This window comes from Pygocentrus nattereri, chromosome 17, assembly GCF_015220715.1.
Source record: "Pygocentrus nattereri isolate fPygNat1 chromosome 17, fPygNat1.pri, whole genome shotgun sequence".
NCBI classification, from domain to species: Eukaryota; Metazoa; Chordata; class Actinopteri; order Characiformes; family Serrasalmidae; genus Pygocentrus; species Pygocentrus nattereri.
Genome location: NC_051227.1, coordinates 15424313 through 15496401, shown reverse-complemented (window position 1 = coordinate 15496401; position 72089 = coordinate 15424313). Strand labels below are relative to the sequence as shown.

At 39.1% G+C, this 72089-nt stretch overlaps 1 protein-coding gene across 1 annotated transcript; it reads left to right on the top strand.

Annotated features, from left to right (window-relative positions):
* Positions 1–53117: 53117 nt before the first annotated feature.
* prrx1a (paired related homeobox 1a) lies at positions 53118–71099 on the top strand. Its single transcript, XM_017725697.2, has 4 exons — positions 53118–53764; positions 64438–64613; positions 66451–66632; positions 68155–71099. The coding sequence occupies exons 1-4, from the start codon at positions 53515–53517 to the stop codon at positions 68285–68287; spliced, it is 741 nt and encodes a 246-aa protein (XP_017581186.2). The 5' UTR covers positions 53118–53514; the 3' UTR covers positions 68288–71099.
* The last annotated feature ends 990 nt before the right edge of the window (positions 71100–72089 follow it).

The following is a 72089-nucleotide window of genomic DNA, read 5'->3' as shown; positions in this document are numbered from 1 at the left end:
AGCAACCACCAGGAGCACCACATCAACCATCTAGCAACACCCTAATAATACCAAAGAATTGCTTAAGCTAAGTAATGACTCTGCAGTCTTCAAGAAATGTGTGTTTCCAGTTTAGTTCTTATTTTCCATTTATTTTTCTTTGATATCTTATCAGATTGCATTGTCACGCTACATCAGGGGTCAGCAGAAAAAAATCTAACCACCTGGGAATCCACAATATATTATGTCCATTTCACCATCTTGGCTGTAAATATGTCTCAGTATGTGCTGATGTTCTAATATAGGCTAACAAATATGATATAAATGAAAGTGCAGACTTTTTTCTGCTTTAAGCTTCAGCTCAGCTGTAGCCACTTTTCTTGCATCTCCAGCAGAAAACTTTTCCACAAAAGTAGAACAGATTCTTGTAAAGTTTCTCACAACATTTGACTTTTTATGTGGCTGAAATCAGCTTCTCATTCGCCAGCTTCTTGTTTGAATTTTCCCGGTCCACCTTAAATAGAACTTGAGGCACCAGAATGCAGCTAACTGCTGCACCATTTAAGGTGGAACGAAAAAATTCAAACAAAAAGCTGGCGAATGAGAAACTGACTCCAGCTTTGTGACTTTTAGTGTTTGGTTTCTCACTGCAGATGAAACGTATCAGGAAACCAGCTGGAGTGATTATAAACATAAATAAGTCAGTTCCAGCTCCAAATGTCAATGTCCATCATAAATCTCTCTTTGCCTTTTCGTTAGCTGATGTTGTCTGTGTTGCTATGGTGACCAGCGCTGATCTTCAGGGTTAAAGCATTAAACAGGCAGTTCTACATTACCTCCAGCATTTAAGACCATTTCCTGTTAAACTGTGTTGAACGATCAGCAGAGCTTTATTTTACTGTAAAGGAGGATTATTTTATTATTACCTACAAATCTGATTCTGCTGTGGAGCCGCAACAGGGCAGTAAAAGAGGCTCCGGAGCCACATGTTACCGACACCTAGTAGCCGCCTTGAAACTGGAATTCCGTCACTTTTTTTGCAGGTTTATTTGAGATTCTAAACAACTCCACACAGTTTGAGTTGAATGTCTGATGATTTAGGCATGCAGCTACCACACTGCTAATTGCTAATAAGCTTTCATTTGCTTGTTAGCTAGCTACATTAGCCTCGTAGCTCCACTGCAAAAGCAATGAAGCAAACATCAAACGGCAGCCACGTCCAGACTGGCTACATTTTGGAAAGAGTGGAAAAAGTGTGTAAGTTAAATCTTTCACCAAACTATTGGTCAAGGCCTGGCTAATCCCTGGAGCCTGAGCGCTGTTTCGCACCTCCAACATTATCAGTTTCAAACACTTGCGCTCCAGAGCAAAAAAAAACAAAACTGAGGATTCGGTACAAGTACGGACCCCCTCTTTACGATGATCCGCTGAAGCTGCTTTTCCACAGAAGATCTTCCTTTTTTTGTCTCAGGCCAGCACTGTAATCTGTCCCCCGACATGTCTGAGCATTCTGACACTCACAGCAGCAGTAAAGAATAAGCAACAACAGTAATCTAACTAATCTGAAACATTTCAGAGTGATTTATGGACAAAGCCGTGAAATATGACTTTAATAACGGTTACAAATGGCTCCGCCACTGTCTTAGAGAAAGGCCACAGCGTGCTGGAGTTTATGGAAAAGGCAGAATATCTTGGCAGAACATTTGTTATTAATGAAATGTGAAAATGGCTTGCGGTGTGGCTGTTATGGTTATTGCAGACTAAACTGTTGATTAAGTCTCTGTCCCGCGGTTTGCTTGTAATTGAGTTGAGGACACTTTCATGCGGCTCTTTAAAGTGTCAGACTGTGGGATCAGTGCGGTGCCAGAGCTCCAAACCTACTGCTGCTGACCTACATTTACACGCCTGCCCGCGTCTCTCGGCCCAAGGTAATTGCTTGATTTTTACAGTAGAGGATTTAAGGAAAACAAGCTCTGCTATATTTGGTGATTTTATTGTTAGCAAATTCAAAATGAATTGCTGCAATTGGACGGCGTTAGGAGGCTACGTGTCTCATGGGTGTAACAGTTTAAAGAAATGGTTCAGCCAGAAGTTTACCAAGTTTCCCCCACTTACTCAGTGTAGAGGATTAGCCAAGACATGTTTAATGTCTGAAGTTTGCTTTTGTAGTAGTAACAAGTAATGAAAACTTATACTGCCATCAGTTAGCCTGGTGCAAACTGCATGGCTAAATCATCACACCAATGTGGACGAATCTGTAATAGACCTGATCACGTCACCTGATCAGTCTGTCACTATGTACAAATATAATCTACAAATATGGACAGTAGCGCGTAGCTAAAAACACCAGCAGCAGCCCTGCAGCCTGAGTTTTGTCCATATTTGTGCAGCATGTCAAACCTATGAAATAAGTATGAATGATTTTCTTGTATGTGTGTTTTACCACCTGTCTGTAAAGCACTTTGAACTGCCACCAGCATGAAAAGTGCTATGTCAATAAAAATGTTTATAGTAATTATTATTAATGTTTTGATGCTATGGTCAAAGTACCAGTGTTGTTATTTATTTTTAATTCACATCAGTTTCTTTCCCAAGACACTTTTCTAACGGTCATTGTTCCAAATAAGCTTTCCCAACATGCCAGTAAAGCATTCCCATTGAGCAACACTGAGGAAGACCTGAAGAAAATCCTGAAAATAAGAGCATGAGGAAGAATCACTGAGAAGAACTAATACTCCAAAGCAGTACCTTCTTCAGCACATGAGGAAGTGGAATCAAGACTCAAAAGGAAAAACTCGAGAGGAGCGTGAGGAAGAACCAAGAATCAAGAGTCAAAAGGAAAAACTTGACAAGAGCATGAGGAAGAACCAAGAATCAAGAGTCAAAAGGAAAAACTTGACAAGAGCATGAGGAAGAACCAAGAATCAAGAGTCAAAAGCAGAACTTCGCTAAAGGCATGAGGATGAAAAAATACTGAGAGGAACCAAGATTCAGAAGCAGACCCTCTCTAAAAGCATAAGTCAGAACCATTGAGAGGAACCAACGTTCAGAGGGAGAAACTCCTCATAAGCACTATGAAGAACCATTGAGAGGAATCATTACTCAAAAGCAGAACCTCCCAAAGAACATGAGAAAGAACTATTGAAAGGAACCAAGACTCAAAAGCAGAAGCTTCCTAAGTGCATGAGGAAGAACCACTGAAAGGAACCAAGACTAAGAAGTAGAAACTTCCTAAATGCCTGAAGAAGAACCACAGAGTGGAACCAAGGCTAAGAAGGAGAACCTCTCTACGAGCGTGAGGAACAACCATTGAGAAAAAAACAAGACTCAAAACAAGCTTCCTAAGTGTATGAGGAAGAACCACTGAGAGGAACCAAGACTCAAAAGCAGAAGCTTCCTAAGTGCACGAGGAAGAACCACTGGGTGGAACCTGGGAAGACTCAAAGGAGAACCTCCTTAAAAGCATGAGCAACAATCACTTAGAGTAACCAAAACTCAAAGGAGAACCTCCCTAAAAGCATAAGGATGAACTACTGAGAAGAACTAATACTCAAAGGAGAATCTCCCTTAGCATGAGAAACAACCACTGAGAGGAACCAAGACTCAAAGGCAGAACTTCCCTGAAAGCATGAGGAAGTACAACCCCAATTCCAGTGAAGTTGGGACGTTGTGTAAAACATGAATAAAAACAGAATACGATGATTTTCAAATCCTTTTCAACCTGTATTCAACTGAATACACTACAAAGACAAGATATTTCATGTTCAAACGGATAAACTTTATTGTTTTTTGTAAATATTCACTCATTTTGAATTTGAGGCCCACAACACGTTGCAAAGAACTTGGGACAAGGGCAACAAAAGACGGGGAAAGTTGAGGAATGCATTAAAAACCAACATCATTCTGTAATGGATATTATCACATGGTATCACATGGATATTATCCCACTGTCAGTGAACACAGTTCGTTGCTCCATCTACAAGTGCAAGTTAAAACTCTGCTATGCAAAGCGAAAGCCATATATCAACACCACCCAGAAACGCCGCCGGCTTCTCTGGGCCCGAGCTCATCTGATGCAAAGTGGAAAAGTGTCCTGTGGTCTGACGAGTCCACATTTCACATTGTTTTTGGAAATCATGGACGTTGTGTCCTCCGAGCCAAAGAGGAAAAGGACTGCCTAGATTGTTATCAGCGCAAAGTTATGATGTTATGGGGGTGTGTTAGTGGGTAACTTGCACATCTGTGAAGGCACCATTAATGCTGAAAGGTACATACAGGTTCTGGAGCAACATATGCTGCCATTCAAGCAATGTCTTTTTCAGGGACATCCCTGCTTATTTCAGCAAGACAATGCCAAGCCACATTCTGCACGTGCTACAACAGCGTGGCTTTGTAGTAAAAGAGTGCAGGTACTAGCCTGGCCTGCTTGTAGTCCAGACCTGTCTCCCATTGAAAATGTGTGGCGCGTTATGAAGCTCAAAATACGACAACAGACCCCGGACTGTTGAGCAACTGAAGTTATACATCAAGCAAGAATGGGAAAGAATTCCATCTACAAAGCTTCAACAATTAGTGTCCTCAGTTCCCAAACGCTTATTGAGTGTTGTTAAAAGGAAAGGTGATGTAACGCAGTGGTAAACATGCCCCTGTCTCAACTTCTTTGGAACGTATTGCAGGCATCAAATTCAAAATGAGTGAATATTTGCAAAAAACAATAAAGTTTATCCGTTTGAACATTAAATATCTTGTCTTTGTAGTGTATTCAATTGAATACAGGTTGAAAAGGATTTGTAAATCATCGTATTCTGTTTTTATTTATGTTTTACACAACATCCCAACTTCACCGGAATTAGGGTTGTACAAGTGAGAGGAACCAAGACTCAAATGAGAACATCCCTTAGTGCTCTGAGGAAGAACCACTGAGAGGAATCAAGACTTAAAAGGAAAAAGTCCCTAAGAACATGGGGAAGAACTATTTAGAGGAAGCAAGACTCAAAGAAGAACCTCTCTATGAACACGAGGAAGAAACATTGATAGGAACCAAGACTTAAAAGGAGAAATTCCCTTAGAGCATGAGAAACAAGCCCTGGGAGGAACCAAGACTCAAAGAAGAACCTCCCTATTAACATGGGGAAGAACCACTGAGAGGAACCAAGACTCAAAAAGGAGAAGCTCCCTTAAAGCATGAATAGGAACCATTGAGAGGAAACAAGACTCAAAAGGAGAAACTCCCTTAGAGCATGAAAAACTAGCTCTGGGAGGAACCAAGACTCAAAAAACAAACCTCCCTAAGAACATGAGAAAGAACCACTGGGAGGAACCAAGACTCAAAGAAGAACCTCTCAATGAACATCAAGAAGAAACATTGATAGGAACCAAGACTCAAAAACAAACCCGCCTAAGAACATGAGAAAGAACCACTGGGAGGAACCAAGACTCAAAGAAGAACCTCTCTATGAACATGAGGAAGAACCACTGAGAGGAACCAAGACACATAAGGAGTCTAAGAGGATGAGGAAGAACCAGTGAAAGGAAACAAGACTCAAAAGAAGATTAGGTCTCACATATCAACTGTTATTATGAAGAAATTCCTTCTTAAATCCCACTTTTCATGAAGATCCCATCATTCCAGTGTTTTCTTATTTGGACTTTGTTCTAAAATCAGAACAGAATCTAGACACACTCAAGAGTACAAAGCTGAGAACAGTTCTGCGCATTAAGAACACGTCATGAATCTGACGTAGACCTTTTATTAGGCCCTTTCTCAAGAACACATTAAAGAAAATTCTAAGGAAGACCCTGGAGAACGAGGCTCAGTCTTCCTAAGAACTGGAGGAAGAACCACTGAGAGAAACCCAGACTCACCAGTGCAGTTGGGATACAGTTATGATTTTTGTCTCTGGGGACATATTTTGCTATTATTGTTGCCAGCCTGGGGCCTTTAAGTGAGGGTCAGTGCACTTTTTGTGTTTCTTTCTGACTGTTTTAGTCCTCTGACCTCCCCTCATGGTTTATGGATGTGCCTTTTATTACCTACAGGCAGAGCATTCCTGCTTCTGACTGCAGAGCACAGATAAAAGGCCTGAATGACCTGGGACGTTTGGACTGTTCAGATGTTTCCATCATAGTGCACTGTATGTTGGACAGAACTGTGCTACATTCTCAAAAGCAAAGGTGGTAAAAAAAAGGTTGTGTAGTGAAGAACCACATTTAGTTCCATGAAGAAGCTGTAAAGGTTATTTACACACAGTCTTAGTGAATGTAAGCATCTTAATGTAGTCAATATATCTCCTATTTCTCATTATGAGACTATTGTATACTTTTATATATATATATATATATATATATATATATATATATATATATATATATATAAGAATATTGTTAGATTATTGAACTTATTTCTAGACATTTTTACTTGTTTTTAAGCAGTTTTATCTTAAAGTGTCTGATTTCATTGGCAGATCATGTTACTTGGTTTGATCATTATTTCTTGAAATGAGCAAAATTATCTTCATTATTTCTCCAAACAAGTAAAATAATCTGCCAATGGAATCAGACACTTTCACCAGATGAAATCACTTAAAACAAGTAAAAATGTACAGAAACAGGTGAAAATATTAGATTTATTGAGTACATTTAAGAAGTTTTCACTTATTAACCCTCTATTGCATGAATCATTACTTAAATAAAATGAAATGTTTTGACGTTTTTGTTATTTAAAATTGCTTAAATAATGGAAATATTAAAAACCACACACACACACACACACACACACACATACACACACACACACACACACACATATATATATATATAAAGTGGGGTATTTGGTAAATAAATGCGCAATTGTACCATAGATCCAAAAAAGCACCATAAAATCTAATTTATCTCTAAAAACATATTTTTATTAAAAGACAAGACCAAACAAATCCAACTTATACTAGAGAGTTAAGATGTTATTCTTTGCTAATTTCTTAGTTTTCTTTTCCTTGTTTTATTTTATCTCTAATGTCCACCAATGTGAGGTTTTATGCACCAAAAGTGGGCTTGATATGACCATTTTTCAAACCTGTTTTTGACCACTTCTGGTCAAATGACATGTTTTGCGATTTTCTAAGAGAAAAAAATATTCTATTCTATATGCGATATTCCTGTGCACAATTTCTGTTTATTCTTTTTCTTTTGCACAGGTTGCATTTGATATCCAGTAATCCAGCAAATAAACAGTTATTGTGAGAACGTTCAGAACAGTGTTCCCTGTAGAGGAACTCATTTTCACAGAGAAAATGAACAAAACATGCAATTTGAATGAGGGCGTGTAAACTTTTGCACTCGATTATATGTAAATGATTTTTCTTCTGATTGGTTGCTTGTATTGTGCCTCATTCAAAAAGCAGCCCAAGCTGAAACACTTCTAACTTGAGGGTGAAAGGGCGGGGCTGCAGGCCAAATAGGCCTTGTGACATCACAAAAACGATGAATTCAAAACAGGCTGTTTTTGCCAGTAATTTTCCAAATATTTTGAAACTTTAACAATGTTTATATACACTTATTTCAGAAATAGTGAAGAAAATATGCTTTTCCATGACATGGGCTCTTTAAATAATCAGTACAGTGATACTAACGTGTGAGTATGAAGAAGCTTTTAAAGTTTAGTTAACCTCTTGGAAAAAAAAACGTTTTCTTTCCCCGAGAACTCGACAAGCCAGGAACCTTCGTTTTTAAGAATGTTGAGCCATGTTTCTGAAATTCGAGATGGTCGTGCGGCTTAGCAGGAAGCTCCTCTCTATAACCTGCGCCAGAGCCTTCTGAAAATAATCAGCATACGGGGCTGCTAACCATCGCAGGCCCCCCAGGGCCTTATAGGCATCTCAGCCAAGTACATCATTATTCAAGAGATGGGAAAAAACCTCTGATGATGCTGCCGTTGCGTGTGGATTTATGTCGGAGGCCTGAAGCTGGGAAAGAGTTTCGCAACGCATCCACTCCAGAAAGAGTTAAGGAATGTTGTTCATTGTCACATGATGTGGGGGAAGACAGGCAAAACCCAAAAGGCCTCAGAGCGCACCCCCCCCTCTCCACTCCCAGCACACATCTTGCCTGCAGATGTGCCGATACCACAAACACTTCAAAGTGCCTCCTCTCAAACCAACTGATATCCTGACGCCAACTGTAAATGTCCTGGACACGCAGGGTGGAAAATATGAATCCTTTCACATAGCTCTCGAGGAGCTGCGTCAGAGCGAGCTGCGCTTTGCTGGAAACGCTGCGTGATTTAGAGAAAAGCAGAACTAAAGAGTTTCTCCTTCTCTCTCCATCTGGAGGAGCCTCTATCAGAGGGGACACGAATGCTTTTGAGCACCTTCAGGAGTGTAATGAAGCTTTCGGGTGGACGACTCAAACATGATGGACTTTGGCAAAGTAATGACAGAAGCTTTTACACAAACAACGTTACAAGAGATGACGAATAAAGCGCACAGCACGTTCCTCTGTTCGCCAAGCTTTCTCTAGGAGGACTCATAAAAAAGAACTCTTTGGAGCGATGGCCTTTAAAGGGCCCATTTCATGGAAAACATAGTTTTTTTAAGAAAAAAAAAATCTGGTGCGCACCAGATACTATCAGGTGAGCACACAATACTATCGGGTCAGCATCCAATACTATCAAGTGAGCACTAGACACTAGACACTACTTTGAAAAGGACAAATTTGTAAATTATTAAGGTTTTTATGGCTATCTGGACAAAACTAATCTAAACTTACCTTATAATCTTTAAGTCACTTCATTTGCTCTTGTGACTCGATAAAGTCATAAATGTCTCCTTCCATGATGAAACAATGCAGGATGACAAGCACAGCAGGTGCACAGAGTAGTGATCTGTGATGTCATGGAGCCCCTTGATAGTCCCCTTGATGATCACTTGATAGTATCAGATGCTCACCGTATAGTATCTGGTGCTCGGCATAGTATCTGGTGCTTACTGGATAATATCTGGTGCTCACCACATAGTATCAGGTGCTCACTACATAGTATCTGGTGCTCACCTGATAGTATCAGGTGCTCGCCAGATTTTCACCTAAAAAAAAACAAAGCACAATATGTCCCATAGCGTATAAACCTGTAGCGTTTATTCTTTTTTGGGTAGGCCTGTCAAAAAAGTGTCAATTTGGGAGATACAGTTTCCAAGTTTGCTCTTTCCTGCAAAGCCATAACATCACGCTAGAACCTATTCCTTACAGTAGGGCATCATCCTATCTAATCCAACTCGTTTTTCAGAGTAGAATACTGGATTCATATAAGCACAACCAACACTGCAATACCCTTCATTTTAAAGCATCCACCAGCTCACAACAGGCACAACATCTGTCCAATGAAGACTACATAACTGATTTAAAACTGATTTACATTTACATTTACATTTACAGCATTTAGCAGACGCTCTTATCCAGAGCGACTTACAAGAAGTGCTTTGTCAATATAGAGAAAGTATCTTTGCTAGTTACCAATAGCTTAGAGAAAAAGACAGTCCTGAGCTCAGATACTGCTAGAAACAAATATGTCACTGCAGACACCAAGAGAAAAAGAAACAGAGTTGAACGCAGAACTCTGTGCCATTCAATGCAATACAATAACAATAAGATACAATACAATAAATAAAATAAGTGCAGCTTATAGTTTAATTTAAATATAGATTTAAAAAGCTGAGATGTGTAAAGACAAGGAAAAACAATGTCTCGAACGTAAAACCTAAATCTCATCCTAGGCTACTCCTTAAGCATACACTGCAATAAATGATGTCTTACCGAGTGTAAACATATTAAATGTAGTCAATAAATCTACTATTTCTCATTATGAGACTGTTCTAAGAATATAAGATTATTCAACTTATTTCTAAACATTTTTACTTTAAATTTGTTTTTAAGCAGTTTTATCTTATAAAAGTGTCTGATTTCATTGGCAGATCACGTACTTTGTGTTAATCATTATTTCTTGAAATGAGTAAAATTATCTTTATTATTTCTCCAAACAAGTAAACAGATCTGATGATGAAAATCACCAGATAAAATCACTTAAAACAAATAAAAATGTACAGAAACAGATGGAATAATCTTGGAATATTCTTACAACAGCATGATAATGAGGGATATTAGATTTATTCACTACATTTAATATGTTTTTACTTGTAAAGATAGTATTTCTTGTGGTGTACTCCCATGGCAGGCATATTGAATGTTTAAGGACTATTTCTATCTTACCTTTGACACGATGCATTGGAGTAGACATTTCTGTTCATATTTTGACACCCATTTTAGCTTTTGTAATGAAAGAGAATTGTAAGTACCAAATTCACTGAACAACGACAAATCTGTTTTTTGCTTTGAACAGGTAGAAAATGACAGTCCCACAGCTACATCTTTTGTCCAGTGCTGGAACTTCAAATTCAAACATTGGTGCACTGATAATTACCTGAAGACTTGAGGCAATATTGGATAGCAACTTTTGCTTAGCAGTAATTGGAGGGCTAAGGAAACTTGAGGGTGGGGGTCTGGGGCTTGGCAGAGAGCAAAATGCACTGCAAAAATAAGTCTTGGCCAGTGAAATTACATTAAATCTAGTCAATATAGCTATTACTTCTCATTCTAAGAGAGCGCCTGGGTCCGGACTCAGGTCGCAGTCCGCCTATTAGTGACCTCTGTTCTATACCAAAAGAGTACAAAAAGATTTTCCCTATCATTTGTCCAAGCCAAGAACTGTGTGGGAACCTTTATTTTTAATCAAATAAGTGCACACATTGAATAAGCTATTCTCAAATGGCTAGATGTGATATGTAGTATTTTAATCTCTCAGAAATAAAGGTACTAAACTGTCTCTGGGGCAGTTCCCCTCTTGTCACTGGGTTTTTGAAGCAGTGTACTCTCGTTAGCTCTGGATTTCACCACAATCCAGCACCAAAAATTTAACAGGTTGTCCCCAGAGCATATTCTTGCAATTAGACATCATGTCTGGCCGCATGAGACTATGAATTGACTTAACTGTTCATAAGCATCTTTTCCAGTGGGATAAAATATATTAGGCCTACAACAGTAGATAATCTGAAAGACAAAACTGTGTTGATGTAACATCCATCCATCCATCCATCCATCCATCCATTTTCTAAGCCGCTTCTCTGTCAGGGTGTTGATGTAACATGTTTTATTCATTTGGAAAGTAAACTCGTGGCATTACTTGTTTCATTGTGAATGCTGGGACAGCCATGGAATTTTGGTAACATTTGAATGGAAATTTAAGGCTGCAGATGCTCTTTATTGTGAAGGAAAACCTTGTGCTCACATTTGTATTGAGTAAAACCCACGTTTTTTGGAACAATGTAAGAATGAGCGATAATATTTTAGCTCTTGCTCATAAGTTAAGGATGAGCCACCACACAGTGAAGGAAAATAAACAGACCAAGCTGTCCACAAACCAGCATGGGGAACTCCAGAGAAACCAGCTCATTATAAAACAGTGATAAGTTAGACTTTTGCATTTTTAAATTAAAACAGGAGCTGTGAAGCTAATATTGATAATAAACACTAGACCTCAATAGTCACCCAAATAGCCCAAATAATTTCTGTAAAAATACATTCCCAAAGCTTCTCTCAACCCACGTCCAGCTCTTCATTAAGGTGGTGCAGACTTGTCAGTGTGGTTTAGGACACCATATGGCTTACTGTAAGTTATATGAACAGCCACTTTTGCATTCTGCACTAGTATATACTGTATACTGCATACTACTCTTCATAGTAGTATACAGTTTATGACAAAACTCCTGTGCCATACTACAGGAAAGGGGAGGAGCCAACATCCATGGCTGAGCTAATCGGAGCAATCTCAAAACTCGCCACATTTTCCTTAGTCCTTTAGTCACTGCTTAGAAACTGTTTCAGCTCTTTAGTAGGACTTGTAGACAGTTTGTGAAATAACCGCTGGTATTTACAGGGTCTCATGTTGGCTGGCACTCCAGCGATAAAGTCATGCATGATTTTAAAGGGGTGGCTAAGGCCCCTCCTGAAATCTGACCTGCAACTCCTGGGTAATTGGGCAACTATATGTTAAGGCATATAGTAAAGTTTTTCAGAGGTTTCCCAGCCACAGTTGCAGTTGCTGGGCTATGGAGGACCAACTGGATGATGCGGTTTGCTACACCACCTCTAGATAGTTAACCCCTTAAATGGGCAAGGTAGGCCCAAAGTATTATTACACACTTTAATAACCTAAGAATAGCTCAACCAGTTTGCACTGAAGTCCCTGTAGTTACTGAATGACAAGCACTTAGTATGTAGTAAGTCTGATTTTAAGCAGTAAAGAATACCAAAGACAGAAGCTCACTGACTGAGGGTGAAGCAGTTAACAATGAATTTGGATTGAGTGTCTATTTCCTTTTCTGTCCACAGAATTTTGATTTTGACACATTCATGGGGTCTAAGAGGTTAATCAGAGGGACCTACAGTTTTGTAAGGTATCATAACAAAGTGAAGGCTTTGTTTTACACTCATCTCCAAAATCGCAAATGTCAAATGGAAACAATGTCAGCTTTGGACTCGTCTGTGCGGTCGTCTCAAGAGATGCCTGTGTTTTCCTGTCTTTGCTAAAAGGTCAGTCATTTCATTTTCACTCACTGTTGGTAATATCAGCTGAATATTGACTGAAAAATAATCAGTGTGATTCCGCACTGATTTCCCACAGGAAAAGCAGATGCTGTACGGATTGTTGCTATTTTATCCAACTTATCAGTGCAATAAGTCAATATGAAATTAACACAGATGAAGTAAGCAAACTCAGCAAAACACCAGCAGGAAAAGTTGAAGGGGCTTCAGCATTGCACTGAGAGCAGCAGCAGAACAAATTATTTCCTTTTAATTAATTTATGTATATGAATAAGATTGAACCACAGGATGTTAAATTGTTCATGACAAACCATGATGACCAAAATGAGTACTCAGTAGCAGTAATGCCAACCAATCAGCTCTCAGTAGCAGTAATGCCAACCAATCAGCACTCAGTAGCAGTAATGCCAACCAATCAGCTCTCAGTAGAAGTAATGCTAAATAACCAGCACTCAGTAGCAGTAATGCCAACCAATCAGCACTCAGTAGCAGTAATGCCAACCAATCAGCTCTCAGTAGAAGTAATGCTAAATAACCAGCACTCAGTAGCAGTAATGCCAACCAATCAGCTCTCAGTAGCAGTAATGCCAACCAATCAGCTCTCAGTAGCAGTAATGCCAACCAATCAGCTCTCAGTAGAAGTAATGCTAAATAATCAGCACTCAGTAGCAGTAATGCCAACCAATCAGCACTCAGTAGCAGTAATGCCAACCAATCAGCACTCAGTAGCAGTAATGCCAACCAATCAGCTCTCAGTAGAAGTAATGCTAAATAATCAGCACTCAGTAGCAGTAATGCCAACCAATCAGCACTCAGTAGCAGTAATGCTAAATAATCAGCACTCAGTAGCAGTAATGCTAAATAATCAGCACTCAGTAGCAGTAATGCCAACCAATCAGCACTCAGTAGCAGTAATGCTAAATAATCAGCACTCAGTAGTAGTAATGCTAACCAATCAGCACTCAGTAACAGTAATGCTAAATAATCAGCACTCAGTAACAGTAATGCTAAATAATCAGCACTCAGTAGCAGTATTGCTAAATAATCAGCACTCAGTAGCAGTAATGCCAACCAATGAGCGCTCAGTAGCAGTAATGCCAACCAATCAGCACTCAGTAGCAGTAATGCCAACCAATCAGCTCTCAGTAGAAGTAATGCTAAATAACCAGCACTCAGTAGCAGTAATGCCAACCAATCAGCACTCAGTAGCAGTAATGCCAACCAATCAGCACTCAGTAGCAGTAATGCCAACCAATCAGCTCTCAGTAGAAGTAATGCTAAATAATCAGCACTCAGTAGCAGTAATGCCAACCAATCAGCACTCAGTAGCAGTAATGCTAAATAATCAGCACTCAGTAGCAGTAATGCTAAATAATCAGCACTCAGTAGCAGTAATGCCAACCAATCAGCACTCAGTAGCAGTAATGCTAAATAATCAGCACTCAGTAGTAGTAATGCCAACCAATCAGCACTCAGTAACAGTAATGCTAAATAATCAGCACTCAGTAACAGTAATGCTAAATAATCAGCACTCAGTAGCAGTAATGCTAAATAATCAGCACTCAGTAGCAGTAATGCCAACCAATGAGCGCTCAGTAGCAGTAATGCCAACCAATCAGCACTCAGTAGCAGTAATGCCAACCAATCAGCTCTCAGTAGAAGTAATGCTAAATAACCAGCACTCAGTAGCAGTAATGCCAACCAATCAGCACTCAGTAGCAGTAATGCTAAATAATCAGCACTCAGTAGCAGTAATGCTAAATAATCAGCACTCAGTAGCAGTAATGCCAACCAATCAGCACTCAGTAGCAGTAATGCTAAATAATCAGCACTCAGTAGCAGTAATGCCAACCAATCAGCACTCAGTAGCAGTAATGCTAAATAATCAGCACTCAGTAACAGTAATGCTAAATAATCAGCACTCAGTAGCAGTAATGCTAAATAATCAGCACTCAGTAGCAGTAATGCCAACCAATGAGTGCTCAGTAGCAGTAATGCCAACCAATGAGCGCTCAGTAGCAGTAATGCCAACCAATCAGCACTCAGTAGCAGTAATGCCAACCAATCAGCACTCAGTAGCAGTAATGCTAAATAATCAGCACTCAGTAGCAGTAATGCTAAATAATCAGCGCTCAGTAGCAGTAATGCCAATCAATGAGCGCTCAGTAGCAGTAATGCTAAATAATCAGCACTCAGTAGCAGTAATGCCAATCAATGAGCGCTCAGTAGCAGTAATGCCAACCAATCAGTGCTCAGTAGCAGTAATGCCAACCAATGAGCACTCAGCAGCAGTAATGCCAACCAATCAGCACTCAGTAGCAGTAATGCCAACCAATCAGCACTCAGTAGCAGTAATGCCAACCAATGAGCACTCAGCAGCAGTAATGCCAACCAATCATCACTCAGTAGCAGTAATGCCAACCAATCATCACTCAGTAGCAGTAATGCCAACCAATCAGCACTCAGTAACAGTAATGCTAAATAATCAGCACTCAGTAGCAGTAATGCCAAACAATGAGCGCTCAGTAGCAGTAATGCTAAATAATCAGCACTCAGTAGCAGTAATGCCAATCAATGAGCGCTCAGTAGCAGTAATGCCAACCAATCAGCACTCAGTAGCAGTAATGCCAACCAATCAGCACTCAGTAGCAGTAATGCCAACCAATGAGCGCTCAGTAGCAGTAATGCCAACCAATCAGCACTCAGTAGCAGTAATGCCAACCAATGAGCGCTCAGTAGCAGTAATGCCAACCAATCAGTGCTCAGTAGCAGTAATGCCAACGAATGAGCGCTCAGTAGCAGTAATGCCAACCAATCAGCACTCAGTAGCAGTAATGCCAACCAATCAGTGCTCAGTAGCAGTAATGCCAACCAATGAGCGCTCAGTAGCAGTAATGCCAACCAATCAGCACTCAGTAGCAGTAATGCCAACCAATCAGCGCTCAGTAGCAGTAATGCCAACCAATCAGCACTCAGTAGCAGTAATGCCAACCAATCAGCACTCAGTAGCAGTAATGCCAACCAATGAGCGCTCAGTAGCAGTAATGCCAACCAATCAGCACTCAGTAGCAGTAATGCCAACCAATGAGCGCTCAGTAGCAGTAATGCCAACCAATCAGTGCTCAGTAGCAGTAATGCCAACGAATGAGCGCTCAGTAGCAGTAATGCCAACCAATCAGCACTCAGTAGCAGTAATGCCAACCAATCAGTGCTCAGTAGCAGTAATGCCAACCAATGAGCGCTCAGTAGCAGTAATGCCAACCAATCAGCACTCAGTAGCAGTAATGCCAACCAATCAGTGCTCAGTAGCAGTAATGCCAACCAATGAGTGCTCAGTAGCAGTAATGCCAACCAATCAGCTCTCAGTAGCAGTAATGCCAACCAATCAGTAGCAGTAATGATAACCAAATGATCTACAAATGTATTTCTTTCTTTCTTTCTTTTTCATTTTTTCTTCCTTTTTTCCTTTCTCTTTTTCTTCTGTGCCTTTTTCCTTCTTTCTTCTTCTTTCTGTCCTTGCTTCTTTTTTCTGTTGCTTTCTTTTTTCTCTTTCTTTCCTTTCTAAATTCCTTCCTTGATTCCTGTCTTTCCTTGCTTTCTTCCTTTCTACCTTCCTGCCTTTCTCATCCTTTCTTTCTTTCATTTATTTTTCATTCTTTTCCTTCATTTTTCAGATTTTTCTTTCCTTCATTTCTTTTTGTGCTTCTTTTCCTTCTTTCTTTCCTTTGTACATTACTTCCTTGTTTTCCCTTCCTTCCTTTCTCTTCTTTTTCTTCCTTTCTTTTTTCTTTCTTCCTTCCATTGTCATTCCTTATGTCACTTCTTTCCATTCTTTCTTTCTTTCTTTCTTTCTTTCTTTCTTTCTTTCTTTCTTTCTTTCTCGTTTCATTAAATTTGAATTCTGTGACTCGTTCCTTGCACTCACAGTGTAACACAGGTACAGGTTGATGGTGCAGACTGAATCAGAGGACTGTTGACTGAATCAACGCTTGTCTAAAAGTCCTTTTCACTGCAGAATGGTGAAGGAGATCATTTGACTTGTTTCAGGGCAACACAAAACTAACCACAACCTCTATTCAAGTCAATCACTTTCTTCTGTTTCTTCAAAATACAAACCAGTTGGGTTCTTTTAAGTCAAATAGCTTTTGTGCCTGGTGTGTGCAACCAATCAGTAAGACTGCATTGAATCCAGACGTCACTGCTGATGACTGGAACTTCTCAACTCTAATGCAAAACTGACTTAAAGCAAAAGAGGAAATGTGAGTTCATTTTCTTCAAAGTGTAGTGTGGCTTCTGTAATGTTGACATTGCTGGTGTTTAGGCTGAGCAGTGCAATTATATGACATTGCTAGTATTTAGAGTGAGCAGTGTTACTATATGACAGAGCTGGTCTTTAGAGTGAGAGGTGTTACCATATGACACTGCTGGTATTTAGAGTGAGAGGTTACAATATGATGCTGCTGGTATTCAGAGTGAGAAGTGTTACCATATGACACTGCTGGTGTTTAGGGTGAGTGGTGTTACCACATGACACTGATGGTGTTTAGAGTATCCATTGTTACTGTATGATATTACTGGTGTTTAGGGTGGCTGTTGTTATGATATGGCACTGTTGGTGTTATGATATGACATTGTTGGTGTTTAGGATGACTTGTGTTACGATATGACACTGCTAGTGTTTAGCATGTGCGTCACATTGCTCTGCTGGCAGTGAGTCAGGGCACAGTGTACAGATTCAGTGGGTTTTGTCTCCAGATGGAGCATATATCATTTGCTCTCCAGCTGCTGCTGCACTTATTAAACGCTCCTCTACACACTGCAACCGGGTTGCCATGAACATTATTGGTTGTGAGTGCAGCAGTAGGGTTTGATTAGGGTGAAATTTAGAGACACACAACTTACTGTGTGAAGTGTGCTGCGTCCATATTGTATTCATTCTGCTGATGTCGCTGAATGGTCTTTGTGCTGTTTTCACATGGAACATATCTGTGACATGATCACATATCAGTGCCAGTCAAAACACGCAGGTATCTGAGATGAGTGCGGCAGTGAGGATTTGATCGGGCTGTTTGGCTCAGTTTAGTGCAAGGCAGAGAAAAAATCTGTTGTGACTCATTTATGGATCCATTGAGTCCATTTTTATCTTGGAGCCACATCCTGATAAGTGAATCACTGAGTTAAAAATGCACACAAACAGGATATACTATGCTGACAGCATCAAACCCAACTATTACAAAATCAAAATATCTCTCTTTTGCAAATAAGTGACACAAATAATGTAGTATTGTAAGTTAGAAAATGTGGAATTAATGATTCTTTAAGGAAAGAACTTTTTTAGAATTAGATAGATAGATAGATAGATAGATAGATAGATAGATAGATAGATAGATAGATAGATAGATAGATAGATAGATAGATAGATATTAGCCTCAACAACAAAATATATCAGACCTTTATTCTAGCTTCCAAAAATCTGCAGACACGCCTCCAAAGCTCAGTCTTAGAAGCTAGTTGATGATCAAACCCATTCAGTGGTGTTGAGGTCTGGACTCTGGGGTGGTCAGTCCAGCGTCAAGCTTCTTTGTTTGATGTGTCCGTCTCCTTTTCTCAGTGAGGTTGTTCTTGATCAGCTACACTTCCTTTCAGACCCACAGCGCTGAGTGGTCTTCTCATGGTGGAAGGATGGACAGAAACACCTGTGGATGTTTTAAGCAGCTTGATTTTCTCCTCTCTCTCAGAGACGAAAGCTTTAAGTGCTGTTTATCTGATGGGGGCAGTTTTGGGGTCGACCAGGTCTTCCAGTTGGTTGTGAGGAGTCACTTTTTCCAGGCTTTCTCCTTCCTTGTTCAAGTGGATTATCTTAAATCTGATCTCCACAGAATCATCTGCAAAAAAATGAGTAACGTGGACTCAAAGGCCTTTTTCTGCGCTTTCTGTATGTATGTATTATAGACAAATAACTGCCTGTGGTTATTCGGAGGTGAACTGCATGAGGCAGGTATGAGCTCAGGGTTCAGAGGGGCCTCCGGTCTGCGCCAATTGCTTATTTTCTCATGATCACAAATGATACTCGAAAGAACACATCAACTATTTTAAGCCCAGAGCGAAGGGGGGAAAATGAGGGGGAGTGCAGGCACGCTCGTAGTGGGACGCCGCGTTTTTGCCAGCGGCCGGCGCTGTCTTGCTGATGGCAACACTGAGCTAATCTCAACCAGATGTTCATTAATGGCTTTTTAAGAGCTGTCAGGGAGTGAGGTGGAGAAAGACGGCCGAAGCGGTGCTCTGATCACGGCTCCCTCACTCCAGCCAAACGACCTGGAGCTCCACCAGCGGAGTCATGCCACACATCATCCACAAAACCGTCCATAGCAACCCACCTGTTTACATGGACAACAGCGGGCGCTGGGGAAGCTTTTCAAAGAGCACATCCCTGCAGCAGAACATGCGGCGCTGCGCAGCTGACAGTTAGCCTAGCATGATGGATCTAACTCAATTAAAGTGCTGCTAATATAAAAGAAGGAAAAATACATTTTTATGCACTACAAACTTGTGTGGAAGCAAGAAGTGATCAAAGCATCAAAAATGTTTTCAAGCAGCAGGGTATTAATAAGTCTTATGAATAATGAATGACATAACAGCTGTAATTCGGTCGCAGTAGATTATCACAGACGTTACATAACTTCTAAAAAAAAAAAAAAAGCCCAGAAGATTCTTCAGAATATTTCTTTTTAATATTGACAGTGTCTTCCGCCAAAAAAAGTAGTTCTGTCAGCTTAGAGTAAAGTGATTATTGCTGGTAGTTGGCAAGTCAAGTCAAAGTCAACCAGTGGTTTTCAAATGATACAAGCCATGTGCAAAGGATATATATTTTCAGACATTTTTCAAAATATGTCTCAAGTTTGTAAAGCATATATGACATACAGTGACTACAATCTTCCTTACACACTTACTGTCCATTTGATCAGCTCCACTTACTGTATAGCTGCACTTTGTAGTTCTACAGATATACAGATGTAGTTCTGTATAGTTACAGACTGTAGTCCATCTGTTTCTCTGGTACTTTGTTAACCCCTTTTACCCTGCTCTTCAGTGGTCAGGACCCCCATGGACCCTCACAGAGCAGGTACTGCTTGGATAGTGGATCATTCTCAGCACTGCAGTAACACTGACATGGTGGTGATGTGTTAGTGTGCGTTGCACTAGTATGAGTGGATCAGACACAACAGTGCTGTTGGAGTTTTTAAACACCTCAGTGTCGCTGCTGGACTGAGAATAGTCCACCAACCAAAAATATCCAGCCAGCAGCGTCCTGTGGGCAGCGTCCTGTGACCACTGATGAAGGACTAGAGGATGACCAACACAAACTGTGCAGCAGCAGATGAGCTGTCGTCTCTGACTTTACATCTACAAGGTGGACCGACAAGGTAGGAGTGTCTAATAGAGTGGACAGTGAGTGGACACAGGGTTTAAAAACTCAGCAGCATTGCTGTGTCTGATCTGTTGTTCATTGTCCATGGACAATCAATGTAGATACGAGGATGCTGGTCGGTCTATATGCATATATTTAAATAGAGAAATGGCACATTTAAATGTGTGTATATAAATATATAGTCATATGCGAAAGTGTTACTTTGGGGAAATGCAAAATAAAAAGCAAAGCAGTTATAGTTTTTTAATACATTATACTCAGCAAAAATAATAAAAGAATAATTTAATATTAATATTTTTAATTTCTATTAACATAAATAACATGACCCCGCGACCCTGACGGAGAAGCGGCTTAGAAAATGGATGGATGGATGGATAAATAACATGAACATTGACCATTGTAAACGTGTGTTTAATATTCATTCACCGAATGTCTACATATGTTTATACTGAAGATCCACCTCATTTATCAGCCACATTCAAGGGGAGCATAGTGGCCACATTATCAGAAAGCCATGTCTTCTAGCTCCAACTTGCTGGTGTACAGTTACAGACTGTAGCTCATCTGTTGATGTACCGTGTCCATTTTTCTGAACAGTGTAAACGACACTACAGAATATGACATAGCTTTAAAATAAACATATTAAATCACAGTGGTGGACAGTACCGAAGTAAATGTAATTGGTTTCTGTACTTAAGAAGTTTTTTCGTGTATCTGTACTGAAGTTTTTTGCGTTCTGGGCGACTTTTTACTTTCACTCCATTTCAGAGTCTAATATCTGACTTTTTCCTCCACTACATTTTGAGAAATCTGTCGTTCCTTTTGGTTTCTGTGTGTATAAAAACGTAACATGTCAAAACGAAAGAAGCGCAAAGCCAGAGCACCAATCAGGGCACAGCGGTCACCTTGTTTAGAGCTGGTTTTGACCTGTTGGTCATACCGACCCAGTGCAGCACACGGTTCAATGTCAGAGCAGCAGAGTAAAATTTACATAAACATAAATGATGAACTAACCTAACTTTGTGTAAATAGAGCACAATATAGAAATATGTCCACATATGCAGTCGAGACTGACGCGGCTTTTTTCTGAATTTCTACAAACACCATTTCATTTTATAGTAAATTAGTCTGGGCTGGTTTATGTTTATGAACAGACGCCTACAGATCAACATAGTAAAGGAGCTCATCTGTGATCCTGAGTTTAAAGCCAGTTTTTATTAAACTTAAACTTGGAACTAAGTTGTAAATAAATCTTAAACTGAAACTTTGCTTGTTTGTAAAAGTGATTTCAGAGCCACTCGGTTCTCCCTGATGGAAACTGTTTACCTTCAGTGTTTTGTGCTTATGATCATTTTAATAGACGTCAGCGTCACTAATTAATGACGTTCTATTAAAAGACTGGTTTACCAAGAGAGACGCTGGAGGACTTTCACCTGAAATGAGTTCATGAAGCAAGTCTTGTTATAAAAATGATAACAGGACATCAGAGCCAGAATGAACCTTTTAGTACTTTTACTTTTGATACTTAAGTACATTTGAAGGCAAATACTTTAGTACTTTTACTCAAGTGGAGGTCTAAAGGGAGGAACTTCTACTTTTACTGGAGTAATATTTTACCTCGGGTGTATCTACTTTAACTCACGTACATGGTTTGCTCACCCCTGTTAAATGCTAGTTTTAGGCCCCTTTAATTTTATATAGTGTTGCTTCCAAACCTTTGGCCCGCTGTGGTGAACATGGATGAGCACACTGGCAGGTTCTGCTGTGATTAATGAATGACTCTGGCTAATAAATAAGAGCAGCTTAATATATGTGACTGCCAAAAATATTTTTAGTCACTTTTTCAGAGTGGAAGTGTTTAACCTCAGATATTTAATTAAACGCATCAATCAATTAGACGACAAACCTGGTGGGAGACAAGTGCAGCTGTGTCCACTCACATAAAGGCCGCTCTGTACGGAGTCACTGCCAGTGAGAGACTTCTCTCTGTTCTGGGTGAGGAGAGAGAGACGAAGCTGCTCCGTCTTCTTCATCACTCCGTCTACACTCACCATTTTCTTTCTCTCTCTGTGAGATGGATGAAGAGTCACTTGCACACTTGGGAACCTTTTGGTTTGCATTCAAACAGCCAATGAAGTCATGTTTGCAAGTGGGACATTTATACAACGTGACACCATTTCTGCCAGTAAAAACGGGAAAAACACCTACCTTTGTACTTCCACTCACTGGCCACTTTATTAGAAACGCCTACCTTGTACTTCCACTCACTGGCCACTTTATTAGAAACGCCTACCTTGTACTTCCACTCACTGGCCACTTTATTAGAAACACCTACCTTTGTACTTCCAATCACTGGCCACTTTATTAGAAACGCCTACCTTGTACTTCCACTCACTGACCACTTTATTAGAAACACCTACCTTTGTACTTCCACTCACTGGCCACTTTATTAGAAACGCCTACCTTGTACTTCCACTCACTGGCCACTTTATTAGAAACGCCTACCTTTGTACTTCCACTCACTGGCCACTTTATTAGAAACACCTACCTTGTACTTCCACTCACTGGCCACTTTATTAGAAACACCTACCTTTTACTTCCACTCACTGGCCACTTTATTAGAAACACCTACCTTGTACTTCCACTCACTGGCCACTTTATTAGAAACACCTACCTTGTACTTCCACTCACTGGCCACTTTATTAGAAACGCCTACCTTTGTACTTCCACTCACTGGCCACTTTATTAGAAACACCTACCTTTGTACTTCCACTCACTGGCCACTTTATTAGAAACGCCTACCTTGTACTTCCACTCACTGGCCACTTTATTAGAAACACCTACCTTTGTACTTCCAATCACTGGCCACTTTATTAGAAACGCCTACCTTGTACTTCCACTCACTGGCCACTTTATTAGAAACGCCTACCTTGTACTTCCACTCACTGACCACTTTATTAGAAACACCTACCTTTGTACTTCCACTCACTGGCCACTTTATTAGAAACGCCTACCTTGTACTTCCACTCACTGGCCACTTTATTAGAAACGCCTACCTTGTACTTCCACTCACTGGCCACTTTATTAGAAACACCTACCTTTGTTCTTCCACTCACTGGCCACTTTATTAGAAACGCCTACCTTGTACTTCCACTCACTGGCCACTTTATTAGAAATGCCTACCTTGTACTTCCACTCACTGGCCACTTTATTAGAAACGCCTACCTTTGTACTTCCACTCACTGGCCACTTTATTAGAAATGCCTACCTTGTACTTCCACTCACTGGCCACTTTATTAGAAATGCCTACCTTGTACTTCCACTCACTGGCCACTTTATTAGAAACGCCTACCTTGTACTTCCACTCACTGGCCACTTTATTAGAAATGCCTACCTTGTACTTCCACTCACTGGCCACTTTATTAGAAACACCTACCTTGTACTTCCACTCATTGGCCACTTTATTAGAAACACCTACCTTGTACTTCCACTCACTGGCCACTTTATTAGAAATGCCTACCTTGTACTTCCACTCACTGGCCACTTTATTAGAAACGCCTACCTTGTACTTCCACTCATTGGCCACTTTATTAGAAACACCTACCTTGTACTTCCACTCACTGGCCACTTTATTAGAAACACCTACCTTGTACTTCCACTCACTGGCCACTTTATTAGAAATGCCTACCTTGTACTTCCACTCACTGGCCACTTTATTAGAAATGCCTACCTTGTACTTCCACTCACTGGCCACTTTATTAGAAACGCCTACCTTGTACTTCCACTCATTGGCCACTTTATTAGAAACACCTACCTTGTACTTCCACTCACTGGCCACTTTATTAGAAATGCCTACCTTGTACTTCCACTCACTGGCCACTTTATTAGAAACGCCTACCTTGTACTTCCACTCATTGGCCACTTTATTAGAAACACCTACCTTGTACTTCCACTCACTGGCCACTTTATTAGAAATGCCTACCTTGTACTTCCACTCACTGGCCACTTTATTAGAAACACCTACCTTGTACTTCCACTCACTGGCCACTTTATTAGAAACGCCTACCTTGTACTTCCACTCACTGGCCACTTTATTAGAAACGCCTACCTTGTACTTCCACTCATTGGCCACTTTATTAGAAACATCTACCTTGTACTTCCACTCACTGGCCACTTTATTAGAAATGCCTACCTTGTACTTCCACTCACTGGCCACTTTATTAGAAATGCCTACCTTGTACTTCCACTCACTGGCCACTTTATTAGAAATGCCTACCTTTTACTTCTACTCTGGAAACTTTATTAGAAACACCACCTTGAATTTCACTCACTGACCACTTTATCTACCTCACCATTCAACCAAGAGCAGCTATGTGTTTAGACGGCTACAGGACGGCTGTGCATTAACAGACGGTCTAACAGCACACCTCCAGCTACAATGTAAGGGTTTCTAATAAAATGGCCAGCTCTGTTACAATGGTAAAGGGCATTAGAATTGCGATGTAACCACATGTTTCCTGCCCATCCCAGTCCCAGAGTTTGCATGGGATGGGAGCGAGCTTTTTATTTTGTTCCTTGTCTGCACAGACCGTAATCTGCGGCGAAGCAGAATCGCTCTCTATGGTTTTGATCAAGAGAACACCATGTCCTTCCTTTGTTCCCTAATGCAAACCAAACATGAAAACAAGTGCGCATTGTTTTGCAAAGGAAGAGGTTTACATGCATTCTCAATTAGGGCCAGGCTTTTTTATGAAGACACTGCACTAAATTTAATGTTCGGCGCTGGGAATAAAAAGCACATTTGGGCAGAAAGAACATGCAGGCAGCCCCCAAACGTCGAATGGCATATAATTGCAGGGCCAAATTGGCCTATTAGCGTTGCTCAATCGGAGTAGGGTATGAGTGACAGGGCTGCGGAATCAAAAATGACAGGCGAGTTGCAATCATTTAGGCTCTCGTTTAGCCATTTAACGAAGAGGTATGGCATGCTCCTCACTCATCCTGAGCGTATCTGACTCCGGGAGCCTGAGGCACCCTCACGATTCGCTGCGTAATAAGGCCGGACACTCAAATAGGCCAAAGCCGGCATGCTGCTGCGATCCTGACCCGTGGGCCTCTCCAAGCCTGACAGGAGGCATTTATGTCAGAGCTTCATGTGCGATGCCATACTACCATAGATAGTTTCCACAGCCGCCTATTTTGCTCTGTTTGAAACAGGCAGTGCAGTAATTGCGCTAGTGTAATGCTAATGACTGCTTTATAATAGAGCCTTCAGAGTCAGGTTCTTATTAGAGCGAGATTACCTAGGCAAACCTTCAGTGCAGCAGTGGAAGCGCAATTGGTAACAGATGTGGAGGCTTTCCTCTGAACTCCATAAACGAGCGCTGACTCGGACTGCATTAAAGATTTGTAAAAAAGTAAGGTGGGGTGGGGGGGGATGTATACCTTGGCCCTCCAGGGCCGTCATAATGTCGTCGATCAGCCTGTGTTGGTATAAGTTGGGTTGTTCTAGTGCAGAATCGTAAAAAGCGGTCAGGTTCAGCCCAGAGAACAGCCTCATATAGACTACAAAAGGCTCAAGATTATTCACTTGGAGGGTTTTGTGGGACCAAGTGCGATGTGGATTCTTGTGTGCGGCCCTTAGTTTCCCCTTATAAACACTATAAACACTAAAGCCGTGAACGTTTCTGTGGAAAAAAAAGCCTGCAGTGGAGCCCCTCATCCATATACTCATGTTACCTCTCTAAACATACCCCCCCCTCTCTCTTTGGCCTCTCTCTGAAAGCATGAGCGCAATTCAATTACAATCAGTCCATATCTGGTGAGCGGTTTATTTACCTGGCCTGAAGAAAAACAAAGGGACATTTTGAGCTTAGTTAAATAAACCAGCTATTAACCTTGTCCACCACTTAAACTAATGCGTTTAGCGAGTGTTTGCTTTTTCAGTTACTTAGGCAAGGGGCGGCGTTCTAATGGCGTCAAATGGCCATGAGCGCATGTTTGGCTTATAGCTCATGTGCTGCTATTTCAAAACCTGAAATGCAATCCTGTTTAAAAGTAAAGCCTAAACACTGGAATATCATATAATTTACTGAAAACATGGCAAAACAAAACCTTCAGTCTCTGAAACTTTAACTCTGATCTGTGAAGTGTAAATACTGCAAACTCTAAATCCCACATTTTCCGACCAATTTTCAACATCTTAGGCCTAAAAAAGGCTTTCGAATGAAACAGGCTGCTTCAGTTTCTGTGTATGTAAATGAGCTCTGTTTGATTGGGTGCTCTGTATAACGTCTCGTGATGCTCTGTTGCTGCAGCTTAGTTTAGTGCATGTTTCAAAACATTGACAATGTTTACATAAAACATGAAGTGCTTTTATTTCCAAAAAAATTCAGGAACAGTTTTGGACAATTCAGGTCATTTCTCATCATGAAATGTCCACACAGTGTACATAAACACTATATATGTACGTATACAGAGTTACATAAATGTATACAAATGTTGTAATTGGACCTCAGAGTATATACATATACATGTGTGTGTGTGTGTGTGTGTGTGTGTGTGTGTATGTGTGTATAGATATCTATACATCTATATATCTATGTCTATATACATGTGGGGGGCGGGGTGAAACAGAAACGTATGTTAAAATGATACATGGTTTGCACTGTGCAATCATTTCTATGTGGATGGACCAATAGTAATGATCTAAAATACCACCTAAAATTTTTCCAAAATCTGTTTTCATCCACATGCCTCATTGTATGTAATGTTGATAATGGTAAAATATTTTAAATCAAAAAATGTTTCATTTGGAGGCTACTTTGCATATATTTAGACCAAAATCTTCTAAAATCTTTAGTAAAACAGCATCTCAGACATCAGGCAGTGTATTCATAAATATTTCATGTAGGAACTTTCTCTGAGGGAGCTTTTAGAGGTGGGCATCTGGTTCCTATCACCACCACTGTGAACAGTTCTGACTTCAAGTTTCTTTAGAACAGGGCCTTTCACACCAAACTGGTCTGAATGGTTTACATCTTAACCACCTAATTATGCACAAATTTGGGAAACAATTTGTATTTCATCTTTAAACTATGTACAGTCAGAACCAAAGCTGAAAAATATGTCACTGTTGTCAGATCAAAACCTTGTATCTCCAAAATGGTAACTTTACAGGAGAAGGAAAAAACCTACTCTACTTTCAATGTAAGTTAATGGAACCAAGTCAGTTTTGGTCATTTCTATGTCAAAAACTGAAAAACGTCAAAATTGGAGATTTTCTTTTTCAAGGTTTTCCTCCAACAACAGCAATATACAGCTTGTACAAATGCACTGTAAAGAGCAATGCCCCTATGTCATATGGTTTTCTACAGAGGTCAGAGGATAATCATACTGTACATGCTTATAATCCAAAAATATCACATCGGTCCACCTTGTAGATGTAAAGTCAGAGACGACAGCTCATCTGCTGCTGCACAGTTTGTGTTGGTCATCCTCTAGTCCTTCATCATTGGTCACAGGACGCTGCCCACAGGACGCTGTTGGCTGGATATTTTTGGTTGGTGGACTTTTCTCAGTCCAGCAGTGACACTGAACTCCAGCAGCACTGCTGTGTCTGATCCACTCATACCGACACAACAGACACTAACAGATGGACTACAGTCTGTAACTGTAGAACTACAAAGTGCAGCTATACAGTAAGTGGAGCTGATAAAATGGACAATGAGCGTAGAAACAAGGATGTTGTAATAATGCTATGCCTGATCGGTGTATAATATGGAAAACTGCAGTTGTCCATTTTATCTCAGCATGTCCGTCTTTGTGGAGAGACATGTATTGTTTTTCAGCAGGGGGTACTCACCCCTCCCATTTCAAAATCTGAGTGGATTTCCATTCGGCCTGTGGAAAAGCCACCAAAGGGGCCTGAAGAATGAGTCTAGATTACTTCATTACATTACTAGCACATAACTGAAGAAGCATAAGCTGTTTTCTTAGTGTTTATGTACCATATTCAGAACTCACTTTTGTGAAAATGATGCTGAAGTTTACAGTGATGAGAGTACGATTCTGAAACTGAACTGTTCAGCCTTCTCAGATACCTCCGCCGGCCGTCACTTCAAACCTCTACGTGCTTCTCACCGTTTTCATCACCTTCCACAATCACCTGTCAAACCTGTCCACGCACAGTCCGTGCTCACATAAACATACGCTACACTCAGCCCCCCACATACTTCAGTCTGACGTTCTGACATCAGGAGAAAACAGAAACAGGCCAGAAGTCTGAAATCTGACATTTCCCTCAGTTCATAACAGCTATTGAGGTGTCTGAAGTAGGTGGTCTGTTGCTTCAGGCCTTTGGGAGACAAAGAAATTGAGGGAGAGAAAGAGAGAGAGAGAGGGACTAAGAGAGGTCTGAGCAGAGTTAGAGGCAGTAAAAAGAACATAGATGTTCAGTTGTATACAATATATATATATATATATATATATATATATATATATATATATATATATATATATATATATATATATATATATATATATATATACAGTGGGTTGCAAAAGTATTCAGCCCCCTTGAACTTTTCAACCTTTTGCCACATTTCAGGCTTCAAACATAAAGATATGAAATTGACATTTTTTGTGAAGAGTCAACAACAAGTGGGACACAATTGTGAAGTGGAACGAAATTTATTGGATATTTTAAACTTTTTTTAGAAATAAAAAACTGAAAAGTGGGGCGTGCAATATTATTCGGCCCCTTTACTTTCAGTGCAGCAAACTCACTCCAGAAGTTCAGTGAGGATCTCTGAATGATCCAATGTTGACCTAAATGACTGATGATGATAAATAGAATCCACCTGTGTGTAATCAAGTCTCCGTATAAATGCACCTGCTCTGTGATAGTCTCAGAGTTCTGTTTAAAGCGCAGAGAGCATCATGAAGACCAAGGAACACACCAGGCAGGTCCGAGATACTGTTGTGGAGAGGTTTAAAGCCGGATTTGGATAGAAAAAGATTTCCCAAGCTTTAAACATCTCAAGGAGCACTGTGCAAGCGATCATATTGAAATGGAAGGAGCATCAGACCACTGCAAATCTACCAAGACCCGGCCGTCCCTCTAAACTTTCAGCTCAAACAAGGAGAAGACTGATCATAGATGCAGCCAAGAGGCCCATGATCACTCTGGATGAACTGCAGAGATCTACAGCTGAGGTGGGAGACTTTGTCCATAGGACAACGATCAGTGGTACACTGCACAAATCTGGGCTTTATGGAAGAGTGGCAAGAAAAAGCCATTTCTCAAAGATATCCATAAAAAGTCTCATTTAATGTTTGCCACAAGCCACCTGGGAGACACACCAAACATGTGGAAGAAGGTGCTCTGGTCAGATGAAACCAAAATCGAACTTATGTTTGGCGTAAAAGCAATACAGCTCATCACCCTGAACACACCATCCCCACTGTCAAACATGGTGGTGGCAGCATCATGGTTTGGGCCTGCTTTTCTTCAGCAGGGACAGGGAAGATGGTTAATATTGATGGGAAGATGGATGGAGCCAAATACAGGACCATTCTGGAAGAAAACCTGTTGGAGTCTGCAAAAGACCTGAGACTGGGATGGAGATTTATCTTCCAACAAGACAATGATCCAAAACATAAAGCAACATCTACAATGGAATGGTTCACAAATAAACGTATCCAGGTGTTAGAATGGCCAAGTCAAAGTCCAGACCTGAATCCAATCGAGAATCTGTGGAAAGAGCTGAAAACTGCTGTTCACAAACGCTCTCCATCCAACTTCACTGAGCTCGAGCTGTTTTGCAAGGAAGAATGGGCAAAAATTTCAGTCTCTCGATGTGCAAGACTGACAGAGACGTACCCCAAGCCACTTGCAGCTGTAATCACAGCAAAAGGTGGCGCTACAAAGTATTAAAGCAAGGGGGCTGAATAATATTGCACGCCCCACTTTTCAGTTTTTTATTTCTAAAAAAAGTTTAAAATATCCAACAAATTTCGTTCCACTTCACGATTGTGTCCCACTTGTTGTTGACTCTTCACAAAAAATGTCAATTTCATATCTTTATGTTTGAAGCCTGAAATGTGGCAAAAGGTTGAAAAGTTCAAGGGGGCTGAATACTTTTGCAACCCACTGTATATATATATATATAATATCTCTGTGGTAGAAGCAAAACCTATATCTCTATTTTTGCCATTTTTCTTTGTTTGACATAATTTGAAAATACCTGTTACCATTGATACCATTGATTGTTACCATGATTTCATGAAGAATGGACCAAAACAAACAGCCCAAAATGACTTGGAAAAAAGTCTGGTTCCATTGACTTACATTTAAAGTAAAATAGTTTTTTTTCCTTCTCCTGTAAAGTAACCATTTTGAAGATAAGAGGTTTTGTTCCAACAACAGTGACATATAAAAGTTTAATGTACTGCACTGTTAGAAATAAAGGTTCTGTTCAGATACATTTTTCATTCCTCAAGGTACAAACAGTGTAAATATACCCTGAAAGGTCCTACAGTGGTTTTAATGTCAGATTGTGAACTAAGTCCAATTTTAAAATCCAATTGTGAAATGAGTTCTTCCAGGTGAAAAGTATGTTTTCACATATGTTCAGTCTAAGAAATCAGAGTAAGAGTTCACAGCACTGAGAAATCTGAAAGAAATCAGAGTAAGAGTTCACAGCGCTGAGAAATCTGAAAGAAATCAGAGTAAGAGTTCACAGGACTGAGAAACCTGAAAGAAATCAGAGTAAGAGTTCACATGCACTCAGAAATCTGAAAGAAATCAGATTAAGAGTTCACATGCACTGAGAAATCTGAAAGAAATCAGACTAAGAGTTCACAGCACTGAGAAATCTGAAAGAAATAAGAGTAAGAGTTCACAGCACTGAGAAATCTGAAAGAAATCAGAGTAAGAGTTCACAGCACTGAGACATCTGAAAGAAATCAGAGTAAGAGTTCACAGCTCTGAGAAATCTGAAAGAAATCAGAGTAAGAGTTCACAGCACTGAGAAAACTGAAAGAAATCAGAGTAAGAGTTCACAGCACTGAGAAATCTGAAAGAAATCAGAGTAAGAGTTCAGAGCACTGAGAAATCTGAAAGAAATCAGAGTAAGAGTTCACAGCACTGAGAAATCTGAAAGAAATAAGAGTAAGAGTTCACAGCACTGAGAAATCTGAAAGAAATCAGAGTAAGAGTTCACAGCACTGAGAAATCTGAAAGAAATCAGATTAAGAGTTCACATGCACTCAGAAATCTGAAAGAAATCAGATTAAGAGTTCACAGCACTGAGAAATCTGAAAGAAATCAGAGTAAGAGTTCACAGCACTGAGAAATCTGAAAGAAATCAGAGTAAGAGTTCACAGCGCTGAGAAATCTGAAAGAAATCAGAGTAAGAGTTCACAGCACTGAGAAATCTGAAAGAAATCAGAGTAAGAGTTCACAGCGCTGAGAAATCTGAAAGAAATCAGAGTAAGAGTTCACAGCACTGAGAAATCTGATTACTCAGCTCTCGCTGATTTCTTATTCAGATTTCTAGACCTAACTCTCATATAAGAAATCAGAGTGTACTGTTTACATGACCGTTTGAATAATCAGATAAGTGCAGAAATCCGATTATGATCAGACTATTGAGGGCATGTAAACACACAGCTCGCAGTGCAACATGGCTTCAAATTTAAAGCTGAATGTAGTGAATTCTTATCAAAAATAGATGTAAATACAGATGATTAGGACCCTCTTAAACTCTGAGGGGCTGTTTGTGTGCCCACATCTGAATTTCTCACTGTCATTACTGAACTTACATATTACTTTCATAGTAGACATATGAATATTTCATTAATGTTAATCAATAATTCATAATAGATATTGAGTACTACATAGTAGATACTGAACAATTCATAATGCGTCCTGTATAAGTCATTATAGATATGGAACAATATATAATAAACCGTAGATGCTGAGTACTTTGGAGTATTTAATTATCATTGCATAATAGTTACTGAAAAATAACACACACACACACACACACACACACCTTCATAAGCCACTCGTGGGGGGTGCTGGATCCTATCCCAGCAGTCATTGGGCGGAAGGCAGGATACACCCTGAACAGGTCGCCAATCCATCACAGGGCAGACAGACAGACACGTTCACTCACACCTAGTGGCAATTTAGCATGTCCAATTGGCCTGTCTGCATGTCCCTGGACTGTGGGAGGAAAGCCACGCAGACACGGGGAGAACGTGCAAAGTTCACACAGAGAGGACCCTGGTCACCCGGCCGGGGAATTGAACCCAGGCCCTTCTTGCTGTGAGGCAATGGCGCTACCCACCAATAATAACCAAACAATAATAAGCCTGTGGTTAAACCCCTTATAAGGGCCTGTGTGTGAGTACATATTTCAGTTTTTTACTCTCATAAATGCATCATTTATTAGTTTGTAGTGGTAATTAATTACTGAATAATAAATGTTGAGAGTAATAACCGACGGAGTCTGCAGGTTAAGGGGGTCAATATATTATTCTCTTTTTTTCTTCGCACACTTAACACATTAACAGCAGCACAGGAAAACCCATGAAATCCCTCCTCAAACACCTCCAAGGGTGCTCAGACTTTGACTGTGGAGTTCAGTGCTGGTCTGTGCTGGCCAGGGCCAGGACAGACTGGACTCCTGCTCTGGGGCTCAGCGTTTCAAACTCAGTGCAGATGTCAGGAGCTGTGGGGTCAGGGATGAAAATTGAAGAACAAATTCAGAACAGAAGTGAAGGAGGCAAGGCGGTGGGGTGGGGGGGGGGGGGGGTAACACATCCTTAACAGGGGGTCAGCAAAGTCCATGAAGCATATGGCCTATTTAAACACTGTGATTAGAGCGGGCCGCCAATCAAAGAGGCGCTGCTGACCTTCCACTGCTGGACGCTCTCAAGTAATCCAAAACACACATATACGCAAAGGGCTGCACGATATGGACAAAATACTAATAATGTGATCAAACAAGTACAATATATTAACCCCTAGAAATAGTTATTACTGTCATTCTGTAATACAGTACGTACACTACAGTGTATGCATTATGCAATATATACTATACAATACTATATACACTGTAAAAATAAGCTGTATGCAATAGTTTGTGTGCCCCTGGTCAATTTACATGCTTTATTAATTTTCTGCACTTCAATGCACAGTTGTTTTTTATATATATAACATGTGGCCTGGGTAAAGGTTACGTATTATATTTTAAGTTTAGAATGTTTGATAAGGCCAGAGGTGGACGAAGTACGCAAATCATGTACTTGAGTTAAAGTAGAGACACCCAAGGTAAAATATTACTCCAGTAAAAGTAAAAGTCCTTACTTTAGACTTCAACTTGAGTAAAAGTACAAAAGTATTTACCTTCAAATGTACTTAAGTATCGAAAGCAAAAGTACTAAAAGGTTAATTATGGCTCTGATGTCCTGTTATCATTTTTATGAACTGTTTCACTTCATGAACTCATTTCAGGTGAAAGTCCTCCAGCGTCTCTCTTGGTAAACCAGTCTTTTAATAGAACGTCATTAATTAGTGAAGCTGACGTCTATTAAAATGATCATAAGCACAAAACACTGAAGGTAAACAGTTTCCATCAGGGAGAACCGAGTGGCTCTGAAATCACTTTTTACAAACAAGCAAAGTTTCAGTTTAAGATTACTTTGTAAATTAGTTACAAGTTGAAAAAAACTTGCTTTAAACTCAGGATCTCAAATACGTTTTTCTTTACTATGTTGATCTGTAGGTCTCTGTTCATAAACATAAATCAGCCCAAACTACTTTACTATAAAATGAAATGGTGTTTGTATGAATTCAAAAAAGTCACCACTGCATATGTGGACATATTTCTATATTGTGGTCTATTTACAGGTTAGGTTAGTTCCATCATTGGTCCTCTTGCTTTGCACTTCTTTTGTTTTGACATGTTACGTTTTTATACACACAGAAACCGAAAGGAACGATGTAGTGGAAGAAAAAGTCAGATATTAGACTCTGAAATGTAGTGGAGTGAAAGTAAAAAGTCACCCAAAATGGAAAAACTTAAGTAAAGTACAGATACAGAAAAAACTACTTAAGTACAGTAACTAATTACATTTACTTAGTTACTGTCCACCACTGGATTAGGCACAACAATTTGCAGAACAGTCAGTGTTAAATAGATGCATTTAAGTGTGTTCTCGGTACAGGAGGTGTTCACTTATTTTTACTTCATTATTTCATTACATCGTATTATGTTTAACAAATTTATTTTTCAAGAAAACATTGAATTTGACTGGGAATGTTCAAACCTTTATATGCAACTGTATATACTTTACAATATATATATATGATATATTATATATACTATACTATTTTGTATGTAATATGCTACGGTATATATACTATGTATATTATATATCCTATACCATACTACAGTATATATATATATAGTATATTTAGTATACTATACTAAACTATAAACACTACACTATACCACAATATATATACTATACTTTTTGTATTATACTATACCACATTATGAATACCATACTACAGTATGTGTGCTATAGTATTGTATACTATACTATATGTACTGTACCACATATGTTGTGTATTGATCTATACTGTATTATATATAGCATGCTACAGTATGTATGCTCTAGTATGTATACTACACTAAACTATATATACACTATACTATGCCACAGTATATACCATACTACTATACTATACTATACTATACTATACTATACCAATCACATTATATACACTATACTACATATACTATACCACAGTATATACATTGATGTGCATTATACTATACTACTTTACTATATTATGTATATTATACTACACTATACTGTACTATGCATACTACACCATATATACCACAATATACTATAATGTCTATACTCTTCTAGACTATATGCTGTACTACACTACTTCAAATGCAATTGCATGAGTATATAATTACATAAATAGCTGGGTACACGCTATATTACATTTATATTTTATTTAAATATGTCTGTTTATTTTAATGGTAAAAATGAGAAAAACATGACACAAATGAAATGAGCTGCGAGTGAGAAGCAATCAAATCTAATTACAATTCAATTTCAACGCTTTTCTTATTTTTTGTTTTGTCAGTGTTAAAATCACTTTGCTGAACACTAAATAGTATATATAGTATATTTAGTGTACTATACTAAACTATAAACACTACACTATACCACAGTATAACTATAGTTGGATTACATGAACACTTTAATTCGTTAGAGCACGCTCAGAAAGTCACCTGAAGCTGTGATTGGCCAGGATTGGTCACAGAATTCAGCTCTGTGGTTGCTTAGAAAGCTTATTTGTATGTTACAGCCTTCAGAGATGTAAGTACTTGAAAGATGGACATATATATATAAAACACATATATATATAAAACACAATATATGATATATTGTGCAATTTTAATGCACTCAAACACACACCAGCGATGTGCTGTGTGGTTGTCTTTCTGCCTTTCTAAAGTGGATTTTTCTAGGGTGGGTTCCGGGCTGAAGGCTGAACCCTGAACTCGTGTGGCTGTGTTTGGGGGGTTTTCCTGTTTTCCTGTGTCAGAACCCGGCTGATATACTCTAACCTCAAACTCTCATCTCACACGCATCCCACAAGCAATTTCCTGTCCATAAATCATCCCAGACCTTCAGCTCAGCCTTTACCGCCTCACCTTAAACTCACGCTCAGCAGCACAGAGCACGCCGCAATGACTGGAGAGTAAATATCCGTCACTGGAGCATCACAGGAGTGACTGCACTCATTTGTGAAGGACACTCCAACATAAACATTCATGAAGAATGTAGAATAAGGCCTGCCAGACTGGCACTATGTAAAAGTCTTAGTCATACAAAAAGGTTTAAACTGGTTATCTGAGCAGTGTGGTTAAGTGTGGTTATGCCACTGACATAATAAATAGAAGTAAACATAAACACAGTAAAAAGAAACAAGAACATGTTGTGTTGAGTAATGTTATGAATATCGCAGAACAAAATCTTGTATATCTGTTTTTGTCCTTTTTCAGTTTTTGACCTAATTTAAAAATACCATTTGCCTTTTACATTGTGTGTAAATTTCATGATGAATGGAACAAAAAAAAAAGGCCCAAAATTACTTGGAAAAAAATTTGGTTCCATTGACTTACATTAAAAGTCAAGTAGGTTTTTTCCTTCTCCTGGAAAGTTACTATTTTGGAGATACAAGGTTTTGTTCTGACAGCAGCAATGTGGTGCTTTGATTAATATAGTTAAAGCATTGAACGCAGGTTTGCTTCGTATCTTCCCGCTGCTCTCCAGCCATCACATGGGTTTGCTTGGTTCTTTCAGCAGCACCTGATTTAATTTAATGAAGTACACTACAATCACTATGGACTGTTTATTTGCTTATTTGTATTTATTTGAATGTTGGTGCTTCTTGAATAAATAAACACAGATAAATATCATCAAGACTGTCATGATTGGCCCCTCCCACTACTGTCCATGTGCTTTGTTTTGGTTTTCAGTCCTGCCCACTTGTTTTGTGACTCCACCCCTGATTGTCTCCACCTGTTTCCACCTGTCCCTCGTTTACCCTCATGTATTTAAGCCCTGTGTTTTCCCCTGTCTGGTTGCTGGTCTTTGTTTGTCTTGCTGGTCTTTGTTTGATGTTTGAATTGTTTGTAAGCCTGTTCTGACGTGCTGTTTGTATAGCTTGGATTTGTTTGTATTTTGGCATGTCTGTCCCTCAATCTATCCGTGCTGGCTATATGAACCTGGATTGTCATGACCACGACGCTGGATTTCCCCTTAATAAAAGTCACTTATCTTAGCGTATGCATCACCCTCCTCGCTCCCCACCGTCACAAAGACTTTTGTACAGTAGTGACATTATATACGGAGCATTCTACCAAATCTGTTTAAACTGTGGTCCCAGAATAGAAAAATATATGCAAAAAATTAAGTATTCAGACTTTAGTTATTCACAAAAGACTATGATCTGATCTATTTCAACCCAAGGCATTAATAGGGACAGTAATAAGCTAAATATAAACAAAATCACTTATAGTCTACTTTCTGTTCGGAGGTGTCTGTCAAAAACGCTGACCTTTAAAATTAAATTGTGAAAATAATACTTACACTTTTGTTTCTCTTTTTTTTAAATATTAATTTTATTTTAAAGCCTAGTTAACAGAAACAGTTTTAGTCTGTGTGTGGAACATAATTTTAGCCATGCCCTTGCATTTTAGAGCAGGAAGTGAGGCTGTATCTCTGTCCCTCATGGCCACATGGTGAGCAGTTAGATCTCATTGCTTGTCAAGCAAATTTGTCCCAAAGTCTGAAAATTAGACATTATATATAAAGAAAAAAGTCAAAGGTTTCCAAAAAGATTAAAAGCTCCAGAGAAAACGTTCCTCCTAACAACCACCTGGGTGACCTGGTTGACCCCAAAATTTCCCCCATCAGATAAACAGCACTGAAAGCTTTTGTCTCTGAGAGAGAGGAGAAAATCAAGCTGCTTCAGATCTGAAAACACCCACAGGTGTTTCTGTCCATTCCTCCACTGTGAGAAGATGACTCAGCGCTGTGGGTCTGAAAGGACGTGTAACTGATCAAGAAGAACCTCACTGAGAAAAGGAGACGGACACATCAAACAAAGAAGCTGGACGATGGACTGACCACCCCAGAGTCCAGACCTCAACACCACAGAATGGGTTTGGGAGTAAGAATAGAAGTAAATGCTAAACCCAAATCATCCCTGCAGATTCTTTCTATTTTGAGTAACAGAAAGGCTGCTGTTAAAGATTTTCACAGTTTTTTTTCTGACATTGAAAAATTAATGAATACTTAATGGCTTGACTGTAATTTGAGTTAAGGGTGGTCTCTGACTTTGGTACAGTTCTGTGTATTTGGACTAAATTGGAGCTCTCAGTCTAGCAAATGGGCCCAGTAAACCGTTTGAAGTGCACAGTAAAATCTGTCCATTCTGCCCATTTTTTGTCTTGTTTTGAAGTTTTCCTTTTTTTTTTGTTTAGCTTAAATTTCTCAGTCACACATTTACACTGTCTATAAGCGTCTGATGGTCGTCTGTATGCTCTGCTCTCTGCCCTGAAGTGAAATCTAAATTTTATCAACCCCAGTTTCCTGTTTCCGGCCTGCTGTCATCGCCTGGAGTGCTTGGCTCCTCAGATCGTGTCCGATTGGCGCTGCCAATTTGTATGAGTTAATGGCTGATATTCTGTGCTAATTCTCTCTGAAGTCAAGCTCACGCTCACATATGGAGGAAGAACTACAAGCGGCCTTTTGTACGGGACTGTTTGGAAACTTCAGCTGCGCTCTGCGGTGTGATCTACATCCAGACTGTTGTGTGTGTGTGTGTTTTTTATATTGACGTGTTTTAGGTTTTGTTCTCTCAGTAAAAATAAACCCCAAGGAACGAAATGGTGAGGATTAAAATATCCTGGCAGGAAAAGAAAGCTTTGCTCTGATTAAGTGATGGCGAATGTTCATTAAGCTTTGATTTGGAGGCCGTATGGCAGAATGGCACATGCTGGGTGTTTCGGTGGCGGCTCATTAGACGGCGAGGTATCCCTCTCAGCACTAGCCCTGATGAGCAAAACAAAATCTCATTTGTTAGGAATTAATGATGCATTAGACTATTTCTTTCAACTTTTCCAATGATTCTTTGCAGTCATGAAGTTTTCCCACCCGGCCTCATCCCTGTCACCAGCACTCGGGCTGTTTAAAGTTGAAATTCATGAGCAGGAGGAATTTAATTATAACCTTGTTTTTCACATTTCTCAGCACTAGAATCACATCGGTTCCACCACGTGATGAAATTTTATGCTGTTTTTATGGTAATGCTTCGTATTTGCTTCTTCTCAAAGCTCTGTAACAAATTGATGTGACTCTTTTCCGCAAACCTTCTTCTTCTGGAAGAAGTACCGTTTTCTGAATTTGGCTTGAAAGGACCTTTCTGGGGTCCTGACATGCCTGTAATGTATTCAGTGTTAAAAACACTATTATCATATTTTCATAGCTTGGCCTGTGAGTCCCAGTGCAGCCCATGTGTTTTCTGTTAGCCTCCCTCGCTCTGCCAGTGCTGTCTGGCACTGAGAAATTCTAGCCTATATGTTGTGACTAATGGCCTTTTCAATTTCAGAGAACTTTATTAGATGCTAATGGGCAGCGCTTTGAGGTTGAGCTTGGTGTGCTAGTGCACAGTGCAGCCATCCACGCTACTTTAAAGGCTTTAGGTATGTTAAAGGAGTTTTGCAGCAAAAATTCAATTTACACCCTTTTCCTCTTAATAAATCAGCTAAGACATGCTTGGTGTCCAAAGTTTGCTTGTTTAGTTTGGTGCTGAAGCTACACGGTAATATTGCTAATACTAGAAGTCAATAGTCACCCAAATCTTTGCTATAAATACGTTGCCAAAGCTTCTCGTGACCTTCTCAAACCACATCTAGGCCTATTTTAGGGTTGCACAGACTTGTAGACGTGGTTTAGGACACGCCATGAATTATTGAGAACCACAAAACTGAACAAAACTTCACTGTGTAGCTGAACGCAGTGGGCAGCCACTTAAAACAACAGATGTTGTGCTGAATTCTGATCCCATGCAGAATCCACTTCCCATTTATTCACATCGTACAGGCATATGGACTCATATTCAGACAGCATTTTGCCAGGCTACAGTCAGATTCAGTGACCAACTTCAATATTGTAGTTTTTCTGCCAAACTTAGAGCGCAATTTCTATTTCATTTCAAATTCCACGTTTTTAGCTTTCATCATTTCTGATCTTGCGTCCCGTGGACAATTGTCATTTTTTATATATTGGTTTAAATCACAGTGGGAGCTCACAAAAACCTATTTTTGTCAAGTCTAAAATCTAAGCTGCTCCAAAAAAACCCAGCTGTGCACATATTTGGCCCAAAACAGGTTTGACAACTGCACTTCTTTGGGCCCAGAGTCTAGAGTGTGAAATATTTGACAGAACTTTACAGGAACTATTTGAGTCAGGGTTTAGGTATATATGCAAGATGTTTTACCTTTAAAAATTAAAGTAAACTGGCTGCCTTATGATCTTCTAATATTTTTAAGGCAGGCAGGTTACTCATTTTTCAAAGTTAAAACAACAAATCCGTCATTTCTTATAGATACGTATGTCAGGCTGTGAGTTCACACTGAGGTTTCTCACAGCTTGTTTCCAGCCTTTAATATATCTTGGTCTGCATTCATTTCTGCCTTGGTTGGAGCAGAGTATAAACATAATTTCAGAGTAGATTAGAAAAAAATATATAATATAAAAATTATATATATATATATATATATATATATATATATATATATATATAAATTAATTTGATTTGTTATGGTGAATTGACATGTCTATCATTGATGCTACAAAGTTCCTTGTGCCATCATTTGGGATAATTCAGTCTGTGGTTTAATTATTTTTTTGGCTACAGACAGATTCAGACAGAATTTTATGAGTCTACAATCAGATTTAGACAATTTTGTTAGGTAACAGTCAGATTCAGACACGTTGCTTTGGCTGAGTTCAGAGAGAATTTTGCTGGGTTACAGCCAGTTCACACAGAAATTTGTCACCCTATAGGTGGATTCAGAGAGAATTTTTTTGGGCTGCAGATTCAGACAGGCTTTTGTCAGGTTACAGTCATTTCAGAGAGAATTTTGTTGGTTACAGCTGGTTCATGCAAAAAAAATTTCACTGTTTTCAGATTCAGACAGAATTTTGTCAGATTACAATCAGATTGAGACAATTTTAGTTGGACTACAGATTTACACAGAACGCTATGCTTTTTCATTAAGATTAAGTGACCCTTATTAGTCTCACAACGGGGAAATTTCACCTCCCCATTTAACCCATCTGTGCAGTCAAACATCACATACACTAGGGGGCAGTGAGCATACTTGCCCAAGGTGGTGGGCTGCCCAGGGAGCCGTTGGGGTTAGGTGTCTTGCTCAACGACACCTCAGTCATGCACTGTTGGCTCTGGGGACCAAACCGGTGACCTTCCGGTCACAGGGCCGGTTCCCTAACCTCCAGCCCACGACTGCCCCCGTTCATGCTATAGTTATAAACATGGAGCTCTTGACTGGGCCAGACTCGGGCAGAACACTATGGGGCTAAATTTATATCGTGGTATGGGGTGATATGGGGTGGTGGGATTATTCTTGGCATAAATAGGGAACAGGATATAAAAGAACAACTTTCCAGCAGCTTTGGTTAATCAGGTCTCATTTTAACTGTTTTTCATTACAACAAGAAAAACGACAGGCAGAAGAGAAATAATAATAAACAAAGAAGCTTTCAGTATTTTAGACGTTGCACTGCTGGATTTAAATAATTCAAATTGTAAACAAATAAGCCAACGAGCACAACTGATTAACTTAACACTAACATTCATCAATTATGTAAAGTTCTCCATTTCAGGCTCTCCAGGGTTCAGCACAATTTGGCAGTTTTCCTGTGCAAACTCACCTGATTCAGCTCATCAGTTCATTAGCAGGTTTAGTAGGTGTTGTAGAGCTGGACTCCGCTGGACGAGCTCCTCTTGTTAATGACCGATTGCTCTGCTGTCCCCGTGGTCTCTCTGAGGTGATATTCATCACAGCACCCTAATTTTGTTTATCTTTTCATGCTCCTGCCTCTTTGCGACAGTCATCAATTAGCCACTCGAGCCCTCCTCGTCATCATGAATGCGACCCCTGGGTTGCCTGGGTCATGGGGTTAATATAAGAATGAGCCCAGTTTCCAAACAGCATGAAGTCTCGCGGGGCCACTGGAATGTGAAGAGGCAGAACTGCTGCTGGTCAGGCAGCAGGACAGAGCTGAAGGTCTTTATGAGTTTAGACCAGAGAGTGACTGATTATCTAAGTGAAAATGAGTTAACAGACAGAGGATGTGTGATTCAACTCAACTCTTAACTCATTTTCACTTAGAAAATCAACAAAAACATGAGAATTGAGCAGGAGCACCCACATTTTTGTACGGCACGGTATGTTTATAAATATAAACAACAGAAACTACGTGTCTACATGACATGCCTGCACATAAAGGGAAGCAGAATTTTGAGGGGAGTCAGAATTTAGCACAACACCTGTCGTTTAAAGTAGCTGCCCACAGCTTGTTTGTAGTTTGTTTGTATGATTGTAGTTCACAGTAAGTCAAACTGTGTCTTAAACCACAGTAATAAGTCTGTGCCGCTTTAATAAAGAGCTTAGATTTGAACTGATGGAACCTTTGAGGATGTATTTACAAAAAAGATTTGGGTGAATATTGACCTCTAGTGTCTGCAGCGTTGTGTGTGTTGGGGGAAAAACATCATCATCATCATCATCATCAACATCATCATCATCGACACCATCACCATCACCACCATCAACATCATCATCATCATCGTCATCATCAACATCATCATCATCATCAACGTCATCGTCATCATTATGACCATCAACATCATCATCAATATCCACTTCAACATTACGATTATCATCATCAATGTCAACGTCATCATTACGATCATCATCGTCACTATCATCATCATTACGATCATCATCATCACCATCAACGTCATCGACATCCACATCAACATCAACATCATCAACATCATCATCATCATCATCATCATCACCATCACTATCAACATTACCATCATCATCGCCATCGTCATCATCATCATCATCATCACCATCACCACCATCAACATCATCGTCGTCATCGTCATCATCAACATCAACATCATCATCATCATCATCATCAACGTCATTGTCATCATTATGATCATCAACATCATCATCAATATCTACATCAACATTACGATTATCATCATCAACGTCAACGTCAATGTCAACGTCATCATTACGATCATTGTCATCATCATCATCATTACGATCATCATCATCAACATTAACATCATCAACATCATCATCATCATCATCACTATCAACATAACCATCATCATCGCCATCGTCATCATCATCATCACCATCAACATCATCGTCGCCATCGTCATCATCATCAACATCATTACGATCATCATCATCAACGTCATCGTCACCATCACCATCATCACCATCATCACCATCACCATCACCATCATCACCATCACTACCATCATCACCACCATCATCACCATCACCATCACCACCACCATCACTACCATCACCATTATCACCACCACCATCACCACCATCACCATCACCACCACCATCAACATCAACATCACCATCATCACCATCACTACCATCGCCATCATCACCATCACCACCATCACCACCATCACCATCATTACCATCACCACCATCACCACCATCACCATCATCACCATCACCACCATCACCATCATCACCATCACCACCACTATCATTACAATCACCACCATCACCATCATCACCATCATCACCATCACCACCACCATCACCACCACCATCAACATCAACATCAACATAATCATTGTCAGTTTAATTTGTTCATTGCTCCCAAGTCACTACTTTACAGATTTCTGTACAGTTTCTCATTCGGTTGAATAAGAGTTTGCAAAGCTTGTCCAAACTAGCAGCAGCAGCTGCTGTGGACAGCTAATGGACATTGTTCAACAATCTGAATTACTCATGTCATAATCTTTAAGATTAATGCAAACAAAGTCAAACAGAGTGGTCTGATATTCCAGAAGAACTTCACAGTGGTGGTGATAGGAACCAGACGTCCACCCCTAAAAGCTCCTCACAGAAAGTTATTATATGAAATGGCTCTCAATACGCTGCCTGATGTCTGAGACACTGTTTTATGATAGTTTTGAAATAAAACATATTTTTACAAACACATTAATGGTGGACGGATACATGCATGGTGTTATAAGGCAAAATAGTCCCCAAAGAAAAGATATTTTTTCTTATTTTATCACAATTTTTCCATCATCAACACTCAACATAAAACTCAGATGACTGGTGTAGGTTTTCTGGTGGTTCTGGATGGTAAATAAAACGTCTGTATCTGTGTTGTTGTCATGGTGACCCCTGGTTCCCATCACCACCACTGTAAAGACATCTGAGTCTCTACAATCAACCATTTCACACCAAACCACTCTGAATGACTCTGGTTACATCTCAATCACTGAATTATGCAGGATTTCTTTTTTATGGTGGAATTCTCCTTTAAATATTAAAGACAGGATGAGGAACTTGTTCCAGGATTAAAACCTCAAATGAAACCTTAAATTCTCCTGCTCTATCATGTCTATTTGAAGTGGGTAAATACTCCGGGAATGATATGATGAGGTATGTTAGAGCAGGAAAACACTAAAATATCCAGAGCAGGGGGTTTAGTCTAGGAGCAGGACTGGGAAATCTGGCCGTAGAGCATAAATTTGGAGCTTTTTCTGGAGTTTTTTCTGGAGGTTGAGCTTCATAGGGCTGGCTTCCTTTCGTGCTGTTTCTAATTTGTGCGAGCGCAGCCTCTCCAGACAGCTTGGGGGGAAAAAACGTAACCGGAGAAGTGAAAAGACGATGAGATCAGCTTATAGTGAGCAGTAACGCCACCGGCCACGCATTAGTTACAGGCTGTGGCCTTTGACACACAATGTAAACGAAATTAATTATAAGCCTAATAATGGGATTATTATAAATCATTAATAACGAACCTCCGCCATTCACTCGCAGGGATGTTAGGCTGCGTTATTTTCTGAGGAGCAGTGAGAGCTGAGATGTGTTTTTCTATTTCTTTTTTTTTTCACTGTAATTGTACCTAATTGCCCTCATTGAGACTGGTGCTCTCTGTGGTCATATGTGCTGTAAATTAAACGCACCTATTTGCTTTACTTAAAATGGCCAACTTGCTTTAAAAACATGATTTATGAGTGAAAATTGGTTTATTTTTTAACAGCTGGTCATAAAAAAGTCAAATAAAAAATAGACACCACAGATGACTCATCCACAGCTGTATGACTGCCCATTATTTGGACTTTGTATCTGCAATTTTTGGCTTTTAAAGGAAAATTCCACCAATTTTTTCCAAAAATTCTGCATAATTCAGTGGTTGAGACGTAAACAGAGAGATTCAGAGTGGGTTTGGTGTGAAATGGTTCAGATGTCTTTACAGTGGTGGTGATAGGATCCAGGCGTCGTCATGACTACAACACATATAGACATTTTATTTATCATCCAGAATCACCAGAGAACCTACACAAGGTTTTATATGAAATATTGATAATGAGCTTTAAAAATGTAATGTATAGGCCAAAAATGTTAATTTATATCTGTCATTAAACAATGTGCAGTAAATTCATAACCATGTCATGTAGGAACTTTCTGTGAGGGAGCTTTTGAGGTGGGTGTCTGGTTCTTATCACCACCACTGTGAACGGTTCTGACTGTAAGTTGCTCTAGAACAGAGCGTTTCACACCAAACCGCTCTGGAGGGCTGTTTTTTATGTCTTATGCAGGACGTGTGAAAAATGGGTGTAATTCCCCTTAAAACGATAAGATTTCGTCATAGAATCGCCTGAAGAGCTGGTTGTTAACGATGTATGTTCACTGAAGTTACTCTACAGTTTACACAACACTTTATAAAGTCCAGCTCCTCCAGCGTTTCCTCTGAAATAAAGGTGTTAATAGGAAGTCTGTGCTGCTGTGACAGCCTCTACTGTTCTGGGAAGGCTTTAATAGATGTTGGAACATTGCTGTGAGGATTTGATTGAGCTTTAGTGAGGACAGGTACTGATGTTGGATGGTCAGTTCTAGACACCCCAACTCATGCCAAAGGTACTGGATGGAGCTCCATCACTCCAGAGGGCACAGCTCCACTGCTCCACAGCCCAATGCTGGAGGCTTGTTGTCGTTGTTGTTGTTGATGTTTGTTGTTGTTGTTCTTCTTCCTTGACTTCTTATTTTGCTTATTTCCTTCTTTTTTCTGCTCTTATTCTTCAACGTCATCTTTTTCTTTTCTTCTTCTTCTTCCTCCTCTTTTTTCTTCATTCTTCTTCTTTCCTCCTCCTCCTTTTGTCTTTCTTCTTCTTCAACTTTTCTTTTTCTTCTTTCTGCTCTTTGACGTTTTCTTTTCTTCTTCATCTCCTTCCCCCTTTTTCTTCATTTCTTTTCCTTCTTTCTGTTCTTATTGTCCATTATCATCTTTTTCTTTTCCCCCTTCCTTTTTTCCTTCTTTTTCCATCTGCTTCTTTTCCTTGTTTCTTTTCTTCTTCTTTTTCTACTCCTCTTTTTATCTTCGCCTTTTCCTACTACTCTTCTCTCCAATTTGTCTTCTCTTCTTCATCCTTTTCTTCTTCTTCTTCTTCTATGTACTTTTCTTCTTTTGTCTGTTCTTATTGTCCGTTGTCATCTTTCCCTTCTTTCTACTCTTTGACTTTTTCCTTTCTTCCTCTTCTTACCCTTTTTCTTCATTCCTTCTTGTCCTTTTCCTTTTCTTCTTCTTTCTCTCCTCCTCCTCCTCCTCCTCCTTCTTTCGTCTTTTTTCTTTTTGTCCTTCTTTTCTTCTCCTTCCTCATGTTCTCTTCTTCCTCTTCTTCTTCATCCTTTTCATCTTCTCCTCGTCTTCTTTGATGCAGATGTTGTTGTTTTGATAGTTGTTTACTCCTTTGTTTCTGCATAATAGGATCTCTTTATATCGTCTGTAATGACTGTGTTTGTGAACAGACTGAGTGTCTCAGATCTGCTGCTCTGCTTTTATCCTGATGGTGTTCCAGCGCTCGTGAAAAACCAATGAGAAGTTGATCATTTTGTAAGCAGATGCTCGATTCACTTCTGCTGTGATTCGCACTGATTATTGAAAGTAGAACTGATCATCAATTCTATTCCACACATTCCCACATTGAGCACACATCCGTTTATCCTGCAGCTTCATCTGACAGTGAACATGTTCTAATCGCGCGTCTACTTTATATTACCTGCAAACTAAATATGGTCCCCAGTTTGTTTGTTTTTTTCTAAAACTGATTCAAGCCCAGAAAAGAATGGCATGTAGAGGCCAGGTAAGGGGAAAGGACCTGCCCCAGGTGGAGGAGTTTAAGTATCTTGGGGTCTTGTTCACGAGTGATGGGAAGAGGGATCATGAGATTGGCTGCAGGCTGGGACAGGCGGCAGCAGTAACGCGGTCACTTTGCCGGACTGTAGTGGTGAAGAGGGAGCTGAGCCATAAGGTCTATGTCCCAACCCTCACCTATGGTCATGAGCTGTGGGTAATGACCAGAAGAACGAGATCACGAATACGAGCGGTGGAAATGAACATCTTCGCAGGGTGGTGGGCTGCACTCTACTTGATGGGGTGAGGAGCTCAGAGTAGAGCTACTACCCCTCCACATTGAGAAGAGCCAGTTGAGGTGGTTCGGTCATCTGACCCAGATGCCCCCTGGGCGCCTCTTGGTGGGGGTGTGCATGGCACAGCCTACTGGGGCAAGACTATGGGGTCATCCTATAGGACCCGCTGGCTCCCAAGTTGGCCTGGGAGCGGCTTGGGGTCCCCATGAATGAGCTGGAGGAAGTTGCGGGGGACAGTCGTCTGGGATTCTCTGCTCTCTCAACTGCTACCGCGACCCTACCTGGACTAACTAGTTAATGATGATAATGATGATGATGATGATGATTCAAGTGTCTTACGGTTTAGGGTTGCACTTTTATTTTACTTTCAAATGTGTATAATTTCTTATTTTATTTTATAATTATTTATTTTGTATTTTAATGTCCTTGATTTGGATTTATTATCTATTTTATGCTGTTTTATGCACATTGTTATATGTGCCATATGCCTAATCTCACCTTGCCTTTTGTCCACTTTTGTCTTTTTATTTTAGGAAGAAAATACAGCCTATAAATTATATTAGTGTTGTAGTCATGGCAACCCCTGGTTCCTATCACCGCCACTGTAAAGACATCTGAACGATTTCACACCAAACCCAGTCTGAATCTCTCTGTTTACATATCAAACACTGAATTAGGGAGACATTTTGAAAAACAGGTGGTTTCGCTTTAAAAGACAACATTCTAGTTAAAAAGTAAAAATAGAGAAACATCTACACCACTGAATTCTAGAGAAATTTGGAAAAATAGGTGGAATTATTCTTTAAATGACAAAATTGCTGTAACAAAGTACAAATAAAAAATACAACTCAACCACTGAATTATGCAGAATTTTTGAAAAATAGGTGGATTTCAGACAAAATTACAGACACAAAGTACAAATGCAGAGACATTTCAACCCCTGAATTATAGAGATATTTGGAAAAATAGGTGGATTTCCCTTTAAAAGACAAAATTCCAGTTAAAAAGTAAAAACACAGAAACATCTCAACCACTGAATTATGGAGAAAATTGGAAAAATAGGTGGAATTATCCTTTAAAAGACAAAACTGCAGAACCAAATACAACTACATCTCAACCACTGAATTATGGAAAAACTTTAAATAAGGGTGGAATTCCCCTTTAACCCCACAGGCTTGGGACTTGCTAAAGCTTATTACTCAGTATCTGCTGTAATGGGCGAATCTTGAGTTAGACGTGGAGCTGAAGCTGGTAATTTTTCAGTAATAATGATTGATTTATGCGTCATCCCATCAATAAACTTTATTTGACATAATTAGATCTGTGTTCCAGACAGAGTCTGAAGAAGCTGTACTGTGTGTAAGAAGGGAAAAACTCTCTCTTTTCGCAGGAGCTCCGCATTTCGATACGGCGCTGATTTACGAGCAAAGAGAGAGAAAAAAGGACGAAAGCATCGCGCTGGCACAGGGGATCTGGATCTGGAGAGAAAACTAATGATGAAGAAAAGTCGAGGCCTACTCAATCCAAGCTCCTTAATTAAATGCAAGGAAAGACTGAGAGAGGCACCGCACATCTGGATTCAATCTGCGCCCCTTTGATGGCACAAAGTGTTTTTTTTCCCAGACCTGAGGGGGTGGGGGTGAGGGAGGCCGGGGGTTTGGGGGAGGCTGAACTCATGTCATTGCAGCACATGCTCCATCCACTCGCTTAAAGGATACGTTCACTGTGTTTCAGCCCAGGCCTTATTAAAATTGTTGTTTCCCATCATCTATGGTGTTGCAGAGCCCAAGCTCGCCCACCGCTTTGCTGCTGAGAAAATCCCCCTTTCTCTGAAAATTCACACTAGAGTTACATACAGTCCTATGAGGCACTTGCTGAAGCCCATGAAGACATTAAAAACTAAACTAGTAAAAATTTCCTGTTTTATGAAGGAAACTTTCAGTAAAGTCAAGCATTTCTTTACATGGAATTTGGAAGATATTCCCTTCATTTAGCCAAAAATAGAATTTTCCTTGCTTTTTATTTTCATAAAATAGTTTGATGTAGTACAAAAAATATTGCTGGAGTTTTAAAAACATGCGATTCTTTTCATATAGTCCACATATGGAAACTAAGCTGCAAAACTAGTCCATTTTGAAATCACTGTCTTTGTGATGTCATACACAAAACATACACAATTAGACATACTGGCCTGTACAGAGGAGAGCAGTTTAGCCCCGCCTACTGCCTACATTAAAGACACTGTGACAAACAACCTGTGTAATTCTAAGGGATAAAAAGAGGTCATGTAAAATGAAATATGGCTGTTTTGGGACATAATTCTTGACACATTTCATAAAAAGACAGCTGGAAAAATGAAAATGCAATGAGGATGTAGGCTGTGGGCCCTTTAGTGTGTAAATAATATTGTAGAGGGTTTTTAAAATTTTCCCCAAAATAATAAATGTGATGTTGCTATTCAAAGCATGTCATGAGTAAACTTGTGAGCTTCCACTTTTTTTAATAAAAATGATGTGCTTTAAAGCTTAAAGGGCCCATATTCTACACTATTCTTGGGTTTAATTAAGGTTCACTTGTAAAGTTTGCTTTATTGGATTAGATCAGGTTAGATCAGATCAGATCAGATCAGATCAGATCAGATCAGGTCAGATCAGGTCAGATTCAATGTTATTGTCATTGTGCAGAATTCAGGTAAAGAGCCGATGAAATACAGCCAGCATCTAACCAGAAGTGCAAAATACAGTATTATTTACATACAAAGCACAAGAAGGTTACCCACAAATGACATTTATAATATGCACAAGTAAGGACGGCAGAGTGGTAGAGATACTGCAAGTATAAATACAATATACATATTGTCGCTGTCCAGTGAAAAACAAGCATCTCCAAAATAGTAAGTTTACAGGAGAGGGCAAAAACTCTCTTACTTTTCAATGTAAATCAATGTAAAAGGATTTAGTTCCAAGTGATTTCAGAGCATTTCTATTGGTCCATTCATCATGAAATTTTTACACAATGTTAAGGACAGTTTGTGTGTTGAAATGATGTAGAAAACTAAAAATCAGCAAAAATGGAGATACATGGTTTTTATTGGATAGTGACGATACATACCGAGCGAGTGGAGAGAACGCAAACATATCTAGTTTATACTGTCAGAGCAGCATATGTAACAAGAAATGTATACAGAGTAAAAACATGTACAGTAACCATCTGTGCAAATATGAATAGTGCAATAATGCTAAGACACAACCTACAGTAACAGTGCACAGTGCCATAAAATGGTCATAATTCATTTTTATGTGGCCTCTCTTTATACCTTAGAATTAAACAGGCTGTTTCTGTTTTCGTGCCTTTAAGACTGATATATGTAAATGAGCTCTGTTCCGACTGGCTGTCCTGTATTGTGCCTCATTCACAATGCAGCACAGGCAGAAACACTCCTTACAACTTCAGTGTGAGTGGGCGGGGCTAAACTGCTGTAGGCTGAAAAGGCAGTGATCTGTAAATGTGATGAACTGTATGACATCACAAAAAGAGTGAATTCAAAACAAGCTATTTTTACAGCATATTTTCTGTATATGGAGTGTATAGACTGGAGGATGGCCTTCAAAAAGTTGTCATACGACATAAAATTCAGTTTTCCATGGTATTGGCCTTTTAATCTGAAGTGTGAAGCTGCAGAGAGATGGTACGGTTCCTCAGTACTGAAGCTGTCAGTGAGGGGGATCTAAATACAATATAAATATTGTAAATGAAGGGAAAAAACACATTTATTGAGGTCTTTATTAAGGTTGAAAAACTGCGCTCTGAAAACAGCAAAATATTGTAATGTCAAATCACGGCTGATTTGACACATAAGCAGATGCCGTTCTTTATTAGGCTCATAATGTCCGAATTGCATGTGGACTTCATCAAGACGTGCTTTAATTCGGGCTCAGCTCAACTGGAAAACTCCACTTTGTTGGTCATAATTTGAAAATCAATCATTTGCTCAGTCAGCTGAGAATGAATAACACTTCCTCCAGCTTTCAAGTGCAGATTTGAGACAGATGACACATTTTCATCCTGGCATTTGTAGATTTGTTTGTCTTTATATGTTTTAACCCTTTAAAATCTTAAGCTTATTACATACCAAGGCTTATTATTCAGTAATTACAGGGGCTTCAATGCAAAGTGGCTGAGCTATTCTTAGATCATAGATGTGTGTAGTTCAGTTTTGTCCCGGCCCTTTAAGGGGTCAATGCCATTGAAACCACTGTAGACATCAGCACTAAAGACTTTTACATGTTGGACTTGGTGAGTTTTTTAACATGAACAGAGTCATTCAGAGCAGTTTGGTGTGAAATGGTTCAGGTTCCTTTACAGTGGTGGTGATAGGAACCAGGGGTCACCATGACTACAGCAAAAATGTAGACATTTTATTTACCATCCAGAACCAGCAGAGAACCTACACGAGTCTTCTGAGTTTATATGAATGTTGATGATGGACAATAGTGGAAAATTTGAAAATAATAGTTTTTTTTGGGACTATTTTGCCTCACAGCGCCCTGCATGTATCCCTCTACCATGAATGTAATTTAAGGCCAAAATCTTCCAAAAACTATCATAAAAAGTGTCTCAGTCATCAGGCAGTGAATTTATAACCATTTCATGTAGGAACTTTCTGTGAGGACCTTTTAGAGGTGGACGTCTGGTTCCTATCACCGCCACTGTGAGCAGCTCTGACTCTGTGAGTTTCTCTAGAACAGAGAATTTCACACCAAACCGCTCTGAATGACTCTGTTTACATCTAAACCAGTTAATTATTGAGTCATTTTTTAAAAAATTGTGAAATTCCCCTTTAATGCATCCCCCCCTTACTGAAATAATTATTAATACGCTGACATCTGAAACATTATTATATGATAGCTTTGAGAAGATGTTGAGCTAAAAAATGTATATTTACAATGCATTCATGATGAAGGGATACATGCAGGGCATTGTGAGTCAAAATAGTCCCCAAAGAAAATTTTCCACTATTTTCCCATCATCAACATTCCTTATATAAACTCAGAAGACTTGTGTAGGTTCACTGGTGGTTCTAGATAGCAAATAAAGTGTCTATGTTTGTGTTGTTGACATGTCGACCCCTGGTTCCTATCACCACCACTGTAAAGAAATCGGTCGTTCACATCTCAACAACAGCATTTTTGCTGAAATTTATTTGAGAAATAGGCCGAATTCCCCTTTTTAACCCTTTAAAGTCCCAGTAGCATTACATCTTAAGGCTTTTAGTACCTTCATGGAAAACGATGCAGAGCTATTTTTCACTGAGGAGTTAAAATGTAACAGCTTCATGTTTCTTATCTGTGATTTTAAGTTTAAGTTTGGATTGACAGCTTTCCACTCCCCAAAAAAATACACGAAACCCGTCCGAGTCCCACTTTTAACCCCTTTTGAAGTTCTTATTAACCGTGTTTCCCGAGTCCTGCAGTGTTTTGCTTGTGTGGTGGCAAACGCTGCGCAGGAGCGAAAGATGGAACTCTGTAAAACGTCAGAAACAGCACAGAAAAAAGCCACATTGCCACGTAATTAGGGCTTCTTGTACGTCCATCAACTCTCCCAGGGGCTTCAAACGCTCATTTATTTCCCTCTCAAGCTCCCCCCACACTTTAGTGCCAGACATTTGCAGTTGTTTGAAGTAGCAAGAGCAGCTCCATACCCAGGAGAGAGAGGGAGAGAGAGAGAGAGAGAGAGAGAGAGAGAGAGAGAGAGAGAGAGAGAGGAGACCATTTGCGTTTGTGTTGTAAAGTCCAGAAGCGTTCGAAGAAGGCAAATGGTTTCTCTGAGGACTTTAACTTAGCTTGTTTAGCAGAAAACCAGCTCAGACTTTTTAAAGTTAACACCACAAACTTCACTGCCGGGCTCCTCTGAGCAGGACGGACTTTCAGCTCAGAGCTTTTGGATCTCTAGCAGCAAGAAGACGAAGACGAAGGACGTTTTTTTAATCAAAAACAAAGGTTTTATGTTTACAAGCTTGAATAAATCCATGTTTTTTGTACGTGAGGAACATTCTGAGGAATCTTCTACCACCAGCTCCGTTCTCTCTCAGGTCCAGTCTACGTCATGACTTCTAGCTATGCCCATGTAATGGACAGACCGGCCGTGCTGCCCAACCGCCTGGAAAGCCCCATCACCGCCAGTCATCTGGACAATTTGCATGCCAAGAAGAACTTTTCGGTGAGCCACCTGCTGGACCTGGAGGAAGCGAGGGAGATGGTGGGAGCGCAGGGGGACGAGGGGGCCGCCGAGGCGGGCAGGAACATGCTGGAGTCGCCTGGACTGACCAGCGGCAGCGACACCACACAGCAAGACAGTAAGCTGGACATGCAATGGGGGGCTTTTAGTTTTTGGGGGGAGTTATTTCACATGTATTCTGTTTCTGAGAGTAAAAACATGAGCTCATGTGTCGTAACTATAGTAATAACTTCATAATAAACGCCTTATGACAAACATTATATGTAGACTACTCAAGTAGAGCAGTTGAGAATGCTTTGCTTTCATATATATATATGGTAGATATAATATATTAAAAATTGTTGATGTCTTAAAGAAAAAACCCAATGATTAAATAAATATTAATTTTAGTTTTTACAGTTCAAGAAAGTTTAAGAAAATGCCAAAATAGTCTTTACTTTTAATGTTTATTCCACATCAATTTGGACTATTTATATTGGTTCACTCAACATGAATTTTTATTATTTTTTGACGGCAACAATATATAGATATACAGTCACTCTATGTGACTCTACCTGCCTATCTAGAACCTTAATGTATAGTGCGCTGCTCGACAGCAGGGTTACTATGACACACTAAAACTAAAATCAAAGCTGAAATTAATAAACAAAAATTTCAGGGTACAAACGCTGTCACTGTGGTGGTCCCCTCAAAGGTTTCTCTTCAGTACCGTTAGTCGGGGAATGGTACCGCATTCCACTGTGACTAGTATAATTTTATGCAAAAGTCTGTGCACCCCTTGTGCTTTTGTTGATTTTCTAAGTGTAAATACGTTACAAATCATACATTTCACATCTGCACATTTTAACACACAATTACTGATTATTTGCCGAAATTAACATACTGGTGGCAAAACACATTAAATGTGGCCCGTGCAAAAGTTATGGTACCTTTTTATATTGAATTTTATTTTTAATATGTTAAACTCAGCAAATAAATAGAAACCTTGCAAAATGCCATATTTAAGTGTGTTTACTTTCACTAAACAATCAACAAAACATATCATTTGACCAGGGGTGGTCAGACTTGTGCATATGACTGCATCCTCGTCCTCGTCCTCCTGGCTTGTTATTTCTTTTCCTAATTAGTAAAGTTGTGAAAAAGGTACAAATTTTTGGAAAAGTGAATGTCCTGAACCCTTTAAACTAATTTAGGGTGCACAATTAGACCTCATATACCATTGGTAAGCCTTGAGTGTACAGTTGTATCTGCAATCTCAAAAACCCGTGAGAAATAAGCTCCAATGACTCGAGGGAAAAATCTTCAGGCCCATGAAACACTGACAGACGCTATGTTCTGTGCCTAAAGCTGCGAGCTGCATTATTATCAGTAAAGAAAAAAACTACAACTCAGGCTAAAATATATGAAAACAGTAGATTTTTAAAAAATAAAGACACGGATCATTTCGGGAAACTAGAAATAAACTGGGCTGGGTCTCCCAAAAGCGTCTTAGCAGAAACGGTAGAGCGAGCTTCGCGCTGGACAATCTCTTTTCTAGTTAAGACGATCTTAAGACCAAGACGTTTTGGGGAAACCAGGGTTTGAACACTGCTGCGAGAAAAAATAATATAGACATAAAAAAATGCATTACAAAGCTTTAAAGCTTGGCCCTGCAGTCCCACTGGATCAGCTACTCTACAGGCCTCAAATGCTCTGATTACCTGCCTCAAAGTGCCTCTGAAGTGACAATAGAACACGAATGTGGACTTTTTTGATTTGCTGTGCTGTTAATATTTTTAGGGAATTAAAGGGAATAATATGAGAATGCAGTCCAATCTGAACCAACCGGACGCATTTTAGTCATGACTACATTCACCTGTAGGATGGCATTTATATTACATGAGGCTGCTTTGGGCTATTTTTCATCTAAATGCTGCATAAAAACGTTAATCGACTATTTTGTAAAATCCTAATTCAGAAATGTCCAGATCGGCAGATTCGCTTGTTTTCTTAAGAGAGGCCGAACCTGCAGCTTTTAGCGACTAATTCACTAAGGAAAGGTGCCAGCGATGGTTTGGCTTTCAGTTCTTCGCTCCGATGGAAGCAAATCATCATTTTTTTGTTGTGATTGTGATATTTTTGACTAAACTGTGAGTGACAGGACTCTGTGCTTTAATAATCAGACTGTGAGCCATAGGCCTCAGTACAGACACAGATACTCACCGCATCTCTCAAAGCTCTGAATGGCTCTGTTTATGCTTGACTGTGACTGATTCTGATTTTTTAGTGTGATTTGAACTCAGTTCACTATCACAATGTGTCCGAAGGGAAATTTGCTCATTTTTGAGAGCAAAAAGAGTGAATTCGGGGCAATAAACATGGTCAGTCACATCCCACATGCTGTTACTACTTAATACTAGACTTAATTAAACCCACACTGAGCCTGCTGGGCTGCATTATCGTTAAGTTTGCTCATATAACAATGTTAGTCTGACAGTGGATACATCGCTGCTGTCGGAAGAAAACCTCATGTCTCCATTTTTGTAGTTTTTCAGTTTTTGTTATAATTTGAAAAGAAAAATTTGTTGCCCTTTATGTTGTGTGTAAATTTCATGGTCAATGGATCAAAAGAAATGGCCCAAAACGATTTGGAAAGACGTCTGGTTCCATTGACTTACATTAAAAGTAAAGTAGGTTTTTTCCTTCTCCTGTAAAGTTACCATTTTGGAGATATGAGGTTTCCAAAAGTCTGAAAGCGGTGGTGAAAATACTGAAATCTTGCATTCTTTTCAATTTGGAATTCAGTACATTCAATACATCTTTTCAGTTCAATGCATTTTTTCATTTCAAATGATATAATCAGCATAATAATCAGAATTTTTCACAGTTTTAACTTGAATTTCTCAGTATTTGGTGGGGCGGCCCTTCTCAGCTTTAATGACAGCGTGTACTCGGGTTGCATGAGCTCCACCTGTCTGTGTAAAAGCCTCTGATGAGCAGATCATATCCACCTGGGCGCCGTCAGGCTTCACTCTTCAGGACGGCAGTCTCGGCGTTAGAACAGCGATGGAGAACTAGTGCGGAATCGTGAACATTTCTTCTTCGTTTCACTTCTCATCAATTCTGTCTGTTTCTCAAATTTATTTATGTTAATATACATTAAACAGTCGCATGCAAAGGTTTGGGCACCCCAGGTCAAATTACAGGTTCTGTTGATTTTCTAAGTGCAAATAAGTTACACATCCTCTTCAGAGGACATGCAGGGCCACACAGGGCATTTTTGGCATTTTTCTGTAAATTAGTGCACAGTTTCTTTTTATTTGCTGAGTTTAAAATGTTGGGAAAAATAAAGCATTAAATATAAAATGTGCCATAACTTGTGCACAGGCCACATTTTACATTTAACTTTTTTTCCAATAAGTTAAATTCAGCAGATAAACAGTATTTGTGTATTAAAATGTGCAGCAGCGTATCTCGTGTATCTCTGTAGAGGATGTGTAACTTATTTACACCAGAAAATCAAATCAACAAAGTATTAATTGCATCTCATATATCTATATATATAAAAAAATATATCTATATATATAAAAATATGTGTGTATTTCGCTGTTGTCAGAACAAAACCTCGTATTTCCAAAATGGTAACTTTACAGGAGAAGGAAAAACCAAACTTTGCTTTTAATGTAAGTCAATGGAACCAGACGTCTTTCCAAATCATTTTGAGCAGTTTCTTTTTGTCCGTTCATCATGAAATTTACACAGAATGTAAAAAGAAACAGACACTTTCAAATTACGCCAGGAATTGGAAAATGACCAAAGTTTTATGATGAAAAGACAAATAGAAATATTCCAATATTCCTAGAAATAAGTCATTTCTCTATCAACTTTAACTATATGTATTTATGTATATCCTTCTCCTGTAAAGTTACATTGTTGGAGATACAAGGTTTTGTCACAGTGTTATAATGAATATAGGCAACACATCGTCTAAGAAAATAATATGGAAATCTTTTTCTCCGCTCAAACACTAACTTTAGAATAAACAAAGAATCTATAGTAATTTGATTTGTTTCAGTTTGGTGTATGAGCTATTTCAGCATTTCCAGACGTCTCATTGAAGAGGTTCAGTGTTTACGGTTATCACCCAACACCACATTTATAGAATTAATCCTTCATTACATTAAATCAGGTGCTGCTGATGGGCTTTAATAAATCCAGGCTAGAGAGCAGCGAGAGGTCAGGAACCAAACCTAACTGTACTCAACATTCATTAATGTCCTGAAAACACCACTTTCTTCTTGTGCTTTCCTGAAGGAAGAAGATCTTAAAGAAGATCTGATGTTTACACATGTTTACACACAACGTAAAGGATATAAGACATTTTCAGATTATGCCAAAAACTGAAAAACACAAAAAAACGTAGATACAAGGTTTTGTTTCCGACAACAGTGAGATATATGTATAAATATTTGTGTGTGTATATATGTATATATATATATATATATATATATATATATACACAGTACTGTGCAAAAGTCTTAGGCATCCAAGACACATTTTCAAAATCTATTTATTTGTGTAGTTTGTGTTTATTTGCTGAGAAAAGTGTAGATATTTGAATAAACAAAATTTATAGAATATTAATTAATAAGGATTATATATATATATATATATATATATATATATATATATATATATATATATATATATATATATATATATATATAAAATAAATGGTGATTTTCTGGATGTTAGTGTGTTTGTTTAACCATTTTCAAGCCTCTCCTCGAGGAAGCCCAGTATTATATGTAGTTAAAAAGCAGCTCCTGGTTTGATCAATCAGTGCTTCAGTAAATTGAGCTCATGATATAACTGATGATATTAACAAGTCTCTGTGTGGCTGTGGAGGTGTCAAGGAAAAATATGGACCCAAGAAATTTTTCTTACTTTTATTGTTTTTATGTTTATTTGAATTATGAATATGACTTTATTCTAATGTATATTATGATAAACTCACTGCCGAGATCAATTGTTTAAAAATGTGTTTAGATGCCTAAAACTTTCGCGCAGTACTGTGTATTTAAACAGATTTGACCCAGTTTCATCACTGCTTCAGACTTTGCACTGTATATAATTCAGTTGCGTGCAAATGTTTGTGCACCCCAAACAAGTAACATTTTGTTGATCTGCACATTCAACATACTGGAAAATAATAAAAATAATATAAAATGTGGCCTGTGCAAAAGTTCTGGCACACCTCATATGTTATGTTTTATATACTTCCAATATTTTAAAGTCAGCAAACTTTTGCCCAGGACTGTAAACAGACAGAGGCTGAAAGAATCAAAAGGTCAGTAGAACTAACAAAGTAGAGAGGAGGTAGTGAAGAGCGAGGTCTAATAGAGCGCTTGAGTCCGACGTTTATTTACTTAATCAAACAGTTTGTTTATTTATGCTCGCTCAGGTGGTTTGTTTATTTATGTAAATGAAATCTGGATTAAATTTATTTGTACACCCCTCAGCATTTACTCGGCCAGTGCTCAGGCCGGCTGTCGGTAAGTAAAGAGGCGTCTTTGAGGAATGACGTGGGGCGGATTTTGAGGGTTAGTGGCTTCGAGGCATTAACCACGATTGAATTCAGTAAATCAGTAACCACACCTTTAAAAAAGATTCCTGTTATTTAATCTATTTTAAATGAAATGAATGTGAGATGAATGATTTGCATCTGTGCCTGAACTTTATTAAGCACTTACCAGGCCGTGATTTATTACACACTTCTGTAACCTAAGAAGCTCTGTTAGTTCGCACTGAAGTCCTTGCTGTTACTATCCCTATTACACTATTTACTACTGTACTAATTCATACAATGGCTATAATAAGCCTCTGTATGAAATAAACCTGGAATGTTAAGGGGTTAAACAGACTTTGTCTCTAAAAGTAATATTGCAGGTTCATTTTAAACACTGTCCTAACAGCAAAAGCCATCAGTTGAACAGTCTGAATCAACATTCTACAGCTTAACATACAGAACTTCTCTCTTTTCTCACGCAGCTCTATTTGCAGATCTCTGTTTTTATAATATAACACTGGTGTAGTTGCAGATAAATGTATAAAATGATTCTAATAGGCTTGAAACCTGTAGAACATCAAGCACTGAGTTATAATAAAAATGAATATCCAAAATTCACCATAATGTCAAAGAAGACAGCATGAATGTAACATGAAGTACGTTGTTTATCATTTTATTTACTTTTTGTTCACAGAATTCTTGAAATGTTGACAAAAGCTTGAAAGTTTTCAACTTCATTGATGTAACTGTTATTATTACTGTACACAAAAATACAGAAAATGTTAACATGACAAGCGCTTCCAAACTTTTGAAGACGAATGTAGATTTTTAGATTTTTGCTATGTCAAAATAACAAAATATTTGAAAATGCAAGATCCCCTTTACATTGCGTTACGAGCAGGCCAATCGAATCAGTCCAAAATGACCTGTACATATCGCTGCTGTCAAAACAAAACCTTGTGTCTTCATTTTTATCCTTTTTCAGTTTTTGACAAAATCTGAAAGATCCCATTGTCCTTTGTGTTGGGTGTCAATTTCTTAATGTATGGACCAAAAGAAACGGCCCAAAATGACTTGGTACAAAGTCTGGTTCCATTGACTTATATTAAAAGTACAGTAGGTTTTTTCCTTCTCCTGTAAAGTTTCCATTTTGGAGATGTGCGGTTTTGTTCCTATAGCAGCGAAATACAAACGTTAGAAGTTAATAACATTTTTACTGTCTTGTAAAGTTACCACTTTGCTAATTCTGCAGGACTTGCTCATATGGAGAAGCAGATATGTCATTTTCAGATGAACGAAATCGATGTGTAAAAATGTGATTTATTTTCAGGATAAACAGATGCAACAGATCTCTGTTAAAGTGCATTTCATTGCTTCAAACTGGTTTTAGTAGCCTATCATTAACTTTTCTGGACCATAATCCACTGAAATGATGTGTTCTAAGCTGTACTGACTCCACACACCCCGCCTCGCCTCCAGGACTTTTATCCTACTGTTCTGTTTTAAAACATTCGGTTATGAAAAGGTACAAATACCAACTTTTCACCTGGAGAAACTGATTTAAGGTTCACAATCAGACCTTAAAACCACTGGAGAACCTTTGTGGGAACATGTATATTGTTTGTACCTTGAAGAAGGAAAAATGTACCTGCACAGAACCTTCATTTCTAACAGTAAAGGTATTTTTTAGCTTGCTTTGTGTTGCAGGTGGTGTATTTAGTGGTGCTAACCGCTGTTCCATAGATTGCTCATTGCACATTACACTGCAGTGCATGCTGAGGATTGTAGTGCAGCACAATTTGTGAAACTAATATCAATAGAAAATTGAATAGATTGGTAGGATTGTGCTGGCGGCCTGACCAGTGTTCGACACATGGGTTTAAGCTGAATAACATCAGTAAGCTGTTTGCTCTGAGATGCTGACGCCCAGACTGTGAAGATGAACTACACTGTGGAAATCTGTGACTAAGAGCAATGAGAACTCAAGCTGAAATCAGTTTTGACACCATAATCCTCCTTTAAAGGATAAATATGTGCCACAGTCTGGCCTCTGCTGAGATTAGTGTCCTCCAACAAGCCCTAATTTCCATTCTTTAATCTTTATTTTTGGAGTTACAGCGTCGGACGACTTGGAGCCAATCAATTGGTCACCCCGTCACTGTGGGGCTTATGGACTGATCTGAGGGCTTGATTTATGTGTTCAACCTGCTTTTTTGTCCAGTTTGAGGCCCCTGGGCTTCAGTAAAGTCCTCCACAGGCTGAGGCTCCACTTATTCCTCATAAGTGTCCTTCTTAAAGCGATTAAGAGGAGGAGTCATTCCTGAAAAGTCCTATTAATTCTTAATAGCTGGCTGTTATTCATTAATGATGGAGATGAAAAGCAGCATCTGCAGTCTGTCAGTTGCATTTTCATAGTGTATTTGTCTTCACCTCAATTGTTTTGGTCTGCATGTTATTATCACTGCCGTTTGCCGTACTATTCAAATGTAATTATATAATTACAAAGCTTTTTACACAGTAATTACAAGTGAGTTACATTTATATCAAGTTGAATTGTGTGATGACAAGTCTGAGCTGCACTTCTGACTGTTTCTGCTTGTTTTGCTGGCAAACGACATCAAAAACATGGCCAAAGCAGCCTATTAAAGTTTATTCACATATTTAAAATGATAAACTGATTTCCAAATCAGCAACAGTATTAAAGCAAGATGTGTTTGGCAGACCTGAGCTTAATATATCAAAACCATACATTAAATGTAGCTACAGTAATAATACAGGTCTTGTTTATTTACTCTATTTACTGTAAATTCAAACAATTGCTAAAGTCTGCACAGTCAGAAAAAAGGTACAACAACAGTTTTATGGTCCAATTGTTTTTGGAGTCTATAAAATCTGGTCTTGTGGGATATGCTTACAGTTGTGTGCAAAAGTTTGGGCACCCCTGAGCAAATGTGTCCATGTTGTTGTTGAGTCTCTGTGGAAATAAGTGAGAACAAACTTCTGCACAGTTTAGTGCACAACTGCTATACAACTGCTGAATTTAACATGCATTGGGTGGGGAAGGGGGGTATAAATGTAGCCTGTGCAAAAGTTCTGGTACATTTTGTGTTGTTAATTTTTTTTAAGCATGTTAAACTGAAATTCTGCGCCAAGATTTGCTAAAAATGCCATATTTTCATGTGTTTTTTTAGTAGAAGATGCGTCAACTTATTTTTACTTCCAAAATGAAGAGAATAGGTCATTTGAGCAGGGGTGCCAACACTTTTGCATGCAACGTATGCACGTAAGGTGCCCTAAACCCTCTGATGAAATAATGAATCAGTATAAATTAAAAAGAAACCTATGCACAAAAAACAGTGCGCGTAGCAGAATCTCAAGAAGCTCAAATTAAGTACCAAGTAACTGACAGAACTGCACTTGAACATCGGGCATCGATCAGTACAGGAACTGAAGCTTGTTAGAATCCATTCCTCTCTTTTATTGGATCCTTTTCTTCTAAACTGAGAGGTATGAAGCAGTCAGGAGCTGAAACAACAACAGAAATTAATTCCAAATGTTAAACTCAATGGAACTGAGTGCACAGGTCGAAATGAAGGTTCTGTTCAGGTACCTTTTTCGTTCTTCAAGGTACAAACAGTGTAAATGTTCCCTCAAAGGTTCTGCAGTGGTTTTAAGGTCTGATTGTGAAGCTTAAATCAGTTTCTCCAGGTGAAAAGTTGGTATTTGTACCTTTTCATAACTGAATGTTTTAAAACAGAACAGTAGAATAAAAGTCCTGGAGGCGAGGCGGGGTGTGTGGAGTCAGTACAGCTTAGAACACATCATTTCAGTGGATTATGGTTCAGTTATGTTCCCTGACTAAAGGTGCTGAGATGGAGCCTTGAGGGGTAACAAGAGGGGCACTGCCCCAGTGATAGTTTCATATCTTCATTTCTAAAGGTGCTGGGATAGGCTCCAGCACCCCAGCCCCCCAAGCGACCATGACGGAGAAGCGGCTTAGAAAATGGATGGATGGATGGATGGATTTCTAAAGGTGTAGAATGTGGATACTCACTAATGTACATGAGTAAAAGTAAAAATATTATCATACAGGAATTAACAAATCCATCAGGAGTGTGTGGTAACTGCATGTCAATTGAGCCGTCTTCATTCTCTTTAGTTATTCTCCATGTATTGTGTTAAAGCAGCAGTTTAATGACTACACTGTGGGAACTGAGCTGATTGAGCCAAATCTCTGAGCAATGTCTACTTGGGTCAACAAATCAGATTTCCCAAGTTTATTTCTCGCAAGAGGTGATATGAGCTTTATCCATGCACAGTAAACCCACGGTGACAAAATCTGACATAGTCCAGTATGCCTGCTCTCCCTCCCCACCAGTCTGATCACCTTACGTTTTAGGTTAGAAGGTCTAAAAATGAAGCAGAAAGCCAAAAACAAATCTGAACGCAACAGACCTGTTGATGTCAATTGGACCGATTTATTGTATCCCGGCCTTGCGTGGCCAAATAGCTCCAAACCTGGGGGGAACAACGGATGTTATACAGGAAAACTGTTTGGGTTGATATCTATGAATATGCCCCTTATTTAAAACACTTAACTAAAACTTAAAGAAAAGGGGAATTCCACTGATTTGTGAAAATCTCTAGTGAATTCAATCACTGAGACCAGGTAAATAAGGTCATTCAGAGCAGTTTGGTGCTCAGTGGTGGTGATAGGAACCAGGGGTCACCATGACTACACCACAAATATAGACATTTTATGTACCATCCAGAACCACTAGAGAATCTACATGAGTCTTCTAAGCTTTTATAATGAATGTTGATGGTAAATCTGTAAAAAATATGTTCTCTTTGAGTTCTACTTTGCCTTATAATGCCCTGCCTGAACCCCTCCACCATGAATAGATTTAAGAAAAAAAGACATTTTAGCCTACAAAAGATCACGAAAGAACGTTACAGGCATCAGGAAGTGCAGTCCTTAGCATTTCATGTGATGTCTGGTTCCTATCACCACCACTATGAACAATTCTGGCTCTAGGTTGCTTTAGAATAGAGCGTTTCACACCAAACCGCTCTGAATTGCTCTGTTTACATCTCAACCATTTAAATCTGTTGAAATCTTCATTCAGCTGACTGTCTGGGTTCACTGTTACGTGTTGATCTGATTTGGCTGATGGTTTGTATGAGGCCCCCCGTGTCCTTCATTAGATGTTTATAACCTGTTATCTATGTCTGTCTCTCAGATGAGCAGCTGAACTCGGAGGAGAAGAAGAAGCGTAAGCAACGGAGGAACCGGACCACCTTCAATAGCAGTCAGCTGCAGGCGCTGGAGCGAGTGTTCGAGAGGACGCACTATCCTGACGCCTTCGTCAGAGAGGACCTGGCACGTAGGGTCAACCTCACCGAGGCTCGGGTACAGGTCAGTGACCCCAAATATCCACTGCATGACTGAGAAATCACAACCTGCATGGGTCAGTACAGTGGTCAGGGCTGCTGTCTGTAAGAGAAACAATTTTGGTGGGAGGTAAATCCTCTTATCTTGCTTATTAAGCATGGGAAGAGGTGCCGACGTTCTGTTGAAAGTGCAGATTCAAAGTTTTCAGTCCAGACCACGTCTGTGTTTGTCAGTAGAAGAGGAAATATTATATTATGATTTATATTTGATGAAAAAGTTAATGTTGTGTAGGTCTTGTTTTACAGAAGGAGAAAAGATTCTTCACAGCAGAAAAAATATTCAAACCTGTCAAAGAATATAAGAATATAAATCAAATGTAAATGCAATTCATTAATTAACTGATTATATAATTGTGTATTTACATTATTGCACTTAATAGTACAGAAAACTCACTGACTACTTTGAATTATTCAGTACCTACTATTACATTCATTACTACTATACTATACTACTATAAATTACTCAGTAACTACTATAAATTATTCAGTATCTACTATAAATTACTCAGTAATTACTATAAATTACTCAGTAACTACTATAAATTATTCTGTATCTACCCTGAACTATTCAGTATCTACTATAAATTACTCAGTAACTACTATAAATTATTCAGTATCTACTATAAATTACTCAGTAATTACTATAAATTACTCAGTAACTACTATAAATTATTCTGTATCTACCCTGAACTATTCAGTATCTACTATAAATTACTCAGTAACTACTATAAATTATTCTGTATCCACCCTGAATTATTCAGTATCTACTATATCACTCGGTATCAAGTATGAATAATTCAGTAACTACTATAAATCATTCAGTACGTACTGCAAATTATTCAGCATCTACTAGAACTTATTGAGTATCTACCATGAATTATTTAGTAATTACTAAGAATTATTCATTAGCTACTAGAAATTATTTAGTAACTATCACAGATTATTCAGCAAATATTATGTTATTTAGTATTTACTATAAATTATTTAGTAACTATTATGGATTACTTATTAACTACTTTGAATTATTCAGTAACTAATAAATTATTTACTATCCATTATTATTTAGTACATGCTATCCATTTTTGAGTATTTATTGCGTCTGATTCAAGATTTGCTATAAACGGACTATATATTGTATAAATTGTTTATGAACTACTATGAATTTTTCAGTATCTACTGTGAATTATGTAGTATCTTCTGTAAATGATTCAGTATCTACTGTGAAACTAATGTCTAGGCTGGGTAGCTCTGAGAGTGAGGCACTGAGCTGTGGACACTCATGCAGGCCTTTAGAGTTAGGGGGTTAATTTTGGAGGAGGTTTAGCTGAACGGTAATGAGCTGTGAGGTAATGAATGATCTTCTTATGAGTAATAGCTGCATTTCAGAGCGCACATGTCACCTGCTACTACTGATCACATGACTCATGGAAACAAGGCCCGAATCTTGCATAACCTAATTCGGGAACTGTGCTGGAACTGTGCTGGCTGCCTGAAACAGAGTGACTCAGAGAACAAACACAAAACTGACTTCCACCGAATTCCTTTCCTCAGAGTGAGGAGAAGAGCTAAGCACTGGATTCATTCTGTCCCAGAACGCCATTAGATAATAACACCTCTCCAATCTCTTTAAATGAAAGACTGCATAAGAATCGTATCCATGTCATGCACATTTTAAGACTGCATGAGTCCTGCTGTGAGCTCTCGCTCCTCCAGTGTTTTTATCGTCTGAATCGTGAGCTCCTATCTGTTTCCTGAGCATGCTATCTTTTTCACGAGGCTGCTTTTCCCCTCTGTTTTCTCAGGTGTGGTTTCAGAACAGGCGGGCCAAGTTCCGGCGTAACGAGAGAGCAATGCTGGCCAGTAAAAACGCTTCGCTGCTCAAGTCTTACTCAGGAGACGTAACATCAGTGGAACAGCCAATAGTGCCCCGGCCTGCACCCAGACCCAGCGACTACCTGTCCTGGAGCGGCTCACCTCCATACAGGTAACCGACCACTGAGCCTCATCACCATAATAACCAGGTTAACTCTTACAGTCAGTTAAATTCAGCTTTAAAAGGCAGATATTAGGAGTGGAATATCACACACTGTAACACTCAAAAGTTTGGAATCACCGTATATTAATTCTACATTCTTATGATATATCCACGTATAACTTGTAAAATGAGGATTTACCATTTCAATATTACGTGCAGTGCACCAAGAGGTGTTTTAGATGGTTGACTGAATATTTCAAGCATCATTACTTTTATAATAATCTAAAAATGATGTATTATATTTACTTAATTGTAATATTTTTTGTCAACTTATTGGCCTGGGAGTCATCATTTTTAAATATTCTGAACATGAATTGTTATATTATTATATTCTGTATATGGTATTTTAAAGCTCTATTCACCAATCCATATTTATTTATTTATTTATTTATTTATTTATTTTAAAATTATCAGTAGAAAACAAATAAATAAACATTCATCAGTAGATTATAAATAAACATTTATCAGTAGAAAACAAATAAATAAACAGATAAATAATGTTTCTAATAGGGTGGTCACAGGCCTCAAATTATCAGTAGAAAACAAATAAATAAACAGATAAATAATGGGGTCTAGAACGATGAATGGAGCTTAAGAATACCACATACAGAGTATAATCATCTAATAATTAATATCCAGAATGTCTCATATTAGAAACATTGTATACATTTATCTTCAACCAAATGGGTTCTGTTTTTATTGGAAACATTGATTCCAAACTTTTAAGGTTCATTTTCAGGTTTTGATTCCTGTTCACTTTTTTTGTGATAATATATTAGCTTGTATTTATCTATTATCATTAATAGATCATTGCAAGCTAAAGATAGTTTCCTAATTGGCTTGGACATACAGATCAAGTTTAGTTGATATCAAACATGTTCACATTATGTGAAGAACCTTTAAACTCTCAACTGATTCCTCACATTCACATCTCATTCACAGAGCTCATTTACATATCTCAGCCTGAAAGTCACATGAACAAGACAGTTTCTAGGGATGAAGAGAGGTTCACGTGACTTTTTTGTACCTAAGACAACACAAGCGTCATGAGTGGACCTCAGGGACGTTAATAAAATACAAGAAAAATCTGGACACGGCCCCTTTAGAGAACCATCCGTGGAAAGATTCTGCAGGGAACCAAATGAACCAAAGAACCAATTTGGTTTATGTTTGGGAGTGTAGCTCACGGGCTGTTCATTAGCTTTCCGAAAATTCGTAGTAATGTGTTTGACACATGTTGGCCTCGGCTCCACATTCTTCATCCATGATGAATGTTGTTGTGGTTGTGGTTGATTGTGCATAGGTCAGGCTATGAAAATGTAACGACCGTTTTGCAGTTTTGCCTCAAAATCAAGCATCTTAATTTCTCCTGGCTAGGAAAGGAAGCTATTAGATGCTGTTTTTTTGTGGTTCTCATAAATGTTTTGCTAAAAAAAAAAAAAAAAAACTGACCTTTGCCCCTTTCTTTTAGTGCAATGGCAACCTACTCGCCATCATGTGCCAACAACAACACGGCCCAGGGCGTGAACATGGCCAACAGCATCGCCAACCTGAGGCTGAAGGCCAAAGAGTACAGCCTGAATCAGGTGCCCACCGTCAACTGAGATGTCCTGGGTCGTTTTGGGCAAAAGGTGGGCAAATGGTGCCGAAGCAAGACTCTGTCACCCATGCACACGAATGTATCCACTGTGTGCCTTTCAGCATCGAGGCCTTCTATCTTCTATCTTCTTCGAAGAAATGGAAGAAACTTCACTTAACTTATCCAAGCCCAAAAACTCATTGATTTACGTAAGACGCTGTCATGTTTTTGGCAGCCGGCGATGACATGTGGGGAAAAGTTTTTTGGAAAACACACTATGGCGAAATGGAAAGTTTGTGTTTTCATGTTCGCTGCGGCTGTGTGGGGCGTAGCTCCTGGAGGAGAAGAACTGCTATAAAGTTCTGGAAACCGCAGCAGATCGCAGGGAAACGATGACCTCTGTGGAGTTCAGCTGTAGAAATCTCAAAGACTTGTTGGGGAGTTTTCAGGATTTTTTCCTTGATTTCCCTCGGGGACGCACTGCACAGTACAATTAGACTGTAAAAATGGCCGAGACCATGGACTGACAGTTGTTTGTTCTTTTCTAGAGTAAGTGGGTAAAACATTAGCATTGATGAATATATGGTAACACTTTACTGTAGGGCTGTGTTCATAAGACTATAAATGTTACAGCATAACATTTCAGGTGACATCCACATTTTTTCTGATAGAAATGATATAGCGCATTGTAAGAAATGACTTCATGGACTTCATTGCTTCATGGTGGCATAATGTTGGCCAAAAGTATGTGGACACCCTTCCCTTCCTAATTATTGAGTTCAGGTGTTTTAGCCACACCCATTGCTAACAGGTGCATAAAATCAAGCACATAACCTTGAAGAATTGTGTGTCAGAGGCATCATGAAATGGGTTTCCAGGCTGAGCACCTGCACACAAGCCTAAAATCACTATGCTCAATGCAAAGTGTTGGCTGGAGTGGTGTAAGGCACATCACCACTGAACTCTGGAACAGTAGAAATATGTTCACTGAATTGATGAATCACAGCTCACTATCTTGCAGTCTGACAGACGAATCTGAGTTTCATGAATGCAGGGAAGGTGCTAATTACTGAATGCATAGTGCCGACAATAAAGTTTGGTGGAGAAGGGATAATGGGCTGGGGCTGTTTTCAGGGTTTGGGCACCTCAGGTCCAGTGAAGGGTGATGTTAATATGCAATGTCAATTGTGAGCCAGACCCTCTCATCCAACATTGGTGTCCGACCTCACAAATGCTCTTTTGATTGAATGTACAGAAATCCCCACAGACACTCCAAAATCTTGTGGAAAGCTTCCCAGAAGAGTGGAGGCTGTTATGCCAGAAAAAAGGGGGGCAACTCCATGCTAATATATTTTTGGGATGGGATGCCCAACAAATTGATATAGGTGTGATAGTCAGGTGTCCACATACCTTTGGCCAAATAGTGTAGCTGAAATCTAAGTTGAAATATGAGAACACACACTTTAGGCAGTTGGAAGCTATGTCATATTGTCAGCATTATATCACTGTAATAAACACTGAGTTACAAAGTGTTTCGTGGCACCATAATGTAACAAGAGATATTACCTGACATAGATGTTGTATCCACTTCATATCAAAGCAACAAATGCAACTTTAATCACAAAAATCTTATTGGAATAAATGTATGTAAATGTTTATGTATGTCTATGTCAGTTGTTATGAAGGGCTTATGCAGGTGTAGTCTTATTAACACTGTCCTAAAACTGTAAGGTGTTGAAGAATATATTAAGACTTGATTTTTGGGTTTATATGATTGACATTCAGTGGATTAATGTATGGAAGCCCATTTTCGCTGGTGAAAAAAATATATAGCCATTTATTTAGTCATAATAATGAGAAAGTTCACCATTATTATGACTTAATATCTCACAGTTATGAATTTCTGTCTCACAATATTGAGATTAAACCATTATTCATGACTTAGTATCTCATAATTAAGAATTTTGGCCTCATAATTGAGATGATGTCCAATATTTATGACATAGTATCTTATAATTATTACTTTTTATCTCATAATTATGAAATTCTGTCTCATAATATTGAGATAAAATCAGGGATTTATGACTCAGTATCTCATAATTACTGCTTTGTATCTCATAACTTTTACCTAGCAACTCAAAATAATGAGATCTTGACTCATACTTTTGACTTAGTATCTCCTAATTAAGACTTGGCATCTCAAAATCATGACTATCTACTCATAATTATGATCTAACATCTTTTAATTGGGAAAAGGAATATTTCTGAATATTATGAGACAGCAAGTCACTATTATGTGAAACTTTCTCATTACTATTACACACTATAGGGCCTCTTCATTTTTTTTTCAAGTGGCAGATTTGTGCTTCCACATTAATGTACATTTTGATGTATGTAACCTAAAAGCCATGCGGTAAAGCCTGGTTCTGAAGCCTAGAAGCCTTACCCTGTGTGTATGCTGCCTGAGTATATCTGAACCTGTAATATTCCTATGCAATAAAACATGCAAGAGCAATGTAATGTCAGACGTTTCACAGGATTAGCGTGTTGTGGAACAGCAATAATCTCTCTGTCTGTCGTCAAAAGCCATTACTGGCTTTAGCAGCACTGAAACATCAGACTGTTAAAAGAGTCCCGAGAAAATGATGAATGTCATCTTTGTGCCAGAATGAGTTCGTGCTGTAATTTCTTTCTATACCTACGCTTTCTCTGCTTCTCTAACATCTGAGCTGTTGCGGGCAACAGTCACGGTTATCAGCGTAAATCAATACTCTCTATGTGCTTAGCTTCACCACAGCCTTTTAGAATAAAACTAGAAGAAACACGTATTCTCACAATTGGCCTATTCTCAGTTTTTTTCAGGGGGTCCAAGCACTTAGTATTTGGAGCCCTTTTGCTTTTATAAGGGTTTTACTTTGTACTTTTAACGATTAATTTTCAACCCCATAACATAGAGTTCAAAGCAGGGCAGGTGATTTATTTCAGAAATTCAATCCGAAGGGGGCAGTCCAGATGTTCTGCGCATTCTTTCACTAAACTGCTCTCTAGCTGGCTGAAGAAGGACCAAAACTGTCTCTTTTTTCCCCTCTCTTAATGAACGGTTACCTCTGAACACAGTAAAAGAGGAGAAAAGGAAAATAACACAGGGACTGCAGGGGACTTTGTGTGAAACTGTAGAAGTTCTTGCAGCTTGTATCTCACCCACACATACAGATCCCCCTCCACCGCCCTCCTTCAAAGGGATTATACTCATTTTCTGCATAAGTAAATGGTTGAGATGTAAACAGAGGCGTTCAGAGTGGTTTGGTGTGAAATGCTCTGTTCTACAGAAAATTACAGTAAGAACTGTTCACAGTGGTGGTGATGGGAACCAGACGTCCACCTCTAAAAGCTCCCTCACATAAAATTGCTACATGAAATGGTTATGAATTCACTTCCCGACACGTACTTTTGAGAAGATTTTGGCCTAAAACTAATTTTTAACCCCTTAAATGGCCAGGGCCCATCAGCAGACCCAAGAATAGCTCGGCCAGTTTGCACTGAAATCCCTGTATTTACTGAATAATAAGCCTTAGTATGCAATAATTATGGGATTTTAAGGGGTTAAAACGAATGTAGAAAGAACCAAGTAGGTTCACTGGTGCTTTTGGATAGTAAATAAAGTGGCTGTGTTTGTGTTGTAGTCATGGTGACCCCTGGTTCCTATTAGCACCACTGTAAAGACAAACTACAATCTCTACAATTAGTCTCTGTAATCAACCATTTAACACCAAACCACTCTCAATGACTGTGTTTACATCTCAATGGTGCAGAATAAAAAACAAGCA

Coding starts and splice junctions, on each gene's coding strand:
- prrx1a (XM_017725697.2), top strand. CDS start 53,515: ATGACTTCTAGCTATGCCCATGTAATGGACAGACCGGCCGTGCTGCCC. Junction 53,765..64,437: donor CGACACCACACAGCAAGACA/GTAAGCTGGACA, acceptor TCTGTCTCTCAG/ATGAGCAGCTGAACTCGGAG. Junction 64,614..66,450: donor TCACCGAGGCTCGGGTACAG/GTCAGTGACCCC, acceptor CTGTTTTCTCAG/GTGTGGTTTCAGAACAGGCG.